General features: G+C 41.1%; 1 protein-coding gene across 1 annotated transcript; it reads left to right on the plus strand.

The window, feature by feature from the left end:
- The first annotated feature begins 13,019 nt into the window (after positions 1-13,019).
- LOC140736727 (calcium-activated chloride channel regulator 1-like) lies at positions 13,020-51,392 on the plus strand. The gene is made up of 14 exons (XM_073062600.1): positions 13,020-13,196; positions 18,067-18,207; positions 20,386-20,536; positions 23,683-23,788; positions 29,219-29,384; positions 30,281-30,502; positions 30,978-31,202; positions 31,303-31,480; positions 34,336-34,442; positions 34,534-34,755; positions 34,848-35,118; positions 44,745-44,912; positions 47,561-47,797; positions 49,047-51,392. The coding sequence occupies exons 1-14, from the start codon at positions 13,035-13,037 to the stop codon at positions 49,574-49,576; spliced, it is 2,886 nt and encodes a 961-aa protein (XP_072918701.1). The 5' UTR covers positions 13,020-13,034; the 3' UTR covers positions 49,577-51,392.
- The last annotated feature ends 20,697 nt before the right edge of the window (positions 51,393-72,089 follow it).

Below are 72,089 nucleotides of genomic sequence, written 5' to 3' on the forward strand. Positions count from 1 at the left end.
TAATTTGCTATGGAAGTTCTGTGGGACAGAGAAGTTCAGCATGAATTTTGTGCAATTTTCTGCATGCTTCGCAGTGCTTTACATAATCACCCAGCTGTGTGCTCAGACCATGCCACCACATGGATTGCTTTGATCTTAGGTGACATTTTCTACACCTTGATGTCCTTGGTGGATTTGACTGGTGATCTTTGAGTACGTAGAATCAGGAATGATGAATCTGGAGTCTTCCAGCAGCAATCCATCAAGAATGGTGAGTGTGTCTCTTTTAAGCCAGTAAGGTTTGGATTTGTGAGCTCCTATTGGAACAGCTAGCCATCTACGCTCACAGTATTGCATGACCTTGCCGCAGATTTAGTTCTTTTTCAACTCAGCTTGGATTTTGTGCAGTTTACTCCGTGATGCCGGAAAGCTTTCATCTACCTGATCTAAGTGGATGCCGGTATCTTGCACGAGGAGAGTGAGCTTCCGTCCACACTCTTTTGCATGACATCTTTGATGAGTATCTGGTGTTGTGAAAGATTTGCCGAGGACATGTTCAATGTCATAACAGTGTTGCTTAAGTCTCACCCTGGATCTTTGCAGACGTGGAGGTAAGTCTGTAAAGTGCTTTGAGCTGAGAGGCTGACAAGGGGTTTGAGGTCTGTTTCAAGTAGGAATTTGGTGCCTATCAAGTAGCAGCTGAATTGTTCACAAGCCCACACGAGAGGCAGCATCTCCTTTTTGATTTGGGCAAAATTCTGTTCAGTAGGAGTCTGTGCCCTTGATGCATATGCCACTGGTTTCCATTCACTACAACGGTTTCACATGAGTACTCCCCCACTCCCTGAGGCATCTGCTGAGATCTCGGTCGCTTTGCTTGGATCAAAGAACACCATTGTTGGCAGAGAGATAAGCTCTGCTTTAAGTGATGAGAATGACTTCTCCTGTGGTAAGTCCCAGGTCCTAACATTTCTCTGAGAGTGGGGGGTCACATGGTGTCTTTGTTTTCTCTGCCAAATCTGGAATGAACTTTCCCAGCTGGTTTGCTATGCCAAGGAAACTGTGGATCTTTGATACATTCGTAGATTGCTCCATGTTCCAAACTCCTGCCAGTTTGTCTAAATTTGGTTGTTTCCATGGTCCTATGATCACATTCTTTGCTGGGTTTAGTATAATGCCTGTTTTCTTCACCAGCTTTGTGAGCAGACATTTGGGGATGGCTGAGACATCTGTCACAGTATCCGCTTTGAAAGTCACTTTCCAATTGAACCATAGTACACCAGCCTTGTCTTTTTGAATCTAGAGCTCCAAGGAAAGCTTTGTCTTCCCCTGAAATCATGATCTTCTTTGACGTCCTGAAGAACTGTTTTTTGTGTGACATGGGCGTGTATAATGGCTAACTGTATTGCACCGGTGGCATTTCACATCTTTTGCTGTACAGAACTCTTTGACATGGAGTTGATTCCTGCCGCAATTGGACATTTTACTTGCTTTTTGTTTCACTTGACTGAGCTGAGCTCTACTGTCATCTCTTTCTTTAGTCTTTCTGACTGCACCTTGTTTATACCCTTCTTTTTGTACAGCTTCTAGCTTTACCTCAGCATTGTTTTCGAGCCTGAGTTCTGCATGTTGCTGACAAACATTCCCACTCTGCCTCACCATAGCAATAGCTTTCTCTAGTGTGACATTTGCCTGCAGCTAAAGTCTCTCTGACAATTTAGTGGAGACCATGGACTGACATATTGAATGAGAATTGGAAGTCAAATTGTAATGGGTAGTCACTGGGAGATGTTACCTTTTGCGGAGGATAGATCAAAGGTGTTCAGTAATTCCTTAATCTTTGTTAGGTTTCAACAATGAGAGGGAGCAACGGATACAAAAGATGTCCCTGACAGATGAAGTGCCAATTTACCTGGAAGGACTATTTGAGACCCTGAATGGTAGTGAGAGAGGAGGTGTGTGTGTTTTGTTACGTACCTGTGACGCATGACAGTGGTACCCTTGTCACGTGAATGGGGTTGAAGTTATACTGGACTTGAGGTAATGGTCTTGTGATGGTGGAGTGACGTCATTTTCCCGCCAGTAGAGATCATGTGACAGTTTTTTTTACAGGGTATAAAAGGAAGACCCCACCCTGTGAGGTGGGGGCAGTTCGTGGCTGGATTTGCCATGTTGACTTCATGCCACTGCGTGATTTAATGTGATGATGCAGTTTAGTTGAAAGATGAAGTTTTATCTAATGCCTAAAGTTTAAAAGGTCATTGCCAGCAGTTTCTTTACAATACTGTTGGTTAAGAATCAGTGGAGAGTGAAGATCGGAGTTCGGGAGTTAAAGATCGAGGAGAATCGAATTTCGACGGTGAAACGAGTTCGACCTTGTTTGATCCTTATTCGGAAGGATTTCGTTGACTATTCTCGTGTTAATCTCTGGGAAATACCAGAAAAGATTGAGAATAGTGTGGAAGAGAAGGTCAGTGCCTTTAAGCCATTACGTTTCATAAAATTCTTCATGGGAAAAGTTCGACGCCGGGGATCGGAGCAAAGCGACATAAAAGAGAATTTAAATCGTCTTTAAAAGTCTCTCCTTTTAAATGGACTGAGCATTTTGAACTTTTGGCAATACAATTTTAAAGAACTGTTGTTGCAACATCGCTTTAAGAACTGTTAAGCTGCCGCACAGCAGCTGTTTTCCGGTTATGTTAGTGTTTGTTTACTTTTGGGGAGTTGCTTTCAGTGTTTAATAAAAGTGTTGTTTGTTATATAAACCCTTGCCTAACTCATCTGTTCATTGTTGCCTGAATACGTAACATAAATATGGGGTCTGCGTCTGGATTGGATCGTTTGAGTTTAAATGCTTGTTAACTTTTGAGTCGGTGTTTTGGAAAAGGGGAATACTCGATTCTTTTGTTTGATTGGCTTGTGAGTGGTATTCGGCAACGATGAATATTGATGAGTTTCTGGATTCGCCAGAGGCGCCGAGTTGTTAGCGAAGGCGAAAAAAACTGAGGTGTCTGAGATAGCTAGTAGATTGCAACTTAAAGGTATTTTGACGACTACATCAAAGGCTGTTATACAGAGAAAAATCGCGTCTCACTTTGTGGATTCGGGTGTTTTTGATGATTCGGTTTTAGAATCGTTTCCAATAAGTAATCTGGAGATGCAGTTGCAAATCGAACAAATGATGTTAGAGCATTGTAAATTAGAGGCTGCACAAAAACAGAGAGAATTTGAATATGCAATGGAGGAATTAAGGTCTGGGAATCAGTCTTCTGGTTCTAAAAAACCATTTGTTGCTAGTCAAGAAATTAAATTGGTCCCTCCATTTAGTGAAACAGAAGTGGAAAGATATTTTCAACATTTCGAAACTATTGCTCGGATGTCAGAGTGGCCGAAAGATAAATGGTCAGTGTTGTTACAGAGTGTAATTAAAGGTAAAGCACAACAAGTTTACACAGCTTTAACTGCTGCGCAAGCATTAGATTATGATATTGTGAAAATGCATATTCTCAAAGCGTACGAATTAGTCCCAGAAGCTTATAGGGAAAGATTCAGAAGTTTGAAAAAGTCTGTGGAAAAGACATGTGGAATTTGCCTATGATAAAGCTATGTGTTTTGAGAGATGGGTTTCTTCTAAAAATGTAAATGGGGACTATAATACATTGAGAGAGCTGATTTTAATGGAGGAATTTAAAAGAAGCATTCCTGTTGAAGTAAGGACCTACTTAAATGAGAGGGATACTGATAAATTGCAGGACTGTGCTAGATTAGCTGATGAGTATGTTTTAATCCATAAGAATAAATTTCCTCAGGGCAGAATTTTTAAGAGGAAAAATAACATGGTGACTCAAGGTAAATCAGAAATTAAATCAGAGGTTAATGAGAAAGGTAAGGAGGAAGGAAAACCTGTGAAGGAAAGACAGTTTGGACTTATTTGTAACTATTGTAAGAAGCCTGGCCATGTAATAGCTAACTGTTTCAAATTGAAAAAGAAAGAGAAGGAAGCAGTTCCAGATGCTTGTGTGCAACATACTGAAGCACCTGTAAAGTTACAGGGTTTGGTAAACACAAATGAGGCTTTGTTAGAGTCTGACCAAGTTAGAAAGGGATATGATCATTTTATAACTGAAGGGTTTGTATCCTTGAAAGAAGGATCTACTCTGGTGCCAATAAAAATCCTTAGGGATACTGGAGCTTCTCAATCACTGATGTTAGACAGTGTGTTGAAGTTTAATGAAGAGAGTGATACTGGTGAGGTAAATTACATAAGAGGTGTTGGGAGTGATTTTATGCCTGTACATTTACATAAAGTAAATTTAAAGTCAGGGTTAGTTACAGGATTTGTTAAAGTAGGATTACAGCATAGCTTACCTGTGAAGGGTATTTCTTTATTGTTAGGTAATGACTTGGCAGGTGGACAAGTTTTTCCTGAAGTGCATTTGACAATGGAGTCAGAGGAACCAGAGATGAATTCTAACACAGATTTTTCCTGTGATGTGACTAGAGCTATGGCTAAAAGGATTGATGTGCAGAATGAGGTTGTTACTCATGACTGTTCAACTCAGGATTCGAGTTTTGAGGATGTGTCAGAGACTTTCTTACCTTCGTTGTTTGAACAAGATTCTGGGAGTAAGTCTGACTATGAAGATTTATCTCTGTCTCGGAAGGAGATGATAGCAGAGCAGAATAGAGATCCTGAGATTATAAAATTGAGAGAATAAGCTTTACTAGATAGTGAAATTGAGAAGGTGCCAGTAGGATATTACTTGGAAAAAGGAGTGTTGATGAGGAAGTGGAGATCGCCTACAATTCCTGCAAGTGAGGAATGGAATGTTGTTTACCAGGTAGTTGTTCCGAAAGTTTATCGAAATGAGATTTTGACTTTAGCTCATAGTGTGCCTTTAGGTGGACATCAAGGGGTAAGGAAAACTGTGGACAAGATTTTAAAAAAATTTTACTGGCCTGGTCTAAGAAAAGATGTGGCGATGTTTTGTAAAACGTGCCATACTTGTCAAATTGTGGGTAAACCAAATCAGGTTACACCAGTAGCTCCATTACAACCTATTCCAGCATTTGGTGAACCATTTTCTAAAGTTATTGTAGTTTGTATTGGTCCATTACCAAAGCCAAAAACTGGTTATCAGTATTTGTTGACTATCATGTGTACTTCGTCTAGGTTTCCAGAGGCAGTACCACTTAGGAATATAAAAGCTAAAACTGTGACAAAGGCTCTTATAAAATTCTTTACTTATTTTGGATTACCTAAGGAAATACAAACTGATCAAGGCAGTAATTTTATGTCTGGATTGTTTCAACAGATAGTTTATAAATTGGGAGCTAAGCAAATCACTTCGTCTGCATACCATCCAGAGTCGCAAGGTGCCTTGGAGAGGTTTCATTCTACCCTCAAGAATATGATCAGGACATATTGTGTGGAAAATGAAAGTGACTGGGATGAGGGTATAAACTTACTTTTGTTTGCAGTAAGGGAATCGGTACAGAAATCTTTAGGTTTTAGTCCATTTGAACTTGTGTTTGGGCATAGAGTTAGAGGACCTTTAGCTTTATTGAAAGAACAGTGGATTAGTAAGGAAGTACACATTAATTTGTTGGACTATGTTTTGAAATTTAAGGACAGGTTACATAAAGCTTGTAGCTTAGCCAAGGAAAATTTAAAGTTGGCTCAGGAGAAAATGAAAACTTGGTATGATAAAGAAGCTAGGATGAGGATGTTTAAGCCTGGAGATAAGGTGTTGGTTCTTTTCCCAGTGCAGACAAATCCTTTACAAGCTAGATTTCATGGTCCTTATGAAATTGTGTCTAAAATCAATGATGTGGATTACGTGATAAAAACTCCAGATCGTAGAAGGTCAACACAACTTTGCCACATAAATATGATAAAACCATATTTTGGGAAACAATCTGATACTGTGACTGTTGTGGTTAGTGAGAATGAGTTTGATTTAACTAGGAACATGATAGATGATTCATCTGACTTTCATTCTAAATCCAACATTGTTTCTGTTAGGTTACCAAATTCAACCATTCTGGAAAATATGGATGAGAAATTAGCACATTTACAGCTGGAGCAGAAACAGCAGATGAAGGAATTGATTTTTAAATATAAGGATTTGTTTCCAGATGTTCCGAGAAGGACTACTATAGCTTCACATGATGTAGATGTTGGAGATGCCAAACCTATTAAACAACATCCATATAGGATGAACATGGAAAAATGTGAACTTGCTGAGAAAGAAGTTGAATACATGTTAGAGAATGATATTATTAGACATTCTAACTCGAATTGGAGTTCGCCATGTGTTATGGTGCCAATACCAGATGGTAGTATTAGGTTTTGTACGGACTATAGGAAGGTGAATGCTGTAACGAAAACAGATGCATATCCAATTCCTAGAGTAGATGATTGTGTAGATAAATTTGGAAAAGCAAAGTTCCTTACAAAGATTGATTTATTGAAAGGGTATTGGTGTGTTCCATTAACAGACAGCGGTAGAGAGATTTCTGCATTTGTAACTCCATCTGGGTTATATGAGTATAATGTTCTTCCATTTGGGATGAAGAATGCCCCAAGTACTTTCCAGAGGATGATTAACTCTGTGATTCAGGGATTGAAAGATACTGATGCTTATATTGATGATTTGGTAACAGGAAATGATACTTGGGAAGCACACATTATTGCAGTGGAGAAATTGTTTGAAAGGCTTTCAAAAGCTAACTTAACTATTAATTTAGCTAAGAGTGAATTTGGAAATGCCACTGTGACTTACCTTGGTTATGTTGTGGGTCAAGGTAAGGTAGCTCCTGTTCAGGCAAAAGTTCGGGCAATTTTAGAGATTCCCACTCCAACGGGGAAAAAAACTCTCAGAAGATTCTTGGGAATGGTAGGATATTATCGAAAATTTTGTAAGAATTTTGCTAATGTTGCCCTTCCATTAACTAACCTTCTGCAGAAGAATGTGAAGTTTGTGTGGACAGTGCCTTGTCAAGAAGCATTTGAAAAATTGAAAACAATGATATGTCAACAACCTGTTCTTAAGGCACCTGACTTTGAAAAACCTTTTTCATTAGCTGTAGATGCTAGTGATGAGGCTGCGGGAGCAGTATTGATGCAAAGTAATGAGGGTGATGAGGTTGATCATCCAGTAGCTTACTTTTCTAAGAAATTTAATAAGCATCAAAGAAACTATTCGACAATAGAGAAAGAATTGTTATCTCTTGTTTTAGCTTTAGAATATTTTGAGGCATATGTTGGTACAACTCAAAAACCACTTATTGTTTACACTGATCATAATCCGTTAGTTTTTCTGAGTAAGATGAAAAACAAAAACAGAAGATTATTAAATTGGAGTTTGATGTTACAAGAGTACAATATTGTGATAACTCACGTTAAAGGTAAAGATAATGTGGTTGCTGATTGTCTATCTCGATGTTGAATGTACAATGTAATTTTTTTATGGAGTGGTTTTTTTTTATTGTAACACTCCTACTGTACTGTGAGTTGTAAGCTGTTATATGATGGTATTGTATATTGCATATGTTATATAATTTATGCATTTGTTTTTCTTGTAAGTAATTGTTAAAATTTTTGTTCTTGTTAGACCAAAAATGTTTTTTTTGGAGGGAGGTGTTACGTACCCGTGACGCGTGACAGTGGTACCCTTGTCACGTGAATGGGGTTGAAGTTATACTGGACTTGAGGTAATGGTCTTGTGATGGTGGAGTGACGTCATTTTCCCGCCAGTAGAGATCATGTGACAAGTTTTTTTTACAGGGTATAAAAGAAAGACCCCACCCTGTGAGGTGGGGGCAGTTCGTGGCTGGATTTGCCATGTTGACTTCATGCCACTGCGTGATTTAATGTGATGATGCAGTTTAGTTGAAAGATGAAGTTTTATCTAATGCCTAAAGTTTAACAGGTCATTGCCAGCAGTTTCTTTACAATACTGTTGGTTAAGAATCAGTGGAGAGTGAAGATCGGAGTTCGGGAGTTAAAGATCGAGGAGAATCGAATTTCGACGGTGAAACGGGTTCGACCTTGTTTGATCCTTATTCGGAAGGATTTCATTGACTATTCTTGTGTTAATCTCTGGGAAATACCAGAAAAGATTGAGAATAGTGTGGAAGAGAAGGTCAGTGCCTTTAAGCCGTTACGTTTCATAAAATTCTTCATGGGAAAAGTTCGACGCCGGGGATCGGAGCAAAGCGACGTGAAAGAGAATTTAAATTGTCTTTAAAAGTCTCTCCTTTTAAATGGACTGAGCATTTTGAACTTTTGGCAATACCATTTTAAAGAACTGTTGTTGCAACATCGCTTTAAGAACTGTTAAGCTGCCGCACAGCAGCTGTTTTCCGGTTACGTTAGTGCTTGTTTACTTTTGGGGGGTTGTTTTCAGTGTTTAATAAAAGTGTTGTTTGTTATATAAACCCTTGCCTAACTCGTCTGTTCATTGTTGCCTGAATACATAACAGTTTCACTTTCATGTTTGCACAGATATGTGCCAGGAGAGAGATCATTCGGGAAGAACAAATAGAGAAGGGAGTCGTGTAGAAAGCAGAGAGTGAGATGGTGGTAGTGGAGGGGGGTGTGGAGACATGGGAGCTGGAACATCAAGACAAGTGAGAGGCTGTTGGAGGCTTTGGCACTCAGTGATTGATTACTGTCTCTCTTTCTTCTCCTCTCCCCAGTTTCCCCCCTCTCCCCCCTCTGTCTTCTCTCCCCTCTCTGTCCCCTCTCCCCTCTCTCCCCTCTTGATGGTGAGGGAGGGTTTGCTGCCGATCCTTGAGTTGGGGAACTCAGAATAAGAAACAGCACTTCATACAGTGACTATAACATCAATACAGTCACAGTTTGTCTCCCCTCTTGCTATGGAAGTGATATGTCTCTCCCTTATTAGAGAGAGACAGAGCCTGAGGGATGTTGAAATGTTGGAGTGAACAGTTAGGTTTTGATGTACTGTAGACCATGGTCTCTCTTTGGGGGCTTTGCTGTTGCTTGCAAGGTGGGTGGTTAGAATGCTGATGCTATATGCCAGAATAAGTGGGGGAAGGGGTATGATTGATGCTGTTTGTGCATGTGAGCGGAGCAGGGAGATTTTGGGGTTCTTATGGTTTTTTTTCTGTCATTCATTATTTGGGGTTTTTACTCTGTTTCCAGGATGTTTGTGGAGAGTGAGAATTTCCGGTTGTATTTGTATACATTCTCTAATGTTAAATGGAACCATTAAACCAATCCTCCAGATGTGACCTAACAAAAATATAAATAGCTGCAATATCACTTCCTTACTCTTATACCTAATATCCCAACCAGTGAAGGCAAAACAAGCCATATGCTTTCTTTGCCACCCTATCTACTTGCAGGGCCACTTTCAATGAGAACTGAACTTAGACCCCAAGATCAATGCTGAAGAGGGTCCTGCCATTAACTGCATATTTGACCTCCCAAAGTGCAACATCTCACACCCACTTGGATTAAATTCCATCTCCCATTTCTCCATCTCTATCTGTAACTGATCTGTATTCTGCTCTATCCTCTGCCTTATTCACACCTCCACCAGTCTTCATGTTATTGCAAAATTGTTAAGCTACCCATTTACAATTTCATCCAAGACATTTATATCACAACCATCAGAGGGTCCATCACCAATTCCCTGAGGAACACTCCAGGTCATGAACTTTCAGCCAGAACAGTACACCTCCACTGCTACACTCTCTATTTTATATTGCAATATATTTATATTATAATTTATAGTAATTTTTATGTCTTTACATTGTGCTACTGCTGAAAAACAACAAATTTCATGTTATATAAGACAGTGATAACAAATTTGATTCAATGGACAAGCCAATTATCAACTACCAAATTACCATAGATCCCATGCATAATAATCTTCTGGATTGCCGACTGCAGAGGACTTTAGTAAGGCAATGTTCCCTACTAAAATCCATGTAGACCACATCAATTGACACTCCCATCAATTACTTTTGTCACCTCCACAAAATAAAAACTCTATCAAGCTTGTACCATGTGATCTGCCGTGCGCAAGCCCATGCTGGTTGTTCTCAATCAGTCCACGATTTTCCTAATGCAAGTAAATCTCATCCCAGTGAAACCGCTCCAGTAGCTTTCCTGTCACTGAAGTGAGGCTAACCAGCCCATGATTTCCTGTTTTTGCATAGTCTATGAAATAGTGTCCTTTTCCTCATTTAGAGTGATACTTTGTGCAAGGGTCATAATTCCTCTGATTACAGTAAATGGCTCAGTGAACTGTGATATGCCATTTTGATATCATTTTGTGTAACTTACTTGTACTTCCTTCATGGTTTGGGTTTACCTAAGTTCAGCAGTGGTTTGAGATATGGTGTCATTAATGGGAAATGGCTCAGCCTTAGTTCTATTGTTACGGATTCAGCATCAATAAATATATAACTGAGGCAGGGTTTTTTATAACAAATAAAACATTTATTAAACACTGAAAAACAAACCCCAAAAGTTAACAAGCGACTAACGCAACCGGAAATCAGCTGTTGTGCGGCAGCTTAAACAGTTCTTAAAGGGATAAAGCGAATACAGTTCTTAAAGGGATAAAGCGAATACAGTTCTTAAAGCGATGTTGCAAAAACAGTTCTTCAAAGTAGTGCTGCGAAAGTTCAAAATGCTTACAGTCCATTAAAGGAGAGACTTTTTTTTAGACGATTTAAATTCCCTTTCACGTCGTGTTGTTGCGGTTTCCATTCGAACTATACTTTTCCTGGAGAATTTACGAAGATGAAAATGAAACGGCTTAAAGACACTGACCTTTCCTTGATGAAACTGTGCACCCAACCCTTTCTGCTATTATTTCAGGGGTTAACACGGGCATAGCCAACGAATTCCTTCCGAATGAGGATCAAACAAGGTCAAACCTGTTTCACAGTCGAAATCGACTTTCCTCGATTTGTTAGCTCGCGAACTCCAATCTTCACTTTCCACTGATTTTTAACTGGCAGTATTATAAAGAAACTGCCGGCAATGACATTTTAAACTTTAGGGATTAAATAAAACTCCACCTTTCAATGGAACTGTGTCATAATATTGGACCACGCAGTAGCATGGAGTCAAAGTGGCAAATCCAGCCACGAACTGCCCCTCCTCACAGGGAGGGGTCCTCCTTTTATACCCTGTTGAAAAAAAAACTGTCACATGACCTCTACTGGCGGGAAAATGACGTCACTCCACTATCACAAGACCATTTCCTTAAGTCCAGTATAGCTTCAACACCACTGTCATGTGACAAGTACAAGATACCCACTATGTAATGAATTATTCTTTGTTTTAGACTACACCTTTTACTTACTTATTTATTTTCTTCTAAACTATTTATATAATCTTCATCGTCCCCTATCAACAAAAGTTTTCTCTGAAGCTTCTGGAATGGAATTTTTCATGTTGCACATCTCATTGGGAGCATATTCCACTGGTGCAAGCACACAATAAAACCCTATTGGAAAGTCAGTTGCTAGTATTCGCACAAAGTTCAAGTTCAAGTTTATTGACATTCAGTGGTATACATGTATACTGCCAAATGAAGCAACGCTCCTCCAGACCAAGATGCACAACACAGTACATGTAACTCTCACATAACACATAAATTAATATTATCACAAATTAATGAACTAATTATAAGATTTTCCAGAAGATTTGACAGAAATAAAGAGTATGATGCCATGGTTACGTGGCGGTTTTTCACAGCTCAGGGCATCAGAGATCAATTCCATCTGTCAGATCGGAGTCTGTACATCCTCTCCATGGAATATGTGGGTTTTCTCTGGGTCCTCTGGTTTCTTCCCTCAGTTCAGAGATGTTCTGGGTTGGTTAGTTGGTGATTGTAAATTGTCCTGTGATCTGATTAGGGTTAAATTGGGATTGCTGGAAGTTGCTGGGGCGCATTGCTCGAAGGTCCTATTCTGCACTGTATCCCTAAATAAGTAAATAGTGGAGCTTCAGAAGTGATGAGACTTGGGTGTTGGCAGAGCATTCAGTAGTCTCACTGTCTGGGGAAAAATAGCTGTTTCCCATCCTAAGAGTCCTTGTCCTAATAAATGTGAACAATATTGCTCCACTTTGCGCTAAGCCCATTTCTAGCTGCACAATGTTGATTTTCTTGGAATGTTTGAAAGGTCATTAGGAATGTGGACAGAATCAAGTGGATCAGAGTGGGATAGTGCAAAAATGAATACTTAATGTTTGGCATAGAATCAGTCAAATATCAATCAATAGAAAGGGTCTGTTTCCATGCTTTATCAGTATGCCTATCAGTTTCTACACCGCTGTACTGACTAGAAAAAATAAGCTAATATTATTGATATTGGAATTGATTTATCATTGTCACATGCACCAGTATACAGTGAAACTTGTCTTGCATACTGTCCAAACAGATCAAATCATTACACAGTGCATTGAAGTAGAACAAGATGAAGTAATAACATTGCAGAATAATGTGTAAAAGCTGCAGGGAAACTGCAGGGATTAAACAATAAAGTTCACGATCATGACGAGGTAGATTGTGAGGTCAAGAGTCCCTCTCATTATAAAGAGAGTTGCTTAGGGTTCTGGTAACAGCAGGATAGAAGGTATCCTTGAGATTGGCAGTACATGCTTTCAGGCATTTATATCTCCAATGGGAGAGGGGAGAAGAGAAAATGTCTGGGATCTTTGATGCCGGCTGCTTTACTGAGGTAGCATCATGGAAGAACTGATGCTCGAAACATTTGACCAATCTTGTCTGTGATCATATCTGACATGTTGCTTGTACATAATATGAAAAATTCTTATGTTCCTTCTCTCCATATTTTGAAAGAAATTCTGTCATTAAATCATGATTACAGCTGTAAAAATAAGTAACACATGAGCATTTGAATACTGAAGGTGATTTCCTTATTGCACACCCAGCAATAAAGTTTATAGCTGATGTTCTGAAATATGTTGATATGGTTCAGTATAAATTAGACTGATTTCAAAAGTCAGATCATTTGGACGCAGGGGTGTGAAGACTCTGATCATGAAATTCACAAAAATATTTCTCCTGTCTTTAGAATGTCTTATTTCTGTCTGTATGGTTAGATGCTCTGAGATGAAGCTAGTGAACAATGGTTATGATGATATTGTCATAGCTATTAACCCTGGGATTCCAGAAGATCCAAAGCTCATTCCAAAAATTCAGGTATGTATTCCTTGGTCTGATCAGTCAATATTGTTTTATTATTTGTATAAATGCTATTGCAATTTGGGGAAAACTGGCCCATTTAACTACTCCATAATTTATTTTGCTCAAATGATTTGGGAATTGTATCTCTTGAATATATACCATTCAATAACACTACAGGTGATAATGTAAAGAGAGATGCATCATATGGTGCATTTTGCAAACTCAGGATTTGTAAGAGCATCTTGTTGCCAAATATTTGTAGATTTAGAAATTGCTTTATTATATCTTAAAGGTGTCATCACAGCATTGCTATTTTACTACTTACTTACTGCCCATTATGCTGCTGTGTTTAGGGCAAAAATGAAGGTCCTCCATCTTGGGCAGAGTTCAGTGCTTCCTCCATCATGTAGGTAGCTTTCTCTCAATTTTTTTCTACTGTCCTAGGTGGAGATTCAGGAATACCATTGCAATCAGATGAAGGATTGTTCATTGCTATTTCTGTAACAATTTTGTTTTGTCAGTCAGGGGTGTTAGCTATGTGCTGAACCTCTAAACCTGAAGGACTACTCTTAGCCTGTTCTCTACCCTTTCGCCTGTGTGGTGGTGACCCTGCCAAGAGCCAAAGCATATCTCCAGCCAACATAGCTCTCTAAGTCATTGTGGCACACAAGCCTCCAAGCTTGTGGTCCTTTTGGAGGATTGCTATTTTACCATCACTAAAATGTTAACATGATAGGTACTGGAGGCACTTGTGGGCTGCCCCCATCACATCCTTTGGAGCACTGGATGTTAATGCAAATGATGCATTTAACAGTACGTTTCAATGTGCATGTGATAAATGAATCTGAATCTGATTCTTAAACTGAATTATTTCTCATCTTCTCAACATTTAGAACATAGAACATTGACCAGTACTGCAGAGGAACAGGCCCTTGGGCCCACAATGTCATGCTGAGTCACATAAATTAGTAGTCACTTGTCCAATGTGATCAAAGAATTGAATTCAGAGGTGAGGTGAGAGTAATACCTTTCACCGTGACTGAGTGGCATCATGGCAGCATGATATAAGTGAAAGCAATGGGCATTAGGACATAACACTCCAACCCGGAGTCATACATTACACAAAGAGGATGGATTTGATTGTTAAATGACAATTATTCTAGTACTAGCTCATCACTGCAGGAGCCCGTCAAGATAATAATCTACAGTAGTTCAAACCATCCTCAGATACTTCATCAATGACTTTCCTCTATCATACAGTCAAAAGTGGGGATGTTTACTGATGATTGCACAACGTTCAATTTCATTAGCAGCACCTCAGCAGATGAAGCAGCCTGATCAAGACAATTAGTCGGATGGTGATCAGGACAAGTAACATTTGTACCATTATCATACCAAAAGAATGTCTAATCACATACATTTGCCATGTAATGGCATTAAAAGACGAAGAAATGTTGGCTTTATTTGTCATATTTACATTGAAACATAGAGTGAAATTATCACTTGTGTCAACGACCTATACAGACTGAGGATGTGCTGGGGCAGCCTGCAAGACTCGCCATGCTTCTGGTGCTAACATAGCATGTTCACAACTTACTAACCATAACTTGAATGTCTTTAAAATGTGTGAGAAATCTGAGCAGCAAGAAAAAATGGGGAGGACATACGTACTCCTTAGAGACTGCAGCGTGACTTGAGCTGCAATTACTAGCGCTGTGAAGCATTATGCTAACTCCCCCTTCTGCTATTGAACCATGCACTATCAATATCCTAAAGTTATCATTGACCATAGGCTCAACTGGACTAACCACATAAATGGCATAGCCCTGAGAGCAGGTCAGTTGTTGGAGATTTCATGAAAAATGAATCACTCCTGACAGTTCAAAGTCTTTCCACTATCTGCATGGCATAAATCTGGAGGGTGATAGCATACTTCTCACCTGCATTAATGAGTGCAGCCTCAACATCTCTCAGAGATCGTCATGATCCAGGACAAAGTAGCGTAATGAATTGCAATCCATGAATCATCCTAAGCATTCATTCACTCGACCAGCTGACAAAGGCTGCAATGCACGTTATCTGCAGAATAAATTAGAGTTACTTGCCCAGGCTATTCTGAATGGATAGAAAATTGGCTTGGTAGTGAGATCCTGAGGGGGATAGTGGAGGGAGGCCTTTGAGCTGAGGTATGCTGCAGGGTTTGGCGCTGGATCTGCTGTTGTTTATCATTCACATTAGTGATTTGGATAGGAATTTGGTTGGTATGGTTTTTAAGATTGCAGATTTATTTATTCTATCATTCATTTATTTATTTATGTATTTATTTGCTTATTTGTCTATTTATTTATTTATCTATCTATCTATCTAATCATTTATATATTTAGCAATACAGTGCAGAATAGGCCCTTCCTGCCCTTCAAGCAACATTGCCCCAGCAACTCCCGACTGACACAGTTAACCCTAATCTAATCATGGGACAATTTACAATGACAAATTAACCTAATACAGCTTTGGACTTTGGGAGGAAACTGGAAGACTTGGAGAAATCCTGTGCATTCTATGAGGACGATGTACAAAAACTACTTACAAAACGGTGCTGGAATTCAACTCCGAACTCTGGAACACCCCAAGCAGTGCTCTACCTTCATCAATGTGTTTTGTACCTCCTCAAGGAATTCAATTAGACTCATAAGGTACAACGTGCTCTTGACAAAGCCATGCTGACTATCCCTAATCAGATTATTTCTCTACAAGTATTCATAAATCATGCCTCTCAAGATCTTCTCCAACAACTTGCCCATCACTGAAGCAAGACTCACTGGTTTATAATTTACTGGGTTATCTCTACTCCCTTTCTTGAACAAGAGAACAGCATTTTCAAACTTCCAATCCACTGGTACTTCTCCCATCCCTACTGATGATGCAAAGTCTCAGAAAACTCATCCCTTGCTTCCCACAGCAGCCTGGGGTATATTTCATCCAGTCCTGGCAACTTATCTAACTTAATACCTTACAACAACTCTAACACATCATCTTTCTTAATCACTATACACTCAAGTGTTTCAGTCCACTGTAAGTCATCCCCACAATTGTCAAGGTCCTTTTTACTGGTGAATACAGAAGTAAAGTATTCATTAAATGCGTCCGCTACCTCCTCTGGCTCAATGCACGTTTCCACTTTTGCACCTGATTTGTTCTATTCTCACCCGGCTTATCCTCTTGCTTTTCACGTACTTGTAGAATGCCTTGGGGTTTCCTTAATCCTGCTTGCCAAAGCCTCTCATGGCTTTTTCTAGCTGTTCTAATTTCATTCTTGAGCTGCTTCCTGGCACCCTGGTAATTTTCTGGAGCTCTAACAGTACCTAGTTTCCTAAACCTTTGATAAGCTTTTCATTTCTTCTTAACTAGTTTTTCTATATCCTTTGTACACGATGGTTCTTTTAACCTACCATCCTTTCCCTGCTTTAACGGAACATTCCCATGCAAAATGCCATGCAAATTTCCTTGAACACTTGCCACATTTCTGCCGTACAGTTCCCTGAGAACATATGCTCCCCGTTTATGGAACATAGACACCTACAGTACAATACGAGCCCTTTGGCCCACAAAGCTGTGTTGAACATGTCCATACCTGAGAAATTACCTAGGGTAACCCATAGTCCTCTATTTTTCTAAGCTCCATATACCTGTCCAAGAGTCTCTTAAAAGACACTATCATATCTGCCTCCACCACAACTGCCGGCAGCCCATTCCATGCATTCACCACTGTCTGTGTAAAAAACTTACCCCTGACATCTCTTCTGTACCTATTTCAAAGCACCTTAAAACTGTGCCCTCTCATGCTAGCCATTTCAGCTCTGGGAAAAAGCCTCTGACTATCTATACAATCAATGAAGTTGGCCTTTTCTCCTTGGAGCAACGGAGGATGAGAGGTGACCTTATATAGGTGTAAAAGATGATGCGAGGCATTGATCGTGTGGATATTACTCACATGAATATAGTGATAAGTCAATTATAACTCACTTACAAGTCAATAGCATCATAACATTTTAAGTAATGTTTGGATATTATACACACAGCACATATTTTCCTCGTATGAACATATAAAATCATTGCAACACACCAGTGAGTGGACAAGGTAAAGGCTGGAGGTCCCCTTGCCGGGGCTATTGGGATTGCAGTCCGGAGAGAGCGACCGACTGAGCGAGAAGTGAGACAGGACGCGTGCCCGCCCCCCTTGTGGGATCTATCGGCCGACAAAAGTTTGGCTCGAGGGATGACTTTCAGTAGATCGCAGCGAGGTAGCTGCTCTGCTACTTACGAAACCCTGAGTCCAAATTAGGTCGTCTGTGAATATTTTAGCACCGGCTTCCCCACAAACATTCAGTGTGGTAAATAGGTCCAGAGGTGGCGCCCATCTGTCCGTGCTCTAGGCCAGTACCAACGGCACTTTTTGCCGGCCGTGTGAGGCGGCCGGTTACTCGAGGCCAACCAGTAATCCCTGGCACGAGGGTATCACTACGTTTAGGCAACTGATGACCTCACGTGTGTTCAAGTTCAACAGTGGGCATGACAGGGAATGAGGAAAGGTGCAGCTGACTCATATCGTTTCATATCGCCAAATCATATCATTTCCTCACAGCCCAGTAGCACATGCTTTGCGGCCTGGTGGTTGGGGACCACTGTTGTTACTAATCCAAATTGACTGAGGTCTGCAGGTGAGGAAATCAAGGATTCAATTGCACGAGGAGGAATTCAGGCCAAGGTCTTGGAGCTTATTGTTTAGTTTTGAGGGGGATGATGGTGTTGAATTCTGAGCAACCTGATATATGCATCCTTGCTGTCCAAATGTTCTAAAATATTACTAAAATTATGTTTCCTATAGGAGATGATAACTTCAGCCTCATCTTTTCTGTATGCTGCCACCAAACAGCGAGCTTATTTTCGAGATGTGAAAATTTTATTGCCCATCACTTGGACGCCACAACCACATTATCAAAGACCATCTACACAGTCCTATGAGAAGGTAAAAGCTAACGCAATAGCACTGCTGGTTCCATCATTTTATTATTTTCAACAGTTATTCTGTCATCCACACTGAGACCTAATGCTTGTATATTCAGTGGCATTAATCTCTTTTTTTTTGAAATTTATTTTTTTTATTGAAGTTCATCAAACATTTCCATAAGATGTATTTCAGACATTGTACATATATATCATATAATCATATATATCACAAATCTCCAGAAAGTACTTATCTGGGGTATACACTTATAGAAAAGAGTGGAAAGAAAAAACAAGCAAAAGGAAAGAACTATGTACGAGTAGGGAGTAATCTTTTTTTTTACAACAGATTCATTGATTTGTGAGAATAAAATCAGGCCTATGAGGCATTATGTAGTTAAACCATTTTTCCCAGTATGAATCAAATTGTTCCATCTTATGATTAACAGATGCTGTTATCTTCTCCATTTTGTAAATGTCCATTGTAATTATTAATCTTAATGTATAATACTATTGGAATCAGATTTATTATTATTATATATGCCATAAATGTTTTTGTTTAGTGGCAAGACAAAAAAAGACCTGCTCCAATAAATAAATAAACAATGCAAAAGAGGAATAACAATGGATTCATGGGCCATAAAAAATAATCTGAAAACAGAGGGGAAGAAACTGTTCCTCAGACACTGAGTGTGCATTCAGGCTCCTCTACACCCTCTCTGATGGTAGTAATGAGATGAGAGCATATCCTGATGTCCTGTATGGTGAGGGTCCTTAATGATGGATGCTCCCTTCTTGAGGCATCACTTTTTGAAGATGTCTTTGAAGCTGTGGAGTTGGGTCCATGATGGAGCTGGTTGAGTTTACAATTCCCTGCCGTTTTTTCTGATCCTGTGCATTGGTGCCTCTATACCAGACAGTGGTGCAACCGATCAAAAAGTTCATCATGATATATCAGTAGAAATCTATTGTGATCTTTTGAGACATACAAAATCTCCTGAACTTCTAATGAAATATAGCCACTGGCATGCCCTCTTCAGCATTTTGTTTTATTATAGGAACAAAAGTTAGTCATTTAATCGTGAACCGTGATCATATTTAATCTGTGAAGTCATGGCTGTTTGTGACGTTGTCATATAGCTTTGTTATATGACAAAAAATATCAATCTCAGATTTAAAATTTACGTTTTATCCTCAATTTGCATTCATAGAAAAGAATTTCAGAGTTGTACCATCACTTATAGATAAATGGGTTTCCTTCCAATTTTTAGATGGTGAAATTGATTCTAGAACAAATGGGCATATGTCAATGTAAGGAATTGGTCATTTAGAGTTGCAAAGTGAAGAGCTATTCATTTATTGTTTAGATGATAAAATTTCTGCAACCCTTTAAAGTTGGAGATATGTTTCCCTTAATAGTTTCAAATCCTTGATCAAAATTTGGATACGATGAATACCTAGCAATCCATATTGGCTTAAAATGATAGTCCAATGAAAATAATTAATTACTTTATATTTTTAGTTTCTAGGAACACAGGGCATACTTCAGAATAAAAGGAAGTCCCTTTAGAATAGAGTGAGAAGGAATTTCTTTAACCAGAGTGTGCTGACTCTGTGAATTCATTGCTACAGATGACCATGGAGGCCAAGTAATTGGCTAAGTTTAAAGTAAAAGTTGATAGGGTTCTTGTTTGGTAAGGGTGTCAAAGGCAGGAGAATGGAGTTGAGAGGGATAATAAATTAGCCATGTTTTATTTTATTTATTTAGTGATACATCGTGGAGTAGGCCCTTCTGGCCCTTCAAGCCCTTCAAGTCAGCCTGCTTCAGCAATCCTGCAACCTCAATTAACCCTAATCGAATCATGGGACAATTTTATAATGACAAATTAACCTAGCCAGTATGTATTTGGACTGTGGGAGGAACCTGGAGCACCCGATGAAAACATACACATTCCACAGGGAGGACATACAGACTCCTTACAGAGGACACTGGATTTGAACTCTGACTCCAACACCTCGAGCCATAATAGTATTGCTATACTACAGTGATGGAATGAAGGAGCAGACACAATGGGCTGAATGAACTAATTCTGGTCCAATGTCTTATGGGGTCTTTACATTTTCTGTTGATACTCTTTTTTTTTGTATGTCCATGCTTTTGTTGTTTATGACTTCAGTTCCTCTGTCTTTATCTTACTAGGCCGAAGTGATCATTGCCGATCCACATTCTAAATTTGGTGATGATCCGTACACCCTCCAGTATGGCAGATGTGGTGAGCGGGGCCGATATATTCACCTGACCTCCAGCTTCATGCTAGATGATAGTGTCATCTCTATTTATGGTTCACGAGGTAACAATTTTGCTGGAAAATGTTTTCAAACATGCAACTGGTTGGAACGTCCTGTTGAAATGATATTGTTTATATTCGTTTTGTGGTGCTGAAGTAGAGCAAAATCTTCCCTTAATGATATTTCAGGCAAAGCTGGGAGATTGCAGCAATGAGTATCAAAACTTCATTGAGGAAGTACACTTCAGAATATGTTAAATGAAGTAAAACATTGATAATCCAGTATATGATCATTGAGAGATCCGAATGGCAGCCTCAATAGTCTGAACAATGAACAATGGCCCACGATACTGTGACAGCCTTTTAATCTGCTTTAAGATCAATCTAACCCATCTCTCCTACATGATCCTCCATGTGACCCCTTGTATTAGCTATTTCCACCCTGGGAAAAAGTCTCTGCCTATCCACACTATCTATTCTTCCGGCATCTATCTTTGTTTGAAGTGCGAGTCGATATTCCAGATTGCAGGTCATTGGTGCAGCCAGTGCCAAAGTCAAGAATACCAAACAATGGATAGGTTTGTGATTGGAGGTGGGTCAGAAACAATCTGATACCCATAACCTGAAGCTCATTGGGTTCTATTTTCTGCTCTCTTTGAACTCATTGGGTTCACTGAAAAAAAGTACTACTATTATACTGTGGTGTAACATTTACAGAAAGGGAAATACAAATATTTTGAGGTATTATATCAAATGGTCTGGAAAATCTGAGCTAGCCCAACCAAAGTTGTTTTGGAGTTGACTGCATTCTGTTTCACCCCTCCCCATTCCCTCTTCTTCGATTCTCCACGCTGGCCTCCCTCTTAACTCCTCTTCCTCTCACCTGACTATCACTTCCCCCAGCTCCTCCTTCCCTTTCTTCCATTCTCTTCTTCTATCAGATTATTTCTTTGGCCCTTTACCTTTGCTATCTAGCACCTCCCAGCTTCTCACTTTAGTCACCCTCCCCTACCCACCCAGCTTCACCTATCAATAAAAACACAAAATGCTGGCAGAACTCACCAGGCCAGACAGCATCTATGTGAGGAGGTAGTGACAACGTTTTGGGCTGAAACCCTTTATCAGGAGTGAAGTAACGTGGGATGGTCGAGGGGGGATAAGAAGTGGGGGGAGGGATAAAGTAGAGAGCTAGGAAGTGATAGGCTGGAGGGAAATAGGCTAGGGGGAAGGTGGAGAATTATGGGAAAGGTAGGGCTGGGGGGAAATTATAGTAAGGGGGGGAAAAGAGAGAGAAAGAGAACCAGATTAACAGGTCGATGGAGCAATACCTTATCTCCCGCCTAGGTAGCCTCCTACCTGCCGGCATGAACATCCAACTCACAGACCTCCGTTGATACCCCTGCCCCCCCTTACCCCCATCCCATCTATTATTTTAGTCTGGTTCTCTTTCTCTCTCTTTTTTTCCCCCTCAATATAATCTCCCCCCAGCCCTACCTTTCTTTCTCTTTTATTTCCCATAACTCTCCACCTTCCCCCTAGCCCATTTCCCTCTAGCCTATCACTTCCTAGCTCTCTACTTTATCCCTCCCCCCACCTCTTATCCCCCCTCAACCATCCCATGTTACTTCACTCCTGATGAAGGGTTTCGGCCCGAAACGTTGTCACTACCTCCTCCCATAGATGCTGTCTGGCCTGCTGAGTTCTGCCAGCATTTTGTGTTTTTATTTATTTCCAGCATCTGCAGATTCACTCGTGTTCACCTATCAACTTCTGTTTCTCCTCCTCCCATTTATGATTTCTCTCACCTTGCCTTCCAGTCCTAATAAAGGGTTTTGGCCCAAAATGCTGACGGTTCATTAATTTCCATAGATGGTGACTGACCTGCTGAGTTCCTCCAGCATTTTCTGACGGCTGTTCTAGATTTCCAGCATCTGCAGAATCTGCAGAGTTTCTGTTAAAGCTAATTAGTGAACTTTGGGAGTTGAGATAAAATACTATAATGGTGATAACACAAAATAAGAAAATATAGCCCACATTTTCCAATCCCTGTTGGTGGTCTGATCTGACCTGTTGCCATGCTTTTATTTGAAGTGGGTTTGTGGGCAAGTTCCTCTATTCAAAAGCTGATTCTGAGCTTAACAATGGGACCCTGCCTTAAGTTACAACTTCCTCCTCCTATAGTTACTTTGAGAGCTGGTTAAGGAAAGGTTCAATGGATTAGGACTTCCGTCACTGAAGCAGGGAAAATGATGGGTGATCTTATCAAGGTATACAAGATTGAGGGGTATAGAGAGGGTGAATGCATGCAGGATTTTCCCCTCTGGTTGAGTGAGACTAGAACTAGAGGTCATTGGTTTAGAATGAAAAGTGAAATATTTAAGAGGAATTTGAGGGGGGAGCTTTTTCACTCAGAGGGTGGTGCAAGTACAGGTTTAGTTGTAACATTTCAGAGATGTATGGGTAGGTACATGGATGAGAGAGGTATCGAGGACTATGGGCCACATATAGGTAGAGGGGTCTCATGGCCTGTTTCTGTGCTGTGGTGCTCTTAGACTCCATGCAGATGCTGGAGATCTGAAATAGACAGACGCTAGCAGAAACATCAGCCGAATTATCTGCATTAACACTGGCAATTCAAAGGGGAACTGTTCGCTTTATCAAATCAGAATGTACATTACATTTATTTCCATTGCAAAACAGTTAGATTTGCTCTGTAATGAATTCAAGAACAGTGGCATGAACAATCACAAATTCCTAAAATAGAAACAAGGTTTCCATTCCTACCAACTTTTTTTCTTGATACTGCATTCTCCTCTACCAATTTTGTTCAATCATTTCTTTACACTGCACCCCTCTGTTTAGCTGATGTTTTGGTATCACTTGTTAAAAAAGTATTTTTACATGCATGGCTTGCACAGCAACAGATTTGCAGCATGCACCCAAGCACTGTTTCTGCACATTCTAATGAACAGCCAGCTGACCTGCTTCCTGTGTATAAGGTGTCACTCTTCACCGCCCTTCTTTCTTTTAAGTCCCTCCTTTATAACTATGGCCAAGTTTTTGATCATCCAATCGAATATTTCTATATGTAGTTGAATAAGGCTCCAGTGAAGCACTTTTAGATGACTTATTGTGTCAAGGTTCTCCATCGATGGAAGTGACTGTTTAGTTTTGAGTTTGGTTGTTTCAATGTACTATTATTTTTCTAGGTAAAGTGTTTGTACACGAGTGGGCCCATCTTCAGTGGGGTGTTTTTGATGAATATAATGACATGGTGCCCTTTTATTTTTCTGGCAACAAAATCCACGCAACTGGGTGAGTTACACTTCAATATATGTCATGTGATATGATGGTATAAAATAAGACTATATCTTTGTTTCAGGATTACTTTTATACCCATTATGTAGCTTAACAATTTAATTTAATTGTTAATTGTTTGATGTTCCACTGCAGCAAGGAGGTGAACAGATGGGGTGGACAAGTATTATTTTAAAGGTAGCCTGTCACTCAGGGGGGATTGAATCATTGAACTGGAGTGGCTCTCCAACAGCAGGTGAAAAAGCAGGAATGGAGCGCATGGTGCAAGCATCCTTCTGTGTAAGCTGTACATGCACAAATGCATTTTGATCAAGCAATGCTGAAACTTTGGTTGAACAGTTTGAGATTATACTGCAAATTTGTAATTTTGTCTTTTGTAGGGAGAAAGAAAGGGGGAGGGGAGCACCAGAGGGAGGTGGATTATTACCCCATCCCTGATATATTTAGTTTCCCCCCCATTTTTTTTCTCTCTCTGCCCATCACTCTGCCTGTTCTCCATCTCCATCTGGTGCTCCCCTCCCCCTTTCTTTCTCCATAGGCCTCCTGTCCCATGATCCTTTCCCTTCTCTAGCTCTGTATCCCTTTTGCCAATCACCTTTCTGGCTCTCAGCTTCACTCCACCTCCTCCGGTCTTCTCCTATCATTTCGCATTTTCCCCTCCCCCTCCTACTTTCAAATCTCTTACTATCTTTCCTTTCAGTTAGTCCTGACGAAGGGTCTCGGCCTGAAACGTCAACGTTGATTCTCCCTATAGATGCTGCCGGGCCTGCTGTGTTCCACCAGCATTTTGTGTGTGTCACTTTGCATGTGAGATAGCTTTCTGGAGATTGTACCCAGACCTCTTTTATCTTAATTGGTTGCCAGTCATAAATGTCACTAATCTTGCCCTCAGTATATTGTGGATTTCATGGCTCATCCAGGGTTTCTGGTTGGGGAAATCTCTATGGTTTTGTGGGGACAAACTTCTCTACAATGGTTTTTAATAAAGTCTGTGTTGTTTGTAGCATCGGTACAATGCAAAAGAAATAAAAAGTTCAAAGTAGATTTATTATCAAAGTACATACAGTATATGCCATAATCTACCACTTTGAGATTCACTTTCTTGTGAGCATTCATGACAAAAAGTTCTATGAGTTACAAAATAATAGTGAAAATTGTTACGTATTCAGGCAACAATAAATATATGTGAGTTAGGCAAGGGTTTTATAACAAATAACACGTTTATTAAACACTGAAAACAAACCCCCCAAAAGTAAACAAACACTAACGTAACCGGAAAACAGCTGCTGTGTGGCAACTTCACAGTTCTTAAAGCGGTATTGAAAAAAAACAGTTCTTTAAAGCGGTATGCCGAAAGTTCAAAATACTCAGTCCATTTAAAAGGAGAGACTTTTTAAGGCGATTTAAATTCTCTTCCACGTCGTTGTCCTTTGATCCCCGGCGTCGAACTCTTCCCACGTAGAATTTTATAAAACGTAACGGTTTAAAGGCACTGACCTCTTCTTCCACACTCTGTCCTCAATCTCCTGCTATCCCAGCAGAGATTAACACGAGAACAGTCAACGAAATCCTTCCGAATGAGGATCACATAAGGTCGAACCCAATCCACCGTCGAAAATCGATTCTCCTCGATCTTTAACTTCCGAACTCCGATATTCACTCTCCACTAGCAGTATTGTAAGAAACTGCTGGCAATGACCTTTTAAACTTTAGGCATTAGATAAAACTTCATTTTCCAACTAAACTGCGTCATCACATTAAATCACGCAGTGGCATGAAGTCAGCTTGGCAAATCCAGCCACGAACTGCCCCACCTGACAGGGTGGGGTCTTCCTTTTATACCCTGTAAAAAAAACCTGTCACATGACCTCTACTGGCGGGAAAATGACGTCACTCCACCATCACAAGACCATTACCTCGTCCAGTATAACTTCAACCCCAGTCACGTGACAAGGGTACGTAACAAAATAAAGGAATAATGAAACAGTATCTATAGGTTTATGAACCACTCAGAAATCTGACAATGGAAGGGAAATATGGGTGTTTTCTGACAGCTTTCTTCTAACCCCTTGCCCTGAATCATAAAAGTATGCTATTTAATTTTTGACACCTCTGCTCTTGGGAAAAGATCCCTAACGTACACCCTTTCCAAGCTATTCGTACATAGTATGTATTTTACCTAAATGATGTCATTGATGAACAAACATGATAAGGGGGAATTAATACTCGATGTAGTCCAAGAGATTTTGGAGACTGGCATGAGTTAGGAAATCAGATCTGCGAAAGTATGATCCTCAGAAAGCCAAGGTTTCAATGCCAAGGATGGCTAGTGATATAGGTCAGATCTCCTCAGAAACACTTACATATGTAAATGTAAGGAGAACAAAAGTCATGCCCATGATGAAGGGTCTCGGCCCGAAACGTTTGCGCTTTTCCATAGGTGCTGCCTGGCCTGCTGAGTTGCTCCAGTATCTTGTGTGTGTTTCTTCTATTAGTTTACTTATTATGCTTATAGATTTGGAGAATTTTATGTCATTAGTCTTGGTTTTATGAAGAACTTCAAGGTGTACACTATAGGTGCTCCTTTTTTAAAAAAACATAGAAATGAGCAGGGGTCACTGTTACCTGGTTAAATATAAGCGTATTACTAGGTTTGAAGGGTTTATCTTCACATTCTGTTTCCTTCAGATGGCCAAAAGCTGTACTGGATCATTGAAAGTAATGGTGAATTTGTTGTTGATATTTGTCTTCCTTGAATATTGGCTCCTTCGAAGTGAGATGTGAATTGAGTATTCTTAGGTCTTGCAGTGGGCATTTACTGTCAGAAGGTGTTGTATATGATGGGTAAAGTTAGTGACGGGTTGATATTCTGATTCTGATTTATTTATCACATGTATATCGAAAAGTGTAGACTATTTTCTAAATGGAGATTTTCAGAAGGCCTTTGACAAGATGCCACTAATGAGTCTCCTTAACAAATGAAGAGCCCATGGTATTACAAGAAAGATCCTAGCATGTATAGAATATTCTCTGATTGGCAGGAGGCAAAGATTGGGAATAAAGGGGGCCTTTTCTGATTGAGGTCTGTGGTGGGACTGCTTCTTCAAACGTTGTGTGTCAGTGATTTGGAATATGGAATTGCTTGCTTTGTGGCCAAGTTAGGAGAAAGGGCAAAGAAATGGCAGATGGAATACATGTTCGGGAAGAGTATGGTCTTGCACTTTAATAGAAGAGATAAAAGCGCAGACTATTTTCCAAATGGAGAGATAATTCAAAAATTGGTGCAAAGGGACTTGAAAGTACTTGTACAGGACTCCTTAAAAGTTAATTTGTGGGTTGAGTCAGTGGTGAGGAAGGCAAATTCAATGTTAGCATTCATTTCAAGAGGATATAAAAACAAGGATGTAATGTTGAGGCTTTATAATGCACCAGTGAGGCCTCACTTGGAGTATTGTGAGCAGTTTGGGGCCCCTTATCTGAAGAAGGATATGCTGACATTGGAGAGGGTTCAAAAGAGGTTCACAAAAATGATTCTGTGATTGAAAGGCTTAACATATGTGGAGCATTTGATGGCTCTGGGCCTCTATTCACTGAAATTCAGTAGAATGAAGGGGGATCTAATTGAAACCTATGTCATGTTGAAAGGCCTCGATAAAGTGTATGTGGAGAGGATTTTTCTTATGGTGGGAGCATCAAAGACCAGAGGACACAGCTTCAGAATAGAGGAACATCCATTTAGAATGGAGATGAGGAGGAATTTCTTTAGCCAGAGGGTGGTGAATTGTGGAATTTGTTGCCCCAGGCAGCTGGGAAGGCCAAATCATTGGGTATATTTAATGCAGAGGCTGATAGGTTCTTAATGCCATAGTTGGATGCATCAGCAAGGGAGATGAGGCTGAGTACAGGGCTATGGTGGGAAATTTTGTCACATGGTGCGAGCAGTATCATCTGCAGCTTAATGTGAAAAAGACTAAGGAGCTGGTGGGGGACCTGAGGAGGGTTAAGGTACTGGTGACACCTGTTTCCATCCAAGGGGTCAGTGTGGACATGGTGGAGCATTACAAATACCTGGGGATATGAACTGACAATAAACTGGACTGGTCAAAGAACACTGAGGCTGTCTACAAGAAGGGGCAGAGACTGAAGTCCTTTAATATCTGCCAGATGATGCTGAGGATGTTCTACGAGTCTGTGGTGGCCAGTGCTATCATGTTTGCTGTTGTGTGCTGGGGCAGCAGGCTGAGGGTAGCAGACACCAACAGAATCAACAAACTCATTCGTAAGGCCAGTGATGTTGTGGGGGTGGAACTGGACTCTCTGATGGTGGTGTCTGAAAAGAGGATGCTGTCCAAGTTGCAAGCCATCTTGGACAATGTCTCCCATCCACTCCATAATGTACTGGTTAGGCACAGGAGTACGTTCAGCCAGAGACTCCTTCCACCAAGATGCAACACGGAGCGTCATAGGAAGTCATTCCTGCCTGTGGCCATCAAACTTTACAACTCCTCCCTCGGAGTGTCAGACACCCTGAGCCAATAGGCTGGTCCTGGACTTATTTCCACTTGGCATGATTAACTTATTATTATTTAATTATTTATGGTTTTATATTGTATTTCTTCACTATTCGTAGTGCGGCTGTAATGAAACCCAATTTCCCTCAGGATCAATAAAGTATGTCAGTATGTCTGTCTGTCTGTCTAATGTCAGGGCATGAAGGGATACGAGGAGAAGGCAAGAGATTGGGGCTGAGAGGAAAATGGATCAGCCATGATGAAGTGGCAGAGCAGACTCGATGGACCAAATGGCCCAATTCTGATTCAATATCAATGGTCTTATAGTCTATGGAAACATACATTGAAATGTATTGTCTGCATTAACATGCCCAAGGATGTCTTTACACACATTCTACTGCCTACATAGTATTCCCACAATGTTCAGCAGAAGAACACAAGCAGCACAAACAACAACTGCAAAACAACCCCATTTCCCGCCGTCTCAAACACACGGACAGACCTCTAACCCAGGACAGGTTGCCTCTGGGCCTTTAGTTCTCACAGAAATCCCATCATAGAGATTCAGATCTTTCTGCTGCCCCTCTGTATTACCCTGCAGTTCATATGTCCATCACCTCTCTCAACTAGATCTACCTATAATCTGCCAGATCTTGCTCCACTCCTTTCCTCCACCTTCCTTTTACCGGCTATCTCAACTTTACCTTTCAATCCCGATCAAGAGTCTTGACTCAAAACTTTAACCGTCCAAATATATAGTGAGGAGGAAAGCTTCATCAATGTAGCTTTACCTGGAAAAGACTTTGCAGTGGAGCAATCCAACATTTGCAGTTATTTGTATCTCCAGATCTAGTTTTTGTTTCTTGTGTATGCTGGAAATTAATTTAAATATTTTTTGGTTTCTTCTCACTTTCAGGTGTTCTAAAGAAATAGCAGGAAAGTTTGCCTCATGCTCAGGAGGCTCCTGTTCTTCCTGTAGCACTGATAGTAACACCGGTCTCCCGAACCATGATTGTATGTTTTTCCCAGATGAAAGTCAAACAACAGCAGCTTCGATAATGTACCTCCAAGCATTAAAAGATGTAAGTTGAACTTCCAATAAGTACTTTCTGAAAACAATTTCTGGGACAGCAAAGGACGATTTATAAATTGATTAAAAGACACAATACCTATTTATTTTAGGTACCCTATCAAGTAACAACGGTACATGTTTTGAAGGCCACATGTTAGATTTTCATTCCAATAGAATAGTATGATACACTCCAGTTAGAAATTACATTTCCTCAAACTTAGTTACTACAGTACCACAACATTAAAAGTTAACTGATTCATTTTTCTCTCATAGACTTGGTTGAACTACAGCTGGTGTAAATAAAGACAAATTCCTCAGAGTGATAAAGATTTAAAGATTTTTTAAAATATTAGCTTTATCTATCACATGTACATCGAAATGTACAGTGAACGGTGTCATTTGCATCAAATCAGATCAATGAGTATTGTGCTGAAGGCAGCGCCCAAGTGTCAGCATACTTATGGTACCAACATAGCAGGCCCACAACTTACACAGTAAGTCTTGAAATGTGGGAGGGATCTGGAGCAGCCGGAGGTAACCCATGGAGTCATGGGGAGAACATACAAACTCCTTATAGATCGTGGTGGGAATTGAATCCAGTCTTACAGTTGGCACTGTAAAGTGATGGGCTAACCTCTGATACCATGATGACCCCTAAGAGTGATGCATGTTGTTGCCCATTGTGTCCTCTGGAATGTAGTCATTGGTTCAAGTCCTCAGATTACACCACGGAAGAAAAATCTACAGAGGGAATGCAGAACTCGAAAGGGTCACAGAAGAAGTAAGCCTAGAAACAGCAGCTTTCTGGCTCAGGGGTAAAATTTCCACCAGTTGAAGTGAAACCCAGTAAACAGATCTGCAAATGCTGACAGACACTGTGACATTTCTTACATCCTCATTTTTCAGGTGGTTGAATTCTGCGACAGTGGCACCCACAATCCTGAAGCACCAAACATGCAGAACAAAATGTGCGATTACAGGAGCACTTGGGACGTGATCAGTCAATCAGAGGACTTCAAGAATAACCCTCCAGCTCATATTGCTTCCCTTGTGCCGACGTTTACTCTACTGCAAGTCAAGGATCGAGTGCTATGCTTAGTTCTTGATGACTCTGGAAGCATGGGTGCGGTATGAAATAGTAGTGTTGGTTTATACTGAGGAATAATCCCTTCATTTGAGGTATCTGTGTGTAATATCATGTAGTTAGAGACCATCCTAGCATTTTGGTTGTCCATCCAAGCAGGATCCTGATAAAATATTTCAAGGATCATCTGGAATGGGCTAAAAAATGTCAGATGGATTTTAAAACACAAGATATTCTGCACATGGAGGAATTTAAAGTGTGAAATGTTGCACTTTGGGAGGACAAACAAAGGTATGATTTACATGGTGAAAGTGAAATTCTTAAGGGGAATATACTGTATTTCCTCAATACTGGTCTAGGGATAAAGTCCCCCACTTTAAATACACTTAGATCCATAATGGAATTGATGGAACTTTATTGAAATTATATTGAAAGATTCATTTGATTAGTCCCTGAGATACATAGCATTGAAGCATGGAGTTGAATTTCTAATCTGGTTTATCTTCTTTATGAAAATAGGCAAACCGAATTCCCAGGCTCAGGCAGGCAGCTTCGATATTCCTGATGCAGATCATTGAATCAGGATCCCAGGTTGGCATTGTTACTTTTGACAGCACTGCAATTATTAGAACGCAACTGACACTAATTGAAGGTGACAATGTGAGAAAGGAGCTTATAAACTTCCTGCCTACATCAGCAGGTGGTGGAACAAATATCTGTAGTGGTATTCGGTCTGGTTTTCAGGTAAGTACGATGCAATTTTCAAGAATTATTTTTTATAATTATTATTTCCTCTGTCCCCTCCCCCCCCTCACCCCTGTGATGAAAACTGATTGTTCTTCAGGTGCTTCGTGGAGACGATGGTGCCACAAATGGTGACGAACTGGTTGTGCTGACTGATGGGGAAGACTATGGTATAAGCAGTTGCTTTGGAGATGTGGAACGAAGTGGAGCTATTATCCACACCATTGCATTAGGTCCAAGTGCAGCTAAGGAACTGGGGCAATTATCCCTTATGACAGGCAAGGAATATACATTTAAATGGATTGATGATGACATCCGGGCTTGTGGATTGGACTCAGATTGGGCAGGTTGATATTGGGTCAATGTTTTAAATGATTTAGGAACTGAGTCTGAGGACCATTTAGGCCCACATAAGTTTATGGTGTTCAAAATGATTCAATCGACATGTCTTAGAGCATAGAACACATTAAAATTTTTACTATGTACTGTACCAGCAGTTATGGTCGAAATGGCAATAAAAGTAGCTTGACTTGAGTTGCTCCAGCATCGAATGTGTTGCTCCAGATTCCAGCACTAGCAGTCTTTTGTGGCTCAACCTTATATACACACGTGTAATTAGAGGAAAGTATAGGGGAACGTTAAAGGCAAATTCTTTACACAGGGAGTGATGGGTGCAGGAAACACCATTCCAGGGTTGTGGTAGAGGCAGAAACATTAAGAGCATTTAGGAAACTCTTAGATAGGCACATGGCTGATAGAAAAAAATGCAGGGCTGTGTAGAAGGGAATGGTTAGATTGATCTTAGAGTACATTAAAACATCAGTGAAACAACATGGACAGTAGGACCACTTAGGGATAAATGTGGGAAGATAATCCTGGAGGCTGTGGAAGTGAGCGAGGTCCTCAATGAATACTTCTCTTCAGTATTGACCAATGAGAGAGAACTTGATGACGGTGAGGACAATATGAGTGAGGTTGATGTTCTGGAGCATGTTGATATTAAGGGAGAGGAGGAGTTGGAGTTGTTAAAATACAATAGGACGGATAAGTCCACGGGGCCTAACAGGATATTCCCCAGGCTGCCCCATGAGGAAGGGAAGAGGTTGCTGAGCCTCTGGCTAGGATCTTTATGTCCTCGTCGTCCACGGGAAAGGTACTGGAGGACTGGAGGGAGACGAATATTGTCCCCTTGTTCAAAAAGGGTAGTAGGGATAGTCCAGGTAATTATAGACAAGTGAGCCTTATGTCTGTGGTGGGAAAGCTGTTGGAATATATTCTTAGAGATAGGATCTATGGGTATTTAGAGAATCATGGTCTGATCAGGGACAGTCAGCATGGCTTTCTGAAGGGCAGATCATGTCTAACAAGCCTGATAGAGTTCTTTGAGGTGGTGACCAGGCATATAGATGAGGGTAGTGCAGTGGATGTGATCTACATGGATTTTAGTAAGGCACTTGACAAGGTTCCACATGGTAGGCTTATTCAGAAAGTCAGAAGGCATGGGATCCAGGGAAGTTTGGCCAGGTGGATTCAGAATTGGCTTGCCCGCAGAAAGCAGAGGGTTGTGGTGGAGGGAGTACATTCGGATTGGAGGGTTGTGACTAGTGGTGTCCCACAAGGATCTGTTCTGGGACCTCTACTTCTTGTGAAATTTATTAACAACCTGGATGTAGGGGTAGAAGTGTGGGTTGGCAAGTTTGCAGATGACACAAGCGTTGGTGGTGTTGTGGATAGTGTAGAGGATTGTTGAAGATTGCAGAGACATATTGATAGGATGCAGAAATGGGCTGAGAAGTGGCAGATGGAGTTCAACCCAGAGAAGTGTGAGATGGTACACTTTGGAAGGACAAACTCCAAGGCAGAGTACAAAGTAAATGGCGGGATACTTGGTTGTATGGAGGAGCAGAGGGATCTAGGGGTACATGTCCACAGATCCCTGAAAGTTTCCTCACAGGTAGATAGGGTAGTTAAGAAAGCTTATGGGGTGTTAGCTTTCATAAGTCGAGGGATAGAGTTTAAGAGTCGCGAAATGATACAGCTCTATAGAACTCTGGTGAGGCCACACTTGGAGTACTGTGTCCAATTCTGGTTGCCTCACTATAGGAAGGATGTGGAAGCATTGGAAAGGGTACAGAGGAGATTTACTAGGATGCTGCCTGGTTTAGAGAGTATGGATTATTATCAGAGATTAAGGGAGCTAGGGGTTTACTCTTTGGAGAGAAGGAGGATGAGAGGAGACATGATAGAGGTGTACAAGATATTAAGAGGAATAGACAGAGTGGACGGCCAGTGCCTCTTCCCCAGGGCACCACTGCTCAATACAATAGGACATGGCTTTAAGGTAAGGGGTGGAAAGTTCAAGAGAAATATTAGAGGAAGGTTTTTTACTCAGAGTGGTTCGTGCGTGAAATGCACTGCCTGAGTCAGTGGTGGAGGCAGATACACTAGTGAAATTTAAGAGACTACTAGACAGGTAAATGGAGGAATTTAGGTGGGTGGTTATATGGGAGGCAGGGTTTAAGGGTTGGCACAAGTTGTGGGCCGAAGGGCCTGTACAGTGCTGTACTGTTCTATGTTCTACGTTTATACAAATGATTTTATCTGACATGTTGTCATGAGCTGGGGACACTGCCTGGAAGTAGATTTTGTGATTATACGATCAACGCACTTCAGAAAATCCAAGTACAACCTGGTCCATTTTAGTGCAGAGACAGGGATTCATCCCATTATAGATGAATTCCTGCCCCTGCCTTACAGAGGTGTAAATAATCATGGGGGCAAAGATACAGTGAATGCACAGAGTCTTGTTTTTCCCAGGAGAAGGGTATCACATGCTAGAGGACATAGGTTTAAGGTGAGAGAACAGAGACCTGAAGGTGCAACTTCTTCACACAGAAGGTGGTGTGCAAATGCAACGAGCTGCCAGAAGACATGGTTGAGGTAAATACACTAACAACATTTAAGACATTTGTGCAGATAATGATAGGAAAGGTTTAGGGGCTTATGGGCCAAATTGTTGCCTCATTAGTCTTGTATTCAAGAATATAACTTAAATTTTGAGCAAAGATTTCCCCTTTTTCGTGATTACTGATCTCTACGTTAATTCTACAATTTCTTATTCTTCAATTATCAGGTGGTTTGAGTTTTTCGGCCACAGATAATCTGGATGAAAATGGTTTAATTGATGCTTTCACTGGATTAGTATCAGGAAATGGCAACATTAGTCAACAGTCAATCCAGGTTTGTTTTGTTTAGAACAACTTTTCAGTACTTTACTGGTTGAAAATGAAATACCTCATCAGTTTAAATTTTTTTCCTGTTTGGTTTACAGGTTGAAAGTTCTGCAAAGAGCATTAACATGAATAGTTGGTTCAATGGCACAGTTTATATTGATAAAACCATTGGGAATGATACTTCCTTTGTAATCACATGGCAGAAAGTTACACCATCTGTCTTTGTACAAGACCCTCGTGGAAAAATTTACAAATATGTAAACTTTGAGGTGGACCAGTCTTTATATACAGGGAGGCTTGCCATCCCTGGCACAGCAGAGGTATGGCTCTTATTGGATTTTGTGTCTATCTTTTTCATTGTTACTTTTGGTCTCCTTTGTTTCAAATTAAAATGGCTTAACTTTTCTATCAGACTGGAGAGTGGACCTATGCAATGCAGAATAAGGCTGCTGCAGTTGACTTTTTCACCATCACAGTGACATCCCGTGCAGCAGATGAGAAAGTTCCCCCTGTCACTGTCAACGGACACATCAATCAAGATACATCAACATATCCATCCCCTCTGGTCATTTTTGCAGAAGTCAGTCATGGTTTCTTACCCGTCCTTAATGCAAATGTGAAAGCCACAGTGGAACGGGCAGACGGCAATTCTGTCAGCATCGATCTTCTGGATGATGGTGCAGGTAAGTGCATATGAACAAAAGAAAAGGGATGCAATTACAAAGCATTATTCACGTTCCATTCAGAGAGTGACAGAATACAACAGGTCCTGAATTACAATTGAACTATAGACTATGTTCATTAGAAAACAAAGATTTGTATATGGTCTCCTCCCACAAATAGCTTCTGGATGTTTTAGACCTTTGGAGTTAAGGACAGCTTCCACACTAGTTTTGTGGATTCATAACTGACTGACGTCGGAGTTGATGTAGAGACTGATCAGTCTCATGTAGGGCAGCATGGTATCAAAGTGGTTAGCACAATTACTTCACCACGTCAGTGTTTACTGATCGGGGTTTGATTCCCATTGCTGTCTGTAAGGAGTCTATACATTCTCACTGTGACCGCACAGCTATCCTTCTGGCTTCCTCCCACATTCCAAAGATGTAAGGTTAGGGTTAGTGAGTTGTGGGCAATGCTATGTTGGTATTGGAAGGTATGTTATCCAGGGTGTGAGGATCTATGGTTCAGGTAGCTGTCAGCTCCTCTCTTCAGTTCCAATCTCACTCCTTCCAAATGCTTTGCTCTCCACTCCCTCTGCACCAATCCTAACCTTACCATCAAACCCATAGATATGGGAAGTGCTGTAGTAGTCTGGCATACTGATCTCTACCTTGCTGAGTCCCAGCGCCAACTCTCAGACACCTTCTCTTTCTTACCCCTTGAACAGAACCCCACTAAGGAGCACCAGGCCATTGTCTCCTACACCATCACCAACCTTATTAACTCTGGGGGTCTACCATCCACTGCCACCAACCTCATAGTTCCTGCACCCTGCACCTCTCATTTCTTCTTTCTATGCAAGATCCACAAACCTACTTGTCCAGGTAGACCCATTGTTTCAGCCCACTAAACTCATATCTGCATACCTTGACTCTGTTTTATCCTCCTGGTTCAGTCCCTTTCTACCTACATCCGTGACATTTCACACACTCTGGAACCTTTCAATGGTTTCAGGTTTCTTAGCCCACCATCATTTTATTTTTACTATGGATGTCTAGTCCCTATACACCTCCATCCCCCATCAGGAAGGCATCAAAGCTCTCCATTTCTTTCTGGACACCAGATGAAACCAGTTCCCCTCCACCACCACTCTCCTCTGCCTAGCGAAATTTGTACCCACTAAATAATTTCTCCTCTAGGTCCTCCCACTTCCTTCAAACCAAAGGTGTAGCCATGGGCCCCGCAATACCTGCCAGTTTGTCAGCTATGTGGAACTATGTTCCAAACATATACTGGTGACCATTCCACACTTCTCCTATGCTACATTGATGAGTGCAATGGTGTTGCTCCTGCATCCTTGCGGAATTCATTGACTTCATTCACTTTGCTTCCTACTTCCACTGTGCCCTTGAATTTACCGGGTCCATTTCCGACACCTCCCTCCCCTTTCTTGATCTCCTTGTCTGTATCTCTGGAACAGCTTATCTACTGATGTCTACTACAAACTCATGGGCTCTCACGACTACTTGGGCTATACTTCCTCCCACTCTGTTCCTGGCTATCCCCCTTCTCTCAATTCCCCCAACTCTGCTGCATCTGCTCTCAGGATGAGGCTTTTCATTTCAGAATGAAGAAAATGTCTTCTTTGTTCAAAGAAAGGGGCTTCCCTTCCTCCACCATCAGCATTGCCCTCAACTGTACCTCTTCTATTTCACACGTCTACTCTCACCCCATCCTCCTGCCACCCTACTAGGGATAAGATTCCTCTTGTCCTCATCTACCACCCCACCAGCATCTGTGTCTGGCACATACTTCTGCCATCTCCAGCAGGATCCCACCACAAAACATATCTCCCATGGAACAGTCTATGTTCCAAGCCTACACTGGCATCACTCCCCAACTTTTCCTGCACTACATCGACCGCATTGGTTCAGCTTTCTGCACCCATGCTGAGCTCATCGACTTCATCAACTTTACCTCCAACTTCCACCCTGCCGTCAAACTTAACCTGGGCCATTCCCGACACCTCCCTCCCCTGTCTCAATCTCTGGAGACAGCTTATTTACTGATGTCTATTATGAACCCACTGATTCTCACAGCTACATGGACTATACCTCTTCCCACACTTACTTGTAAAAATGCCATCCCCTTCTCTCAATACCTCCGTCTCTGTCATATCTGTTCTCGGTATGAGGCTTTTCATTACAGAACTAAAGAGGTGTCCTCCTTTTTCAAAGAAAGGGGCATCCTGTGTTCCTCCTTCAATGCTTCTCTCACCTGCACCTGTTGTATTTCGTGCAAGTCTGCCCCACCCCAACAACCTGCCACCACACCAGGGATAGGGTTCCTCTTGTTCTCACCTACCACCCCACCAGCCTCCAGGTCCAGTACATAATTCTCTATAACCTCCGCCATCTCCAATGGGACTTCACTACTATGTACATCTTTCCCTCTCCTCCACTTCCCGCTTTCTGCAGGGATATTGCTCCCTACGTGACTCCATTATCCATCCGTCCCTCCCCTCTGATCTCCATCCTGGCACTTAATCTTGCAAGCAGAACAAGTGTCACACCTGTCCCTATACCACCTTCCTCACTACCGTTCCGGGCAAGAAAAAGTCCTTCCAGGTAAGGCAACTCTTCATCTGTGAGTTTGTTGGAGTCATGTACTATGTCCAGTGCTCCTGGTGTGGCCCAACATAGTGTGGCTCCTGGTGTGGCACATCGGTGAGACCCAACATAGATTGGGAGACAACTTCACCAAGCACTTGCGCGCTGTCCACTGGAAAAAGAGGGATCTCCCAGTGGCCACCCATTTTAATTCCACTTCCCTTTCACATTTTGATATGTCTATCTATGGCCTTCTCCACTGCTGTGATGAGGTCACACTCAGGTTGGAGGAACAACACTTTATAATTCATCTCTGTAGCCTCCAACCTAATGGCATGAACATCGATTTCTCGAACTTTCCCCTTCACCGTTCCCCAATCCCCTTTTCCCTCTTTCATCTTATCTCTTTGCCCACACATCGCCTCTCTCTGGTGCTCCATGGCCTTTTCTTTCTCCCATGGCCTTCTGTCCTCTTCTATCAGACTTTCTTCTCTAGATCTATATCTCCTTCACCAATAAACTTCCCAGCTCTTTACTTCATCCTTCACCCTTCAGGTTTCACTTCTCCAGTCCTGTGAAGGGTCTTGGCACAAAGTGTTGTTTGTACTCTTTTTCCATAGATGCTGCCTGGCCTGCTGAGTTCCTCCAGCATTTTGTGTGTGTTGCTTCGGAGTACTCATGCAGCATTCTCTGTAGAAGAATTTGCAGTGTCAATGACAATGTAACATCAGCATTTATTTTAGGAGGACTAGAATATAAAAGCAAGGAAGTAATGCTGAGGTTTTATAATGCACTGGTGAAGCCTCACTTGAAATATTGTAAGCGGTTTTGGGCCCCTTATCTAAGAACAGAAGTGCTGACATTGAAAAGGGTTCAAAAGAGGTTCATGAAAATGGTTCAGGGATTGAAAGGCTTGTCATATGAGGAGCATTTGATGATTCTGGGCCTCTACTCTCTGAATGTTGAAAGGACTTGGTACAGTGGATATGGAGAGGATGGTGGAGGAGTCTAGCCCAGAGGGCAGAGCCTCAGAATAGTGGGACGTCCTTTTACAAAAGAGATGAGGCGGCATTTATTCAGCCAGAGTGGTGAATCTGTGGAATTCTTTGTCAAAGGTGGTTGTGGAGGCCAAGGTTGATAGATTCTTGATTAGTCAGGGCATGAAGGGTTATAGGGAGCAGGCAGGAGATTTGAGCTGAGATGGAAAATGGATTAGCTGTCATAGAGTGGCCGTTGGGTGTGGACCCAAAAGCAAGACACAGACACTGAACTCCCAGGAACAGGACTAGGCGTGAGAAGGAAGCAAAGGAAGTGAGGAAGAAAGGACGCTGGACGTGACACAGGCCCCGGACGAGACAAGTAATCTGAGCCTGAGCTAGGACTTGCTAAGGATAGCGGAATAGGACATGGAACTGGAAACTAGGAGCCTGAGCTTGGACTCCAAGCCAGAGACTGGACAAGGACCCAGAACCTGGGTCTTGACTCGGGCTCGGTCTCCAGAACCAGGTGAGGACAAGACGTGGCTATAGGACATGGAGAGTCACAGAACTGGACGTGAAACTCCTGGACAGGACAAAGGAACCCCAGCACTGGATGAGGGAAGCCCAGCACCGGGCTGGGCAAGGTACTCCTGGGCTGGGCGAGGCACATCGACAAGAGGAGAACACAGAGCCTTAGTCGAGGGAGAACAGGAACATGGAACACCGAGCCAGGACCCCTCCTTGGGTACAGGACATAGGGCCAGGACTCATTACACAGAACACAGAAAGCTGAATATGATGAGACAGTTGCCAATACTAGGTAGTGGCAAACAGCCAGACCTACCTAGCAAAGGCATGGACACAGAGACAGTTCCAAACAGGGTGAGGCTCTAGGCAGAGGCGAGATGAGGCTCCACACAAGGCTCCAGACAGAGGCGAGGCGAGGCTCCAGACACAGGTCACAGGGCAGGGCCTCAGGCAGAGGTTGTAGGGCAGGGCTTCAGAGGGAAGGAAGGGAACAGTCCAGCCTCAAAGCAACAGCAATGATGGCCTGACTTACCCCACAGAGGCGAGGACAGGATACTGACAAGACAAACCAGCCAACACCCTCAAACACAGGGACACTTATATTCCAGGCCACAAGACGAGAATCAGATGCCTACAATTAAGCCCAAATGAGAAAAGGGACAGCCAGAAGACCCGGAGTATGGAGTCCACGGACTGGACTGTGAGCCAGAATGCGTCCTTCATGGACTGGACCATGACATTAACCATGATGAAATGGCAGAACAGACTGGATGGACAAAATGGCCTAATTCTGCTCCCATTTCTTATAGTCTTATGGTATTTCAAGTTTGTGTCTGAATGCTTTGCTCACAATGTTGAGCCTACCTTTTAAATTAAACTAAGATTACATACACCCATGAATGTATGAAAACTCAAGTGTCATCTGTGTACTGCAGATCACCTATTGAGGTTTTGTAGGTTAAGAAGTTCCCCATCTCACTGGATGTTCATTGGAAGTGATATGGTGCACTGCAGCGAGAATGATTGGGAAAAAACTATCAAAGAAATAATGCAGCCATTCTAGAAAACATCCTTCAGTGAGATTAACTGTGCGAACCTAATGGAACTCCAAATCCATTGGTCATTAAGGGTTAGCCCATCTCCATTCCAGCACCTTTGTTTTTTGCGACATAAAGGAAGAGGTTGTTTTCTTGACACCACTGTGTCAGAGAGATGATTTCTTCTCTATAGGCCACCTCGTTATTGTTTGAGATAAGGCCAACCAAGGTAGTGTTGTCAACAAATTTAATTAGTGGATTGGAGCTGTGAGTGGCGATTTAGTCATGGACATACAGGGGGTAAAGGAGGGTACTCAGTATGCAGCCCTGAAGGGCTCCTGTATTGAGAGTCAGAGGGTTGGAGATGAGGGAGCCCACTCTCTCAATCTTCTGGCGATCTGACTGAAAGTCCAGAATCTAGTGGCACAAGGCAGGGTCAAGGCCAGGGTCTCCGAGCTTCTTGTCGAGCCTGGGTGGAACTATGGTGTTGAATGCTGAACTGTAGTCCAAGAACAGCATTCTCACATAAGCATCCTTCTTCTCCAGATGTGTTAGAGCAGTGGCTGTTGTGTCATCTGTTGATTGATTGTGTTGGTAGGCGAATTGCAGGGGTGCAGTTTGGGTGGTAGCAAGCTGCAGATGTAATCCTTGACCAGCCTCTCAAAGCATTTGCTTATTATTGAGGTGAGTGCGACAGGACGACAGTCATTCAGGCATGTCACCTTGATCTTTTTTGGTACAGGGACAATGGTGGGTGTTTTGATGCAGGAGGGCACTCTACGCTGGGAGAGGGAGAGATTAGAAATGTCAGTTGTCACACCTGCCAGTTGTGCCGCGCACATCCTGAGTACTCGCCCTGGGATGCCGTCCGGTCCTGCAGCCTTGCGACTGTCCATTTGTTGGAAACATCTGCATACCTCAGCCTCAGAGATGACCAGGTTGCAGGTTGTAGTGGTGGCTTTCCTCGGAGGCTCAGAGTTAGCGACATGGAATCTAGCATTAAAGTGATTGAGCTCATCTAGGAGAGAGGCTGCGATGTTGGTGGCACCACAGCGTTTGGCTTTGACATCTGCGATTGCATGTAGCCCTCTCCACAAGTCACGTGTGCTGTTTGTTGTGAATCTTGACTCAATCTTCTCCCTATATTGTTATATACAGCCTTGATAGCTTTGCGCAGATCATAGCTTGTTTTCTTGAGCTCTAGTTGATCTCCGGCAACGTAAGCCCGATGTCATGCTGTAAGTGCTGCTCGCACGGAGCTACTGATCCAGGGTTTCTGGTTTGGGAAGACCCTGACTGACTTCTGGGGGACAATATCGTTGATGCACTTCCAGATGAAGCACATGACTCCATCAGTGAACTTAGAGACATCCTCATCAGGGAAGACATTCCAGCTGACATCATCGACGAAGTCCCGTAGCATGGAGGCTGATTGGTCAGACCAACAGTGGACGGTTTTAACTATGGCCGTCTGTTGTTTCAGCTTCTGACTGTATTACGGGAGAAACAGGATCAAAAAGTGATCTAATTGTCCAAAAGCTGGACGGAGGAGAGCCTTGTAAGTGTTATGAAAGGGAGTGTAACAGTGGTTGAGTGTGTTATCTCCATGAGTGCTCACCTGGATGTGCTGACAAAACTTCAGAGAGACTTTGGTCAGCGACGCTTGATTAAAGTCACTGGCGACAATGAAGGTATCCTCTGGGTGTGAAACCACTCTCTGGCTAAACAAATTTCTCCTCATCTCCATTATCAAAGGACACTCCTCTATTCTGTGGCTGGGTCCTTTGGTCACAGACTCTCCCACCATAGGAAACATCCTCTCCACATCCACTCTATAAAGAGCTTTCACCATTTGATAGGTTTCAGTTAGGTCACCCCTCATTCTTCTGAATTTCTGCAAATACAGCCCCAGAGCCATCAAATTGTCTTCATATGACAAGCCATTCAATCCTGGAATCATTTTCATGAACCTCCTTTGATCCCTCTTCAGTTTCAGCATATCCTTTCTAAGATAAGAGGCCCAAACTGTTCACAATACTCCAAGTGCTTCATAAAGTCTCAACATTACATCCTTCCTTGCTTTTATATTCTAGTCCCCTTGTAATGAATGCTAACATTGTATTTGCCTTCCTCACCAGAGACTCAACCTGCAAATTAACCTTCAGGGAATCCTGCACAAGGACTCCCAAGTCCCTTTTCACCTCAACTTTTTGTATTTTCTCTCTGTTTAGAAAATAGGCAACCCTTTAATTTCTTCTACTGAAGTGCATGATCATGCACTTCCTGACACTATATTCCATTTGTTGGCCCATTCTTCTAATCTGTCTTAAGTCCTTCTGTAGCCTCTCTACTTTCTCAAAACTACCTGCCCCTCCACCTATCTTCATATTGTCTGCAGACTTTGCAACAGAACCATCAATTCCATCATTCAAATCATTGTCATATTATATATAAAGAATCGGTCCCAAAACAGACCCCTGTGGAACACCAGCAGCCAGCCAGGAAAGGCTCTCTTTAATTCCCACTCTTTACCTCTTGCCAATCAGCTACTGCTTTATCCATGCTCAAATCTTTCCTGCAGTATCATGGTCTTGTAGATTGTTAAGCAGCCTCATGTATGGCGGTTTGTCAAAGGCCTTCTAAAAATCCAAGTATAAACATCAACTGATTCTCCTTTATCTACCCTTGTTATTTCTTTGAAAAATTCCAATGGATTGTCAGGCAATATTTTCCCTTAAGGAAACCATACTGACTACAGCCTATTTTATCATATGTCTCCAAGTAGCTTGAGATTTCAACCTTAATAATTAACTCCAACATTTTCCCAACCGCTGAGGGCGGACTAACTGACCTATAGTATCATTTCTTCTGCCTCTCTCCCTTCTTGAAGAGTGGAGCGATATTTGAATAAAAGGTTGCCAAATTACAAAGATTTTTATAACACAAAGGATTTCAAAAACATACATACAATTCCTATGCTAAAACGATATATGAATGAGTTGCAGATGATCAAGTCATCCACCGTAGACTCAATCTACAAATTAAACTTTTTGTGAATCCTGCACGAGGAGTCTCTTTATACCTCTGATTTTTGAATTTTCTCTCCATTTAGAAAATAGTCCATGCTTTTATTTCTTCTAGCAACTGTGTTTTTCCTAACTCTGTTTTCTATCTGCACCTTCTTTGCCCATTCTCCTAACCTGTCCAAGGCAGTGGAATGGATTCTAGTCACCCGTCCTTTCCTTCTTCTTGTTGTTCCTTGGCCATTCCTAACAAGCCTGACTGCTCTCTTACATTTATAGTTCTTTTTGACTCTTGATGACCACACACTTGTAATATTTTTTCAGGTACTGTAACTTTGCTGGGAAATTTGCACAGATGGTCTAAAAATTTCTGGGGACAGAGATCCCAGCCAGCTACAATTAATGCTGTGAGTGCTAACTCTCTGAGTACACAAATCTCCCAGCTATGCGCAAAGTAACAGTATCAATCTGATCTACAAGATTCCTTGAACTAAATAACTTCACCAGTGTTGTCTGGTTTGATACAGTCACAATTAACACAAGCCCATTGTCTTACCTACACTGGAGAGGGTTCAGAGAAGATTCATGAGAACGATTCCAGGAATGAAAGAGTTACCATATGAGGGACGTCTGATAGCTCTTGGGCTGTATTCCCTGGAGTCCAGGAGAATGAGGGGGGATCTCATAGAAACATTCCGAATGTTAAAAGGCTTGAACAGATTAGATATGCAAAATTATTTTCCATAGTAAGTGATTCTAGGACAAGAGGGCATGACTTCAGGATTGAAGGAAGTCCTTTTAGAACTGAGATGCAGAGAAATTACTTTAGTCAGATGGTGGTAAATCTGTGGAATTTGTTGCCACGAGCGGCTGTGGGGGCCAAGTCATTGGGTGTATTTAAGGCAGAGATAGATAGGTTCTTGATTAGCCAGGACATCAAAGGGTGAAAGCAGGGGAGTGAGGATGACTGGGAGAATTGAATCAGTCCATGATTGAATGGCGGAGCAGTCTCGATGGACTGAATGGTCTACTTCTGCTATCTTATGGTCTTATGGTCTCAACTCTTGAGCAGCAACCCCTGTGCTGTGGGTCAGCAGTTTGTGGTCTATAGACGGTGTTGTTTGCAAAGCTGTACTTTAACTTCAGATTGATTAATTGCTTGCAATTTACATAAAGAATAAAAAACTGGTTCTTGTTTACAACAAGAAGCTGAGCAGAGAATATTGGTCGGGAACTTAAATTATTCAAAAACAACTCTTTGACCTTTGGAAGAGTCAGCAGCTGTGTTAGGGAGCTGAGCTTGGTCAAAAGACATTCTGGGCCTAGGACAGCAAATATTATTACTAGTCTGACATATAGCAATTTATTAATCCTCTTTACAATTAAAGGAGAATGTTATCAGGGAAATTAATATTTCATAAGTTGCTATGCATGTCTGTTTAAATCTCTGTTTGTCTTTTTATCTTTAGACCCTGACGCTGTTAGAAATGATGGTGTTTATTCTCGATATTTTATTGATTTTGGTGGAAGTGGACGATATAACCTTAAAATATCTGTTCAAGGAAAAGATGGGATCACAAGATTTGCAGCCAGGCGGCAAGGTCATGCTATGTACATCCCAGGATATGTGCAAAATGGTAATGTATTAATGGATAAATGTTAAGTACTTTTTTAAAAAGTGTAACACTGCCTGCTTTCATGAATTTCCTTAGCCCAAGTGCCATTGAAGCTCTCATCTTTGCTGTTCCTAATCCTAGACTTGACAACTCCAATGATCTCAGAACAACCCCCTATCATTCATTTTCTTTGAAACTCAACTCCTCCAGTACCCTGTTGACCCCTGTCCTCACTGCCTGATATCCACCTCTTAAAACCAAAAGTTTGAGATTAAGTTCAAGTTAGCCCATCCCCTCTGTACCTCTGTAAGCTTTGTAAACATCTCTCCCAAAGTTTCAACTCCACTGGTTCTGCTCCCATCTTGTTTTTCCCTGCTTTTGACAGCTGTGACTTAAAATACCTGAACCTTATATTTCAATAGTTCAATAATTCCATTTAATATCAAACAGTGTATACAATATACAACCTAAAATTCTTGTTCTTTGCAGACATACACACAAAGAGATGAATGCCCCAAAGTATGAGTATCAGCAAAAATGTTAGAACCCATTTCTGAGGTCCTCCTTCATTTGCCTCTCCTCTGTTATGATGACTGAGATCCTCACCCCACCCCACTATCCAATTTTTTTCCCATTAATCTTGCATTACATTTTTGATAAAACACTTGCAATGCTCCATTCCTGTATTAAATGTCAAAGCAAAGGTCATCCTGAGATAGCAGTGACTTTAAGCATGACACTGGACTCCCAGTCTTGAGTTTGACTCTCATCATGGTGGGTTTTTTAAATAGCAAATTTGTTTAATACCAAAGACAAAGAACAAAAACTGACATATTGTTTAGAATTTTTTCCTTGGTGACTGTTGCTTACCATATGTTAATACATTAACAAATTAGAATTGTTTTCTCATATCATTAACAATGTGCATATTGCTGAAAAGGCCAGTCACTAGCCATTGCTAATGTTCTTTGAAAATCTTTTGCTGGACTGCTATTATTAAGCACTATAATCTTTCCAGTGAAGTTGTTGCCATAGTGCTGTTGATAGTGGGTTCAGGGTGATGATGAGGATATAGTGATATGTTTACAAGGTAGGAGAGTGTTCCTTACTCTCCAAATTAGGAGAAAGAGTGGGCATCACATCATATCATATGTCAACAGTGCACTAGTTCCTCTGCTCTGCAGTTCAGTGTTAACCTAAATTAAATCTTCAAACCCCAATGTGAAAAGTTTGAAGGTTTGACATTGAAATTGTAAACATAAAACAATAGAAATCAATAAATCAGAGTCAGGTTTATTATCACTGGCAAATGTCATGAAATTTATTGTTTTGCAGCAGCAGTATATTGCAATACATAACAATAAAACTATAAATTACAAATGAATATATATATATATTTACTATATATATTCAATATGTTGAACATATATATACTTAATATGTTGTTCGGTAGCATTGATTCATTGCAGACTTATGGCAACCCTATGGATAGTGTAGTTCTCCATGGATATCCTATGTACATAGGGTTTTCATGGCAAGATATGGAAGTAAAGTGCCAGTGTTTTTTTTCTGCGCAGATTTTGCTACAGCCCAGATTGGGACCCATCCAGATTTAAAATCAGGACCATTTGTCTCAAAGTCCAATGCTGATGCCACTATACCACCAGCCACCCCATGGACTTATAGTGCATTCAGAAATCTGATGGCAGAAGGGAAGAAGCTGTTCCTGAAATGTTGGCTGTGTGTCTTCAGGGTCCTGTACCTCCTCCTTGATGGTAGCAATGAGGATGTGTCCTGGGCGATGGGGTTCTTAATGATGGATGTACCTTTTTGAGGCATTGCCTTTTGAAGGTGTCCTGAATGCAGAATAAGCTAGTGCCCATGATGGAGCTGGCTGTTTTCACAACTTTCTGCAGCTTTTTCTGATCCTGAGCTGTGGTCTTCCATTTCAGACTGGATGCACTAGATGGAATGCTCTCCACAGTACAGGACCTTTTTCCTACAATGTCTATGCTGATCATTATGCCAAATTAAATCAAACTTTTCTGCCAGCACATGATCCATATTTCTCCATTCCTGTAAGTTTATATGGGGCGGCATGGCAGTGTAGCGCTTTAGTGTAATGCTGTTACAGTGCCAGTTGTAAAATCTGGGTTCATTTCCTGCTGCTCTCTGTAAAGAGTTTGTACATTCTTCCTGTGACCATGCGGGTTTCCTCCAGATGCTCTGGTTTCCTCCCACATTCCAAAGACATATGGTTAGAGTGGCCATGCGATCTTGGTGCCGAAGAGTGGTAACACTTGTGGGCTGCCTAGCATAATCCTCACTGATTTGATTTGATGCATAAGATACATTTTGCCTAATGTTTTGATATACAGTGACAAAGCTTATCTTATCTATCTAAATGCCTTTAAAACATTGCAATTATGCTTTCTTCCACCACTTCCCCTGGTTGAGTATTCCAGATACCTTCCACTCTTGGTGTAAAAAGACTTGGTCTCTTGGTGTAAAAACCCTGTACATCTCCTTTTAACTTTCCTCCTTAGGCCTGTGTAAAATAGGAGGAGATAGGGCTGTAGCCTTTGGATTATCAATCTGCATTGTATTTTCAGAGTCACTAATTAAAATAATCTTTTTTTTCTGAAATACTTTCTTTGTTTTCCTTTTAGGCTTCATTCAACAAAATCCACCAAAGCCACCACCCATTGAGGACAATCCTCAGACAAACTTTGGAAGTTTCAAGAGAGTCAAGTCAGGTGGCACGTTTACTGTAAATCAGGTTCCTCAAGGACCTCTCCCTGACATGTTTCCCCCTAATAAAGTCATGGATCTTACAGCAACAATAGTTGAAGATAAAATACAACTGAACTGGACAGCACCAGGCGATGATTTTGATCAAGGAAATGGTAATTCAAATTATATTCTAATGTATGTGTGAAATTTCATTTCTGAGCACCCTCATTACATAGTTATCACCAATAATTACCTTGTATGATCAATTCCATACATGGAGTGGCCTCACTATGGAGATAATTTTCTCTTATTTGTATACTGGTGGGTTTGATTTCAACATCTAAGAGAAAGTTGGATAAGCACCTGAATGGGAGAGGTCTGAGTGCAGGTTGATGGGACTAGGTAGATTCATAGTTCAGCACGGACCAGATGGGCCAAAGGGCATGTTTCTATGCTGAATTAATTTATCATTTTAAAACTGTTAATATTTGTAATTTAATCTGTACTCTTCGTCTGAATTACTAGAGACAGGGCACAATGCAATTAAGCCTTCTATCTTTAATTCAAAAATCAAAGTAACATTGGCTTTAAACTAGCCCAATGTAGAAGTGTTATTGCAGCTTAATTTCCCTTTTTAAACACAAGAGGTTCTGCAGACGCTGGAAATCTTTAGCAACACACAAGAAACTCAGTAAGGCAGGCAGCATTTATGGAGGGGATTAAACAGTTAATGAATAAACAATCCCGACAAAGGGTCTTGACCTGAAATATCAACTGTTTATTCCCCTCTATAAATGCTACTTGACACGCTGAGTTCATCCTAAATTTTGTGTGTTACTTTCCCATCTTGTCCTTCTCCAGAATGCTTGGAGACTTTACTCAGGCACTCTACTTCCTTTTCAATGTGCCAAACATTTTTGCACAAATGGCTGCTGAAGGGAGCTGACTTGTGTCACAAGGCAAGTTGCTTCACACTGAGTGAGGTACTTGTGGTTACACTCGCAGAACTCCCTTCGACCTCAAATAAGGTTACCTCGAAGCATCATTGCTAAGTTGCATGCCAACCAATCTGGTTCACCAATGTTCCTCAGGTGAGGAAATCTGCCTTTCTTACCCTACCTCTGCCCTCTCCCTAAGGAGTAGTCTCATTATCAGCACTACTGACATCCTGCTGTTAGATAAATGGATTTAGAAACTGTATTGGACATTCATGGCACTTTGCAATACAAAAGGACATCAAACTATTTCTGGAGGTGTCCAAAGTACCAAAGAGAATATAGAAAATAAACCAAAAACTGTAATGAAGGCAGACAGAAACTGAGTGAATGTTTTAATGGCACTGCTCTGTGATAGTAACAAAGTTTGAATTGGTGATCTTTTTACTGTTCATCAACTTTCATTCATCCCTTTTTCTTTATTTAGCTTCCTACTATGAAATACGGATGAGTAAAAACTTCACACAGCTGAAAAATGATTTTCAATCTGCTCGTAAGGTCAATACCAATGGTTTGAATCCAAAGACTGCAAAATCGGAGGAATCGTTTATTATTTCTGAGAATATTGAACTGAAAAATGGGACAATACTCTACTTTGGAATCATTGCACATGATAAAGCAAACCTTTCTTCAGATTTGTCAAATATAGCACAGGCTGCCTTGATTTTGCCTCTACGAATTCCATCTACTCCACCTACACCATCAAATCAGACACCGTCACTAACAACATCTTATTCAACTCATACAAACACAACCACATCGCGCTCACCTAACCAAACTAATGAATCTCTGGTGATTAACGTTTCGGAAATTCTTCTAATAGCTGGTTGTATTCTAATTATTATGACTCTGATCATTGCCATCACTGTGTGTATTGTGGCTACCAGACGTCGTCAGAGAGTGTCACCCAGTTTGAACATTAATCAGCTTCAGCATATTAGAACTCATCACCCTTAATTTTACTCTAATTATGCTCAGAGAGTGACTAAAATCATTTAGTCTTTTTATTACTTTACAACATGTAAGCAATCAGTTTCTCAATGAATCTTCATCGTTATTCAGCAGAACCTGCCATATTTAAATTATGAGCCTTAAGTTAATATGTATTAAATAAATATCTTAAAAGTCTGGTCAAATCCCATTGAATGATTGTTTATGTAATTACAACATATTTGGTTGTTTGCATTTCACTCCAAATCTCAACTGCGTTTGGCATCACCCGGAGAAATAAATTTTACAGCTGATGTTTACATGGCCTTATTTAAATTGGTTAGAAGCTGCTTATCTTCTAGTTCCCCTTGCAAAAGTTAGATTTAAGCTGCTGCCACCAGTTTTTGAGCCAGGATCTAATTCCCAATCTTTGGAAAACACAAATGGAAAAGATGGAAACCCAAAAACCTGCAGATACTGTAACCTGAGGCAAAACTCAACAGCTGGATAAACTCAGTGAGCCAGGCACCATTTGTGGTGAGAGAGGGATGGTTGACATTTTGTATAAAGGCCCTGAGAGTGTAGTGGGGAAGAAGGGAGCCAATACAAAGAAGTGAGTGGGAGTAGGGGCTGTGAAGATAAATCAAATCAGGTGAGGAAGGAGATGATAGACAGATGGAAGCAGGAGGGAGAGGTCCATTGCTTCCTAGCACCGATCCCTGCAGCACATTACTAGTCATTGGCCTCTAGTCAGAGAGGCAACCTTCTAATACCTCTTTCTGGCTTCTCCCACAAAGCAAATGTTGAGTTCATTTTACTAACTTATCCTGAATGTCAAACAACTGAACTAACCTCCCATGCAGGACTTTGTCAGACTTAAATCCATGCAAACAACATCCACTTTCTTTCCTTCATAAACCTGGTAACTGCTTGAAAAACTCTGTAAGATTGGTTAGATACAGCCTACCACACACAAAGACATATTGACTATCCCTAATCAGGCCTTGTCTACACAGATAGTATATATCTTTTCCCTTAGAATACCTTCCAATAATTTACTTAAATTTATGGCAGATTTACTGGCCTATAATTTCCCAGTGTATTCTTAAAGACTTTCTTGAACAACAGAGAAACATTAGCTATATTCCAGTGTCCAGCACCTCGCCCATGGGTAAGGATGTTTTAAGTACCTCTGCCAGGGTTCCTGAAATTTTTGCACCAGCCTCCTACACGGTCAAAGGGGAGAGTTGTGTGTGCTGTACTGAAATTTTAATATTCTCCGTATTTCCTGTCATTTCACATCTTCACAACAATTGCTATATCACAGATGCTCATTGCATTGTTCTCTGTAAGAATTACATCTGATGCTATTGTGTAATGTGCAGAATTTCAACAGGCAATTGTTACTAAATTTGTTAACGCATGGTTAAAATATGTGTTGCAAAAACAAGGGTAATTGGATCCAGCTTGTAGGATTTGCATCAAAATACTTTGTGATCTCTGGATGTTCTGGAGAAGTTTGCCAACAAAGAACTACTTTCAAACTGTAACAACTATCGTAAAGTGTGGATAAATAGCAAACAATATTCCCACCTTAAAACTCTCATCAACAGCCGTAGTAAATGACCTAAGACTCCTTTAAAGCATGCTGAGAACACTTCATTTTGCAGGGAATCAAACGATACCCCATTTCCACTCAAACGTTTGCAGACTATTAATGTGCACCAGTACATTGCTGTACAGAACTTGCTGACTGTAGTAACTTGCTATGCTTCTGCTATGTAGTAAAGTGTGAATGAAATGATTATCTTAGATTTTAATAAAGAGCAGCTACTTTCCATAATTGTAGCAGGCTTAATTTCTTCCACCTAGCTCAGTAGTGGTGCTCTTAGAATGAAAATGGACTGCAACCAATTGGCATTGTTTCTGAGAAGAAGCCTAAGCTACCAACAATCCAGTTCAGACAATTTTGGGAGAGAGAGAGAAAAAAAACTCTTCCACTTCATCTGGTCCTCACAGCCAGGAAAATTTACAACAGAACCAGATCCATGGCAGATGGATGCAATGAAGCCATAGCTTTCTGTCTTCACTGAAACTGAACATGAATGTGCAATTTCCATTCTGCTTTAAAATAAAAACAAATATGGTCATGTAGTAGTTATTAGCATCTAACTTTGTCTTAATTCAAAATGCGTGATGGTATATTTCATATCCAATTACTCTTTCCACACTGTACCTATGATGTTCACAACAGGACACGTGGTTGGTCTTCCTGTTATGTATCTTTTGGCTCTTTACCAGAGTTAACCTATGCCTACCTCTAAATCCTAGAATCTAAATCCCAGTTTCTGCCTCTACATTTTCAATTATTATTGCTTTTAAAGATGACAAGGTTGTTAAAATAGTTCCTATAACAAATCATTCTGGGTCAAAATTATCAACTTGCGTCAGTTTCAGTGTATTCTTCAAAGATTCAAAATACATTTATCATCAAAGTATGAATGCAGTATATAACCCTGAGATTCATCGTCCCTGAGATTGCTCAATGTTTCATTAGGAAAATGAATTCTAGAAATTAGATATTTCCCTCATTAATGAACAAAATAGGGAATCATAAACACAAGAGTTTATGCAAATGTTAGAAATCCAGAAAAACACACACAAAATGCTGGAGGAACTCAGCAAATCAGGCAGCACCTGTGGAGAGGAATAAACAGTCAATGTCTCAGGCCAAAACATTGACTGTTTATCCCTCTCTATAGATAACTGCCTGACCTGCTGAGTTCCTCCAGCATTTTGTGTGTAACCACTGATAGTCAATCAGGTGGCCTCAAATGAATCTCAGAACTGGGCAAAAATGCAGTGAAAATAAGTTTGTTGGGGGAGCTTTTAGTTTATTATGCTAAAACATTATTTGTCAGGTGCCCATGGCAGATGGATACAAAGCTCACAGTTGCTTATAAAAGGGTTAACATTCAGTATGAGGAGCATTTGATGGCTCTTGGCCTATACTTGCTGGACTTCAGAAGAATGAGACGGATCTCATTATTGAATAGGCCTAGAAAGAGTGGACATGAAGAGGATACTTCCAAGAGTGGGCGAGTCTAGGATGAGAGGACACAGCCTCAGAATACAAAGATGTCCCTTTAGAACAGAGATGAGGAGGAATTTCTTTAGCCAGAGGTGGTGAATCTGTGAAATACATTGCCACAGATAGCTGTGGAGGCCAAGTTATTGGGTATAATCAGAAGTTAATTAGTAGGTTTCTGATGAGTAAGGCTGTCAAGGGTTAAAGGGAGAAGTCCAAAGAACAGAGTTGAGAGGGATAATAAATCAGCCATGATCAAATGGCAGAGCATACTCGGTAGGCCGAATGGCTGAATTCTGCTCCTACCTCTTAAGGACTTATGCTCTTATTCCGTTTGTAGTATTGCTATTAGCTCTTTATCTTACTTTTCCACTTATCTTTGTATCATCAAAAAAATTCGCCAACTGAACTGAACTGTGGGAACTGAACTGAAGAGACTGGGGAAGAGGAGATTAGCTCACAAATAGAGCAAGCTTGTAAACAGTGCGAGAGCGAGGATAGGCAGGTGATACAGAAGGGACACGTTCAGACCGAAGGTTTGAGATGTGTCTATTTTACTGCAAGGAGTGTTGTGAAGAAAATGGATGAGTTTAGAGCGTGGATCAATACTTGGAGATATGATGTGGTGGCCATTACAGAGACTTGGATGGCTCAGGGACAGGAATGGTTACTTCAAGTACTGGGTTTTAGATGTTTCAGAAAGGACAGGGAGGGAGGCAAAAGAGTTGGGGACGTGGCACTGTTGATCAGAGATAGTATCACGGCTTTGGAAAAGCTGTACACCATGGAGGGATTGTCTACAGAGTCTCTGTGGGTGGAGGTTAGGAACAGGAAGGGGTCAATAACACTACTGGGTGTTTTTTTTGGCTGCCCAATAGTAACAGAGATATCAAGGAGCAGATTGGGAACCAGATCCTGGAAAGGCGTAATAATAACAGAGTTGACGTGATGGGAGATTTTAATTTCCCAAATATCGATTGGCATCTCACTAGAGCAAAGGGTTTAGATGGAGTGCAGTTAGGTGTGTTCAGGAAGGTTTCTTGACACAATATGTAGATAAGTCTACAAGAAGAGAGGTTGTACTTGATTCGGTATTGGGAAAAGAACCTGGTCAGGTGTCAGATTTCTCAGTGGGAGAGTTTCTAGAAAGTATTGGGACCTAGAGGCAAAAGGAAATAAAATTCAAAAGTAATAGCAAGAATCCACTGATAGACCAGATGGAACCCACTGCCTGAGTGCTGCTTCTGCCCGGAACATTGGGGGGAGGGCCCACAGCATCACAGCAGCAGTCTGGGAGCAGTGTTGGAATCTGCGGTAAGATGCTGAACTTTAAATAACCTGAGATACTGTTTCATGGTAAAGAGCATTGCTGTCACTGCGTTTGGGTTAGCGCAGGTTCTTCTGGGAATTGGCGGAAGGTTTAACAAGAACTCCGGAACCTTTGGGGAGGGTTTGCACAGTTTAAAAACATAACGGTCTATTAGAGAAATGGAGACTGTGCAGGTCGGAATCCATCTGCAAAGTCCGGAGAGGCAGCCAGTTTTTTCACCTAATTACAAATGACTAATGGTTGATGGAACAAATGGAACTATCAAACTGCCACACTTGCGAAAAATAAAAGGAGGAAAAAAGAAAAGATGTTTGGTCATTGAGTGGAATCCAGTTAAAAAACCTTCGGGTAGACACATTCAGTCTCTTTCAAGTGGGGAAGCTGCACGTGTTCAAAGAAGAAAAAGAAATCCGACTTAACACTACAGCTTATGTTCTCTGTATTATTTATTTACATATTTATTAATAATAGTTATTATTATTATTGTAGTTGTATAGTTAGTATTCTTTTGCACATTGGTTGTCAGTCTTTCTGTGTATTTTTTCACTGATTCTATTGTATTTCTTTGTTCTACTGTGAATGCCTACAAGAAAATAAATGTTAGGGTAGTATATGGTGACATATACTGTTCGTACTTTGATAATAAATTTACTTTGAACTTTTGAATATCTTTTGCAATCTAATGTAATACTCTCTGAGCAACACACACAAAATGCTGGTGGAACTCAGCGATTCTGGCAGTATATATGGAAATTAACAAACACACTACATTTCAGGTTAAGGCCCTTTTTTGGGACTGGAAAAGAAGGGGGAATCTGAGGAACTTTGGAAAAATAAGCAGCAATCTCCAGAGTGTATGTTCACCCTTGACTTGTGATATGAGGCATGACACCATTGTAAAGCATATGCCAATCAGTCTAACATTCCAGCATCATAGCACTGAAATGTCGTTATGTCCCAATCTACATGTTGTGATGGATGAATAAAAGAGACTGGCAGAGGCTGTGAATGATACTTTAGGGAATATCTAACTCACAATCCATTCTTGCACAGCTACAGAGCTTGCTCCTCATTCTTTTAAGTTACTGAATTCAAAGGCTGCAATTTTATGCAATAAATTGCATAAACGACACGGCCATAGTGGGGTGTGTCAGGAATGGACAGGAGGAGGAGTATAGGAAACTGATATAGGACTTTGTGATATGGTGCAGCTCAAACTACCTGCGTCTCAATATCACCAAGACCAAGGAGATGGTGGTGGACTTTAGGAGATCTAGGCCTCATATGGAGCCAGTGATCATTAATGGAGAATGTGTGGAGCAGGTTAAGACCTACAAGTATCTGGGAGTACAGTTAGACGAGAAGCTAGACTGGACTGCCAACACAGATGCCTTGTGCAGGAAGGCACAGAGTCGACTGTACTTCCTTAGAAGGTTGGCATCATTCAATGTCTGTAGTGAGATGCTGAAGATGTTCTATAGGTCAGTTGTGGAGAGCGCCCTCTTCTTTGTGGTGGCGTGATGGGGAGGCAGCATTGAGAAGAGGGACGCCTCACGTCTTAATAAGCTGGTAAGGAAGGCGGGCTCTGTCGTGGGCAAAGTACTGGAGAGTATATAATCGGTAGCTGAGCGCAGGGCGCTGAGTAGGCTACGGTCAATTATGGAAAACCCTGAACATCCTCTACATAGCACCATCCAGAGACAGAGAAGCAGTTTCAGCGACAGGTTGCTATCGATGCAATGCTCCTCAGACAGGATGAAGAGGTCAATACTCCCCAATGCCATTAGGCTTTACAATTCAACCGCCAGGAGTAAGATATGTTAAAGTGCCGGGGTTGATTGTATTTAATGTATTTAAGTAAACTACTTAAGAACTTTTTAAAAGCTATTATTAATGCTTTTTGAGAGAGTGATTTAGATGCATATCATATTTTTACTGAGTTAAGTATTGTATGTAATTAGTTTTGCTACAACAAGTGTATGGGACATTGGAAAAAATGTTGAATTTCCCCATGGGGATGAATAAAGTATCTATCTATCTATCTATCTAATTTAGTCCAATAATCACAGAAATGGTTGTTGTGGACATAATGACATTTGACATAACTGACATGAACAAACATCACAAACATCAGTTGCATTGAGGTGAATCATAAAAAGTCGTGTTTGGCCTAATTTCGCAAGGGGTGCAACATGACAAGCTAACCTGAGGTAATTTTTTTAATGTGTACCTAAATGGGGATTGTGTCTGATTTCTGGGTAAAACAACACAATTCTAATTTTTAAGCTCTAAGGTATTTAATTATCAAGGCATATCAGATTCAGATTCAGATTCAGTTTATTGTCATTTAGAAACCACAAATGCAATGCAGTTAGAAAAAGAGAAAACGTTCCTCCAGAATGATATCACAAAAGCATATGACAAAACAGACTACACCAGAAAATCTACATAACATTTGGCAATCACCAATCCAGAGTCCGGAGAGGCTGCTGCGTATTAATATCGCGTTACGGTCCTAGCGCGTTGCCTGGAAAGGAGTTCCAAATCCACCAGACAAACAAGACCAAAAACTAAAGCTACAAGACCTGCACAAAACCACACAGTTACAACAGTGCAAACAATAGCATAATTGATAAAAAACAGACCAAGGGCACAATAAAAATAGTCCAAAGATGTTAAAGGACTATAAATTCAAAAGAAATCACCACACAGTTTCCACAAGTCCCCAGGGTCCCGACAGACTCGCCATCCCACACCAGCGGCGGAAGGGAATACCCCCGCTATGGACTTCCATGGCGCCGCCCGACTCAGCCTCGCAGACGCAGCAGACAATGAAAGCTCCGTCGAAACCAGCCTCGCGGACGCAGCACACACCGACAGCGACCTGACCGCAGTGGACTCCGAGTCTGTTGAACCTCCGAGTCGACGACCATCCCCTCTGGCACAGCTTCTCCGAGCACCATCCTCTGCCGAGCGTATTAAGACAGCCCCACCAACGGCCATCGGCAATGCAACCCCAAGGACTGGGGGCCTGTTCTTCCCAGCAGAGTCCCGGACCTCACAGCAGCAGCAGCAGCAACGAAGAAGGTCTTCCTGGAATTTCCTGATGTTCTTCCGTGCTCCCACATCTGTTTTCAATCGATTATGATTGCGCACAGCACCCCACTTCACAAATAACAGATAATCAGCTCCGGAGTCGCCGCTGCAAGCTGCGTCGCGCTGCCATCTTGGATTAAAAAAATGCTTATGTTAGCATTTACTACCTTGAAATTCATTTTCTTGCAGCTATTTACAGGGAAAATGAAATATACTAGAATTTTTCAAAAAACTATACATAAACAGCCAAAGACAACAAACAACCATGTGCAAAAGAAGACAAAATGTGCAAATAAAAATAACACTGAAACGTGAGTTGTAAAGAGTCTTTGAAAATGGGTCTGAAGGTTAGAGAATCATGGTGTACAGAACAGTGGGGAATTAAATTATTCACTCTGGTTCAGAACCCTGATGGTTGTAACTGTTACTGCTTTTAACAGTTGGTCAATGAAGGCTCTCAGTCGCTCAGGTCATTGTACATCAAGCAGTTCTAAATCAAGGCAACTGGACTTGCTGTGTTGTCTAGAAGACATTACACCACTTCTTCAGTTCTGATCTATGGTGGGTAGTTTCCCGGTTTATAAACTCTGTGAGTTGTTTAAAGCTATAGCAATCACACAAGGATTGTTAAGAGATGTAGCGGTAATAACAGAGTCATTAGTCTTACCTTTGCATGAATGGAGGTGTGAACTGTTGTGGAGATGCGGGGGTAGAGATGTTAAGAATGCTTTGTAAGTAGCTGATAAGTGGTGTTATAGCCCACCCCCTCTATTCAGAGATTGGATTTCCCTGAACATAGGAGGACTAACACCTCAGGTCAAGATTCGGCTGTCTATCTACACCTGAAGGACAAGGGACACTCCTTTGATGATAACAATGTGCACATTTTGGGCAGGGAGGACAGGTGGTTTGAAAGAGGGGTTAAAGAAGCCATCGTTGTCAAACTGGAAAACCCATGAACTTTCAAGAATCACTAGATTCAGGAATGGTTCCGGAAAAATGGAAAATTGCAAGTATCACTCCACTCTTCAAGAAGGGAGAGAAGCAGAATAAAGGAAACCATAGGTTAGTTAGTCTGACTTCAGTGGTTGGGAAAATATTGGAGTTGATTATAAAGAGCATAAGACATAGGAGCAGAATTAGGCCATTTGGCCTATCGAGTCTGCTCCGCCATTCAATCATGGCTGATCCATTTATCCCCCTTCTCAGTGGCACTACTTAACCTTCTCCCCGTAAACTTTGATGCCATAGCCAATCAAGAACTTAGCAATCTTCACCTTAAATATGTCTTACAACCTGGCCTACAAAGCTACCTATGGTAACAAATTCCACAAATTTACCACCCTCTGGCTAAAGGAATTTCTCAGCATCTCTGTTTTAAATAGATCCCCCCTCCCCCCATCCTGAGGCTTGTCCTATACTCCCTCACCACGGGAAACATCTTTTCCACATCTACTCAGTCTAGGCCTTTCAACATTCGAAAGGTTTAAATGAGATCCCCCTTCTTCTTTCTAAATTCCAGCAAGTACAGGCCCAGAGCAATCAAACTTTCCTCATAAGATAATCCTTTCATTCCTGGAACCATCCTTGGAAACCACATCTGAACCCACTCCAATACCAGCACATCTGCTCTTAGACAAGGAGCCCAACACTGTTCACAATACTCAAGGTGAGGCCTCACCAGAGCCTTATAAAGCCTCAGCATCACATCCCAGCTCTCATATTCCAGACGTTCATCAAGAGAATAAGCTGTAGTGGTTGAATTCTCACTCTAACAGTGCGGCAAGTCAACTCTTTGACAACAATTCTATGACTGGGTTTCTTTGCAACTACTGTTATAAGAAAGATGAAAGTCAGATTCCATTATAATTCATATGTGATGGGTTTACAATGATAAGCCTTGGGAAAGTGATTTACTTGACTTGCATTTATATATTATGCCATGCAAATAACACAAACTCAGACTCACTTGTATACTTTCTCAGACTCATGAGGTCAGCCAAAGTTCTAGAGTAACCAGCTCTTGATAACTGTTATATCTACACTTACCTTGACTTTGAAGAATGTTCTGCCTTCACAGAAGAATTAAATCTTTGTTTTTCAATAAGATGACATACAGTTGTGGTTAGCTATAATAGATTCTCCATTTAGCTCTCCTGAATGGGGCATGAAGAATATGTTGCTACATGAGAAATCTAGAAAGCTATGAAATAATTTGGAAACACAAGTTCAAATCCCTGAATGTTTTATTTTGGGAAATTAAATTATTTCAACAATTAGAAATAAACTGTCAATATATTTTAAAATACTGGTTTATCATGAAAACCCATGTAACTCCTGATTTCCCTCAGAGAAATAAATTTGCCTTCCTTATGCCTACACTTACAGTAATATATCTCAAACCAGATTTCACAGTAACAAAAAATCAAATTACATAGTGATTTCAACTCACTGAGTGATTAAAGGTTCCAAATGGAATTTAGTCACCACCCATAACTAGTAATAAAACATTGAAAAGTTTATATTCTTCAAGGCAAAGTTCTGAAACCCTTCTAATCTACTTTAATAGCGGTAAAGTCCCTAAAGCAATAGAAGGAAATGGTTTGCATAAGAAACAAACTGTTGTCAAGGAGTAAAAGTCATTGTGTTCAATGTCCCTGTACGCCTTTGATCAAGGCAATGTGCAAAAGCATATTGCTGCTACTGAGACTCATATGTTCTCTTCATACCTCCTCTTCATTACAAACCATTGCCTTTTGTCAACTGGTAAATTGTTTTAAACACAAAACTTTGGGAAGACCTGTTTATTGGTTCAGCCTCTCTGGCAAGGAATCAATTATGAGAGACAAAACTGATGATTAGATGATAAGACATAGGAGCAGAACTAGACCATTCAGCCGATCAAGTCCACTCCGCCATTTCATCATGGCTGATCCCGGATCCCATTCAACCCTTTTCTCCTGCCCTCTCTCAATATTCCTTGATGCCCAACCAATCATTAATCTATTAACTTCTGCTTTGAATGTACCCATGGACTTGGCCTCCACCACAGCCTGTGGCAGAACATTCTACAGATTCACCAATCTTTGGCTAAAATAATTCCTCTTTACTTCTGTCCTGATAGTTCACCACTCAGTCGTGAGGCTGTGCCCTCTAGTTCTGGATATCCCTACATTCTCTCCACATCCACCTTATTTAGTCCTTTCAGCATTTGTTAGGTTTCAAAGAGATCCCCATGCATTATTCTAAATTCTAGTGAATACAGGCTCAAAGCTGCCAAATGCTCCTCATATGTTAACCCTTTTATTTCTGGAATCACCCTCGTGTACCACCTCTGAACTCTCTCCAATGGCAATATCCCCTTTATGGGGCCCAAAACTGCTGACGATACTTCAAGTGCGGTCTGACTACTCTTTGGTTTTTTATATATTTTATTCCCCTTGAAATAAGGGCCAACATTGCATTTTCCTCCTTTACCACAGTCTCAACATGTGAATTAACCTTCTGGTAGTCTTGCACGAGGACTCCTAAATTCATTTGCACAACTGACGTTTGAATTTTCTCCTCATTTAGATAATAGTCTGCACTATTATTCCTTTTACCAAAATGCATTATCACACATTTGTCTAAGTCCTGCTGTAATTGTATTGCTTTCTCAGCACTACTTATCCCTCCACGTATCTTCGTATCATCTGTAAACTTTGTTACAAATCCATTAATTCCATCGTCTAAATGATTGGCAAACAATCTGCAAAATAGCAGACCCTATATTGGACTGCTGATGAACACCACTAGTTACTGGCAGCCAACATGAAAAGGCCCACTTTATTCCTACTCGCTGCCTCCTGCCTGTCAGCCATTCTTCTATCCATGCCAGTATATTTCCTGTAACACAATAGGATTTTATCTTGTTAAGCAGCCTCAGGTGAGGCTCCTCAGTAAATTTGAAGACAGAATATAATATTAATTGTTTGACTCTTGGCAGTGTGGAGAATCATCGAGATCTCGGAGTCCATGTCCAGAGGACACTCAAAGCTGCTGTGCAGGTTGACAGTGTGGTTAAGATGGAGTGTGGTGTGATGGTCTTCATTAACCGTGGGATTGAGTTCAAGAGCCGTGAGATAATGTCAAAGCCATATAAGACCTTAGTTAGACTGCACTTGGAGTACTGTGTTCAGTTTTAGGAAGGATGTGGATACTATAGCAAGAGTCCAGGCAACGTCCTTGTAAACCTCCTCTGCACCCTTTCTATGGCTTCCACATCCTTCCTGTAGTGAGGCGACCAGAACTGAGCACAGTACTCCAAGTGGGGTCTGACCAGGGTCCTATATAGCTGCAACATTACCTCTCGGCTCCTAAATTCAATTCCACAATTGATGAAGGCCAATATACCGTATGCTTTCTTAACCACAGAGTCAACCTGCCCAGCTGCTTTGAGCAACCTATGGACTCGGACTACAAGATCCCTCTGATCCTCCACACTGCCAAAAGTCTTACCATTAATACTTTATTCTGCCATCATATTTGACCTACCAAAATGAACCACTTCACATTTATCTGAATTGAACTCCATCTGCCACTTCTCAGCCCAGTTTTGCATCCTATCAATGTCCTGCTGTAACCTCTGACAGCCTTCCACACTACCCACAACACTTCCAACCTTTGTGTCATCAGCAAACTTACTAACCCATCCCTCCACTTCCTCATCCAGGTCATTTGTAAAAATCACAAAGAGTAAGGGTCCCAGAACAGATCCTTGAGGCACACCACTGGTCACCGATCTCCATGCAGTATATGACCCACCTAAAATCACTCTTTGCCTTCTGTGGGTAAGCCAGTTCTGGATCCACAACGCAATGTCCCCTTGGATCCCATGCCTCCTTACTTTCTCAATAAGCCTTGCATGGGGTACCTTATCAAATGCCTTGCTGAAATCCATATACACTACATCTACTGCTCTACCTTCATCAATGTGTTTAGTCACATCCTCAAAAAATTCAATCAGGCTCATAAGGCAGGACCTGACCTTGCCAAAGCCATGCTGACATGGCCTTTTCTCTTTGGAGCGACAGAGGATGAGAGGTGACCAGATAGAGGTGTATAAATGATGAGAGGCATTGATTGTATGGATGGCCAAAGGCTTTTTCCCAGGGCTGAAATAGCAAACACGAGGGGGCATAGTTTTAAGGTGCTTGGGAGGAGATACAAGAGGGATGTCAGAGGTATGTTTTTGATACAGAGTTGTGGGAGTGTGGAATTCACTGCCAGCGACAGTGGTAGAGGTGGATACGATAGGGTCTTTGTCTCAGTCGCTTTTTTTGTGATCACAAGACCCTATAGAAATAGGTACATTGAACTTAGAAAAATAGAGGTCTACGGGGTAGGGTAATTCAATCAGTTTCTAGAGTAAGTTACATGTTTGGCATAACATTGTGGGTCGAAGGGCCTGTAATGTGCTGTAGATTTCTATGTTCTGTTTTTTGTCCCACTTAAATGGCAGGGCTGGGCAACCGTGGCTGACCAGGGAAGTTAAGGACAGCATAAAAGCCAAATAAAGGGCATATAAGGTAGCAAAAGTCAGTGGGATGTTCAATGAGTAGGAAGCTTTTAAAATCTAACAAAAGGCAGTTAAAAATTCTATAAGATGGGAAAAGATGAAATATGAGGGCGAACTAGCTAATAATATAAAGTGGTATACAAATTATTGTGGGTGGTGTTAAGTAACTGCAAGGATGAAAAAAAAATCACAATGGGAATCATATATAGGCTTTCAAATTGTAGCCAAGATATGAGGTTGAGATTGCAAAGGGAGCTGTAAAAGGCATGTAATAAGAGTAATATCACAGTTCTAATGGGAGAATCTCAGATGGTGACAAGCCAATAAGATTTAGGAGCAAAATTAGGTCATTTGCCCCATTGAGTCTGCTCCGCCATTTTATCATGACTGTTCCAATATTCCTCTCAGCCCCAATCTCCTGACTTCTCCCTATATCTCTTCATGGTCTGACCAATCAAGAATCTATCAACCTCTGCCTTAAATATACATAAAAACTTGGCCTCCACAGCTGCCTATGGCAAAGAATTCCACAGATTCACTGCTCTGTGGCTAAATAAATTCCTCCTCATCTCTATTCTAAGAGAAATTCTCTCTATTCTGAGGCTGTCTCCTCTGGTCATAGACACTCCCACCACAGGAAACTTCCTACTCACATCCACGCTATCAAGGCCTTTCAGCATTCAATAGATTTCAATTATGTCAAATGCATATCATCAATTGTCGTTTGTCTGTCCTGCAGATTTGTCAGGCAAGATTTACCCTTGAGGAAACCATGCTGACTATGGCCTATATTATCATGTGCCTCCAAATACCCTGAGACCTCATCCTTCAGGTTCTTAGATCACTGAGATCTCTTCTAGGTGAGGTATGTCTATACAAAAGGGATGGGTTGCACCTGAACCTGAGGGGGACACATATTCTTGCAGTCAGGTTTGTCAGAGCTATTGGGAAGGGTTTAATCAAATATAGTGGGGGGGAGTGTGGAAACCGGAGTGAAGGGACTCAGGATAAGACAGATGGTACAAAAGCAAAGATAGCATGCAGTCAGACTGTCAAGAAGAGCAAGCAGAAGATAGGACATAATTGCGACCACCATGGTGTGTATCAGTGTATTTGGGATGCAGAATCAAAAAGGGTAGCAAATACAGTACCCAAAGTGTTATAGTTCAAAACATGGCATATTAGAAATCAGGTGGATGATCTTCTTGCACTTTTACAGATTGTCAGATATGATGTTGTGGCCTTCACTGAATCATGGCTGAAGGAGGTTGTAGTTGGGAACTGAATGTCCAAGGTTATACAATGTATCGGAGGGATAAGAAGGTAGGCAGAGAGGGTAGTGTAGCTCAGCTGGTAAATAATGTTATCAAATCATTAGAAAGATGTGACATAGGATTGGAAGTTGTTGAATTCTTGTGGGTTGAGTTAAGAAACTTCAAGGGTAAAAGGAACCTGATGACTGTTATATACAGGCCTCCCAACAGTAGCTGGGATGTGGACCACAGATTACAATGGGAAATAGAAAAGGCATGTCAAGAGGGCAATGTTATGGTAGTCATGGGAGATCTTAACATGTAGATAGATTGGGAATGGATTTCAAGAGAGTGAATTTGTTGAATACCTTTGAGATGACTTTTTAGAGCATTTTGAAGTTGAGCCTACTAGGGGATCAGCTACACTGGATTGGGTGTTATGTAATCAACTGAAGGTGAATAAGAAACTTAAAGAAATATGACTGAGTTCAATTTGAAATTTAATAGGGAGAATGTAACAGTCTGAGGTAGCAGTATTTCAGTGCAGTAAAGGATATTACAGGCATGAGAGAGGAGTTGGCCAAAGTAAATTGGAAAAGATGCTGACTGAAATGACAGTAGAGCAGCAATGGCCTGAGTTTCTGGGAAACACGAGAAAGGTGCGGGATAGATGTATTCCAAAAGCGAATACATACTCAAATAGGAAAATAGTACAACCGTGGCTGGCAAGGGAAGTAAAAGCTAATGTAAAAGTGAAATTGAGGGTGTAAAACAAAGCAAAAATTAGCAGAAGGATAGAGGATTGGGAAGCTTTTAAAAATCCACAGAAAGCAACTAAAAGAATCATTAGGAGAGAAGAGATGAAATATGAAAGCAAGCCAGCAAACAATATCAAAGTGGATATAAAAAGCTTTTTCAAGTATATAAAGAATAAAGGAGATGAGAGTGGATATAGGACTGATAGAAAATGAGGCTTGAGAAATAATAACAGGAGCCAAGAAGAAGGCAGTTAAACTAAATGAGTATTTTGCATCAGTCTTCTCTGTGGAAGGTACTAGCAATGTGCCAGATCTTGAAGGGTGTGAGGGAAGAGAAGTGAACACAGTTATTATTACAAGGGAGGAGGAGCTCAAAAAGCTGAAAGACATAAGGGTACATAAATCTTTGAAAGGATGTGCTAAAACTGAAGAGTGTTCAAAGGAGGTTCATGAAAATGATTTCAGGATTGAATGGCTTGTTACACGAAGAGCATTTGATGTCTATGGGCCTGTATTCACTGGCATTCAGAAGAATGAGGGGTGATCTCGTTGAAACTTATTAAATAGTAAAAGGCCTTGATAGAGTGGATGTAGAGAGGATGTTTCCTGTGGTAGGAGAGTCTAAGACTAGAGGACACAGTCTCAGAATCGAGGAGTGTCCTTTTAGAATGGAAATGAGGAGGAATTTGTTTAGCCTGAGACTGAAGTGACTATGGAATTTATTGCCACCCAAGTCTTTATGTATATTTAAGGCAGAGGTTGACAATTTCTTTATTGGTCAGGGAATGAAGGGAAATGGGGAGAAGGCAGGAGATTGGAGCTGAGAGGAAAATTGGATTGGACGTGATGAAATGGCGGAACAGATGCAATGGGCCAAATGGCCTAATTCTGCTCCTATATCTTTGTGGTGAACTACATATACCTGTCTGGACTGCTCCTGTGGCTCCTCCCACAGACCCCTGTATAAAGGCGACTGAGGCCTGTAGCCCAGCCTCATTCCCCAGGATGTAGTGTTGTTCATTCTTCCAGTCAATAAAAGCCGATACCTCGTTTCCTACGTCTTAGCGTGAGTTATTGATGGTGCATCAATCTTATGGTTTTGGTCCTCATTGAGGGATCAGAAGTGGAAAGGATCAGTAGTTTCAAATTCCTTGGTGTCAGCATCTCTGAGATCTATTGTAGGCCCAAAATATTGATGCAATTACAAATAAGGCATGACACTGGCTATATTTCATTAGGAGTTTGAGGAGAATTAGTATGTTACCAAAGACACTTGCAAATTTCTACAGATATACCTTAGAGCATACTCTAACAGGTTGCATCTCCATCTGGCTACGGAGGGGCTACTGCGCAGGATTGGAAAAAGCAGCAGTAGGTTGTAAACTAAGCCAGCTCCATCATGGGCACTAGCTTCCCCAGCATCCAGGACACATTGAAACCTCAATGCCAAGAAAAAGTGGCATCTATCATTGAGGACCCCCATCTGCAAGGACATGCCCTCTTCTCATTGCTCATATCAAGGAAGAGGTACAGGTGTTTGATGACACATACTGAGCATTTCAGAAACAGCTACTTCCCCTCCAGCATCAGATTTCTGAACGGATAATAACCCCATGAATAGTGCCTCACTAGTTTTTTTCTTCTCTTTTTGCACTAGTTATTTAATATATGTATGTAAGTATTATATTCATTTTGTAATTTATAGTTATTATTATGTGTTGCAATATACTGCTGCCACAAAAACAACAAATTTTATAACATATGTCAATGATAATAAAACTGATTCTGATTCAGAAATTCCACCAGTGGTGTTTGAAAGAAAAAAAACATCACTAGTGATCTATGGAATATAACTTCTCTTCTAAAAGTCATTTGTAGTACACAAGATTGCTGTATGAGATCAATGCTTGTTTTTGTCTCATAGTCATTGAAGGTACTATATGAATTAATGTGAAATAAGGAACCCCTCCTAATAGAATAACATAAAACAGTGACAGGGTGGTTAGGTGATCCCGTGGAAGTGTTATCTGGTGGAGAACCAAGCCACTTCATAAAAGAATGAAGATAATAAAAATTTACAAGTAAGCATTATTACAAATTCAAGGTGAGAAATCTGAAACGCTTGACAATAGGTCAGCAAATTGTTTATTTCGTGAGGTTACCTGGAAGATTGCACAGTAAAATAGTTTTTGTGGGAATTTCGGGTCACAGGAATAGGGATAAACCTGTCTTCAATGAGGAAACAGTTAGGCTTGGCAAACAGTTCAGAGTCTGAAAAAATAATTGCAAATGCAATGAATATTCTGGCTGCAGTTCCAGGAAATGAAGCCTATAAGGAAATAACTTTAGCACACTGAAGATAACCATATTGCTCATTTTGCAGTTAATATGAAACAAGTCTTCAGTTTAAAACTAAACAGTGGTAACCCTTGAACAGAAATGTTTATTGGCTGGATTGAGGGAGCATTAACTCTTATATGTTTTTGATGTTGTAATAAAGGTAAATAATGTCAAAATTGCAGCACAGATTTCTCTTGCCAAAAATCCTAGGCTTGGATATTACTGGTTAAAATCGTCCTTCTTTGTTGAGTGACATTTGGAGAAATCGGATTATGTCCTCTTTATTTTTCTTATATAACACCAAGGTAGTTTGTAAGCATTGAGTTGGTAAATGAGCCCAGTCAGAGAAGTGATAGGTGTCACATTGATTGGTCAGGGAAATTACTGATGAAGAGTCTTTGACCTAGAGTTTAGCTCCGTCTTTTCCACATACTCTCAGTGGACACTTTATTAGGTGCAGGAAGTTTATATTCTTCTGCTGTTGTAGCAATCTACTTTAAGGTTTAACATGTTGTGCATTCAGAGATGCTCTTCAGCACACCTCTGTTGTAACATGTAATTATTTGTGTTATTGTTGCCTTCCTTTAAGTTTGAACCAGTTTGGCCATTCTCCTCTGATCTCTCTTATTAATATGGCATTTTCACCCTCTGAATTGCCGCTTTTCATGTTTTTTGTGTTTGTTCTTTGATTCTCGCTTTCTCACTTCATTCTCTGTAAACTGTAGAGACTGTTGTGCATGAAAATCCCAGGAAATCAGCAGTTTCTGAGATACTCAAACCATCTAATCTAAAACTTAAGGAAGAAGTTGATAGATTTTTGATTGGTCAAGAAGTAAAGGGATACAGGGAGAACTCAAAAGACTGGGGCTAAGAGGAAAATTGGATCGGCCATGATGAAGTGGCTTAATTCTGCTCCTATAGTTTATAGTCTTATTCCATCTGCCAGTTCTTTGCCCATTCTCCCAATCTATTAAAGTCCTTCTGAAGACTCCTTGTTTCTTTACCACTACCTATCTCTCCACCTATCTTTATATTATCTGCAAAAAAAAATTGGTCATAAAGCCCTTAATTGTGTCATCCAAGAGTGGTAGTAGGTGGTTGTCTTTCTGACTGGAGACCTGAGATTAGTGGAGTGCTGATCCTTTATGGTCCGTGTCAATGATCTGGATGATATTGTGGTTAACCCGATCAGCAAATTTGCAGATGACACCAAGATTGAGGACAGCAAAGAGGACTATCATGGCTTGCAGTGGAATCTAGACCAGCTGGAAAAATGGACTGAAAAATGGCAGATAGAATTCACTGCTGACAAGTGCCAAGGTAGGTCTTACACAATGAATGCTAGGGCACTGGGGAGTGCAGAAGAACAGCAGGATCTGGGAATACAGGTCCATAATTCATTGAACGTAGCATCACAGGTTGGTAGGGTCATAAATAAAGCTTTTGGCACATTGGCCTTTATAAATCAAATTATTGAATACAGGAGATGGACTGTTATGTTAAAATTGTATAAGATATTGGTGAGGCTTAATTTGGAGTATTTTGATCACCTATCTACAGAAAAGATTTAAATAAGGTTAAAAGAATACAGAGAAAATTTACAAGGATCTAGAGGACCTGAGTTATATGACAAGATTGAATAGGTTAGGGCATTAGAGGGCCCAGTTTTAAGGTACGTGGAAGCATGTACAGAGATGTCAGGGGTAAGTTTTTTATGCAGAGAGTGGTGAGTGTGTGGAATGGGCTGCTGATGATGGTGGTGGAGGTGGATACGACAGGGTCTTTTAAGAGACTCCTGGATAGGTACATGGAGCTTAGAAAAATAGAGGGCTATGGATAATCTTAGGTAATTTCTAAAGTAAGTACATGTTCCGCACAGCATTGTAGGCTAAAGGGCCTCTATTGTGCTGTAGGTTTTCTATGTTTCTATGTTTATTCCTTGGAACTTAGAATATTGAGAGGAGATTTGATAGGGGTATGCAATATTATAGGGGATACGGGTAGGATAAATGCAACACGAGGAAATCTGCAGATGCTGGAAATTCAAACAACACAGTGGTATATTCACCTACCACCCCACCAGCCTCCAAGTCCAATGTATAATTCTCCGTAACTTCCGCCACCTCCAACGGGATCCCACATCTTTCCCTCCCCCCCTCTTTCTGCTTTCCACAGGGATCGCTCCCTACGCGACTCCCTTGTCCACTCGTCCCCCCCCATCCCTTCCCACTGATCTCCCTCCTGGCACTTATCCTTGTAGTGAAACAAGTGCTACACCTGCCCTTACACTTCCTCCCTCACCACCATTCAGGGCCCCAGACAGTCCTTCCAGGTGAGGCGACACTTCACCTGTGAGTCAGCTGGTGTGGTATACTGCATCCGGTGCACCCAGTGTGGCCTTGTATATATTGGTGAGAGCCGACGCAGACTGGGAGACCATTTCGCTGAGCACCTACGCTCCGTCCGCCAGAGAAAACAGGATTTCCCAGTGGCCTCACATTTTAATTCCATGTCCCATTCCCATTCTGATATGTCTATCCATGGCCTCCTCTACTGTCAAGATGAATCCACACTCAGGTTGGAGGAACAACACCTTATATACTGGCTGGGTAGCCTCCAACTTGATGGCATGAATATTGACTTCTCTAACTTCTGTTAATGCCCCTCCTCCCCTTCTTACCCCATCCCTGACATATTTAGTTATTTGTTTTTTTCTCTCTCTCTCTGCTCATCACCCTGCCTGTTCTCCATCTCCTTCTGGTGCTCCCCCCCCACTTTCTTTCTTTCTCCCGAGGCCTCCCGTCCCATGATCCTTTCCCTTCTACAGCTCTGTATCATTTTCGCCAATCACCTTTCCAGTTCTTAGCTTCATCCCACCCCCTCCGGTCTTCTCCTATCATTTCGCATTTCCCCCTCCCCCACTACTTTCAAATCTCTTAGTATCTCTCCTTTCAGTTAGTCCTGATGAAGGATCTCGGCCCGAAACGTTGACAGTGCTTCTCCTTATAGATGCTGCCTGGCCTGCTGTGTTCCACCAGCATTTTGTGTAGGATTTCCCCTCAGTTTTTGGTTGAGACTACAACTAGAGGTCACTAGTTAAGGATGAAAGGTGAAATGTTTAAGGGGAACATGAGGGGAAACTTCTTCAGTCAGAGGTTCATGAGAGTCAGCGCAAGTGTTGCATGCAAGCTTGATTTCATAGTTTAAGAGAAGTTTGGATAGGTACATGGTTAATAGGCATATGGAAAGCTATGCTCTTGGTGCAGTTCATTGGGAGTAGGCAGTTTAAATAGCTTAGCATGGACTGCATGGGACAAAAGGCCCATTTCTGTGCTGTACTTTTCTATGACTATGACTTCTTCATCTTTGGAATGTATCCAAAAAGCACCTTTTGAATGTTCCTAGAATCTCCAGCCATTGCTGTTCTGCCAACATCCCTGTCCAGGTTCCCTTCCAATCAAACTTTGCCAGCTCCTTTCTTAAGTCTTTTTAATTTCATTTACTCCACTGGAATACTGATGCATTGACTTTGTCTTCTCTCTATCAAGCTGCAGGGTGAATTTTATTATATTATAATTATGCTTCCTAAAGATCCCTTTTCCTTAAGCTCTCTAATCATACCCGGTTCATTACACAACACCTAATCCAGAAAAGCTGATCCCCTAGAGGGCTCAATCACAAGCTGCTCTCAAAAGCCACCTCAGAAGCATTTTACAAATTCCCTCTCTTTGGATCCAGCACCAATATGATTTTCCCAATTTATCTGTATATTGAAGTCCCCCATGGCTATTGTAACATTGCCCTTACTACATACCTTTAAATTTATTGAGTTCACTGAAAAATGTTTTATAATGCTGTGTTACAGATAAAAAGAAGAATGAAATAAAAATGTGTTGGAATACTCCAATTAAAAGGGATACACTGCTTCCTCAGTAGTCTATGGTGATTTGGAATGTCATCAAAAATCTTGGCAAATTTCTATAGAAGTGTGGTGGAAAGTGTGCTGACTGGTTGCATTAGGGCCTGGTATGGAAACACCAATGCCTTTGAGCAGAAAATCCTACAAAATGTAGTGGATTCGGCCCAGTACATCACGGGTAAATCCTTCTCAGCCATTGAGCACATCTACCTGAAATGCTGTCATAGAAAAGCAGCATCCATCATCAAAGATCCTCACCACACTTTTCTGTTTTCACTATCAGGTCGAAGGTACAAGTGCCTCAAGATTCACATGACCAGGTTTAAGAACAGTTACTACCCCTCAACAATCAGGCTCTTGAACAAAAGGGGCTAAGTACACTTAGTCTATTTTTGGTGATCCCGCAATTAATGGTCTCACTTCAAAGACTTGTTATCTTGTTATTTCATACTCATTAATTATTACAATTTATTTATATTTGTATTTGCATAGTTCATTAATCCTGTCTACAATTACTGTTCTATAGATTTTCTAGGTATGCCTGAGTAGCGACGTGCTACATACAGAGTTAGAAATAACGACACACGGTCTGTAAGTTGCACTTGAGACTAGTTTATTTAAACTTCGCGGCACTGGCTTTTACGCAGTTCCTTTCCTGCCCTCGCCGGGCGGAAATGACATCAGAGGTGCATTACAAAACTCTCTTCCCGCGCGTGGGCTTTATCCCCTTGCTGGTGAAGAAGAAGGCCCAGCGCCATTTTGGGGCTGGCCTCTCTGCCGATACACGCACCATTTTGTGAGCCGGTTCACCTGCGTAGAAAGTGGGTCTCCACACCTGCAGGAAAAATAACCTCAGGGTTGGATGTCGTAACATGTATGTACTCTGATAATGAATTTTACTTTGAAACTTGGATAACATCTAGAAGTCCAGAGGTGTGCTGATTCACAAGCACACAAAGAAGTAAGTCACTATGTCCCTCAATCTTGCACCATTATTCAATATAATCATTGTTGATTTTCTGCTGGTCTAACTCCCTTTCTGTGCCAGTTCCCAAAAAACATAATTCCATCTATGTCCATCCTAAATATATTTAATAATCTGGCCTTCCTCATCACAGGTGCAGAGAATTCCAGAGATTCTCTACCCTCTTAGAGAGAGATTCATTATCCACTTAAAATTTCCAAGCCAGAAAACACAT

This window comes from Hemitrygon akajei, chromosome 12, assembly GCF_048418815.1.
Source record: "Hemitrygon akajei chromosome 12, sHemAka1.3, whole genome shotgun sequence".
Classification (NCBI taxonomy): domain Eukaryota; kingdom Metazoa; phylum Chordata; class Chondrichthyes; order Myliobatiformes; family Dasyatidae; genus Hemitrygon; species Hemitrygon akajei.

Coding starts and splice junctions, on each gene's coding strand:
- LOC140736727 (XM_073062600.1), top strand. CDS start 13,035: ATGAAATTCACAAAAATATTTCTCCTGTCTTTAGAATGTCTTATTTCT. Junction 29,385..30,280: donor ACCTCCAAGCATTAAAAGAT/GTAAGTTGAACT, acceptor CTCATTTTTCAG/GTGGTTGAATTCTGCGACAG. Junction 34,756..34,847: donor CCATCCCTGGCACAGCAGAG/GTATGGCTCTTA, acceptor CTTTTCTATCAG/ACTGGAGAGTGGACCTATGC.